Source organism: Aquarana catesbeiana, linkage group LG06 (genome assembly GCF_042186555.1).
Source record: "Aquarana catesbeiana isolate 2022-GZ linkage group LG06, ASM4218655v1, whole genome shotgun sequence".
Classification (NCBI taxonomy): Eukaryota; Metazoa; Chordata; class Amphibia; order Anura; family Ranidae; genus Aquarana; species Aquarana catesbeiana.
Window position 1 is genome coordinate 116,231,821 of NC_133329.1, and position 72,089 is coordinate 116,303,909.

Below are 72,089 nucleotides of genomic sequence, written 5' to 3' on the forward strand. Positions count from 1 at the left end.
CATACGCATACAGACACTTGTACACAGACACATGCACACTGTCCACTGTCCTCTCTACTGTATTGTACATATACCTTGCTATTGCATGTTATATACTGTACGTTTCATGAGCTTTCTGCAGGACTGCATGTTACATACTCCTGACCCCTGCAGTCAATATATTTACTCCTGATCTTTGCACACTGTACATCAGGGGTAGGCAACCTGGGGCCCTCCAGCTTTTGCAGAACTACAAGTCCCATCATGCCTCTGGGAGTAATTGTAACTGCCAGCCTTGCAATGCCTCATGGGAAATGTAGTTCCACAACAGCTGGAGAGCTAATTGTTGCCTACCCCTGCTGTACATTATATACACCTGACTCCTGCACTATATACCATATGTTGTACATTATATACCCTTGACCCTGACACTGAAAATAATACGGTACTCCTAACGGAATTGTATCAACAGTTGCTGATTGCTGTGTAGCCCCTGACTATTGATATACTTACAGAGAGCTTGTCAAGACAACCTAAAGACAGTTAATACGTCACTGCTGAACACCATGGCAGTCTCAGAATTGGCCCCCGAAGTGCGCTGGGAAAACAATACTCCTGGAAGTGTCAGTCTGCAAAGTTCTCATCGCTCTCGAGGACTCCCTCTGACCTCATATCATTATTATTAGCAGTCCTAGGGGGCCAGTCTTTAGTGGCCCAAGCACTGGAGAAGGTGAGTGTATGTATATCCTTATTTTGTAGTGAGATTTTTTTATTGCAGCAGGGTCGACTTAAGACATCCATTTCCAAATAATACATTTAACTGCCTATTTAGTGAAGTGCTGTGAGCAAATCATCTCACGGATAGACAGCCGTGTGCAATGGACAGAACTGTTCATGTTGTACAAATATTTGAGGTATGTAGAACAGTCACAAGTTTCCCAATTAATTCAAAAACTTTCTAGATAGGCGAGTACATCTCTTGGTGTATTTGCTGCTGTTATTACCTGTTTACTAATTCCAGAGTGATTATGATTACATTTAACAAAGCCATTTGATTTAGTTTATTATATTTTATAGTTTTGATTCTCTACCATTGCCACTCTAATGCAGCCGTCTTTATTCGGAACTGAACAGCAGAACTTGTTCATGTTAGTTCCTCCATGTTCAGGCGTTTTGTAGTAAACTTATCCTTTTATTCCTCGGATAAATACCTTATTGCTGTGTAAAGAGTTTTTATTATATATATTAGTGATGTCATATGGTGACATCAGTGGCATTAATAAATTATTCACAGCAAAGTCAGGCCAAGATTTATTATGGAGCAAATCATTTTATTCAGATTTGGGTCATTAACGAGGATGATCACTCATTTCTACACACACTTCTTGCCAGCGATGTAACATTACAGTATGAATTCATCTGATGAATTCAAGTTCTGGTATATTTGTACCCGTTCTGTTCTGCAGACATTGAAGTGGGTCGTTCCAGTGAACTTTTGAAAACCATTCATAATGAATGCAAGGTGGGAAACATTTTTCCTTTTAATCACTTGAGTACTAGCTGGTAGATACTCCTTCATTACTAAGCCAATTTTCAATTTTTAGTGCTGTGATAGTTTACTGACAATTACTTAGGTGTGCAAAGCTGTACCCAATGAATTTTATATCATTTTTTTAGATCAATCTAGTTTTTGTTTTGGAGGTAATTAGCCCTCATTCACACGGGTGTACCTATGTACAAACCCATGTGAAGTGCCGTCTTTACCCACATGGGGACATCCATGTGGGTGCATGTCCTTGAATGCAGACAGTGTGGGGTTGATTTACTAGTGGCAAATAGACTGTACAAGTGCATTTGTTCTAGAGCTTAGTAAATGAACTAAAACTTCACTTTACAAAGAGTCACATACAAGAAAAAAAAAACAAAAAAAAAACCACATATACGAAGCTCTGGAGCATATGCACTTGCAAAGTGCACCGTTTATTTTCCATTAGTTATTCAATCCCTGTGAGTTTGTGGATCAGCTGCTGTTTCTGTGCAATCGCTGCATCTCAATAGGCCTCTACAGTGCATGGCCGTGTTTGCTAACCCACATGGGGATGCACAGGTGTCCCTTGACAGTTCAGAGACCTGCATTGCATAGATACCATGCGAGAGCCATGTTTACCTGCACAGAGATGCACAGATGTTCTGGACATCCCCATGCAGGCAGTCCCATTGATGTCTGTTGGGATGGAGTGGCTGCATGGACATAGCTGCTTCTCCTAATCTAACATCAGTTCAGGTGCATGGCCTCAAAGGCACACCGTTTTGGAAAGCTGGACCTCGTACGGGTGTAAGCTGTAGTACATCCATGTGAATGAGGCCAAAGACATGAATGGGACTGCCTTCGTGTAGATACAAAGAACATCTGAGCATCCCATATGGACAAATACAGCCCTTCACACGGGTGAAGGGATGTGTGAATGAGGCCTTAAAAGCTACTGGGTTTTTACTAGATAAAGAAAAAGGAACAGATGTTTACCTTACCTTCTGTTATAAAATATATAATTAAATGACCCCTCTTTGAAAAGTAAACACCAGAAAGTGATCTAATTTTTAAAAATTGTTCTGAATATGAAGAAAAGTGCTGGTATTACATTAGTAAGAACATGGAGCTTGATAATGGTGCATAAGATGTATTAAATGTACAGGTCCTACATAGAGGGAAGATGAGTTGAAGGGGTTAATGTAGGTCATTAGGTCACACACAATGGGAAAATGGAGATGAGGGGCTTAATGGGCAGGATAGGGGAGGTGAAGGTTTTCATATACAGGTCACTACAGAGACGGGATGGAGACAATGTAGCTGCGTTTAGATAAAACAACATATTTGTGCATCCCGGGACCATTTAGCCTGGCTTTCTGCAGTTGAATGCGTGTAGACACAAGTATATCTAGATGCAGGAGAAATGGATCTAGAACAGTGGTTCTCAACCTGGGGGTCGAATGATGATTTGCCAGGGGTCACCAGATCCTGGGCTGTTCCTGAAGCTCTCCCAGCCTTTTCGCGGCCGCCCAGCAGGACCCTATCTCCTGATTTCCGCATAGATGTCACTGCTACGAGACACCACAAAGTCGGTAACACTACCTGTGAATAGTGTTGCCATTAAAAGTCCCCACTACAGTTCTCAGATCAGCAGATGACCTGCATCAAGAGCACCTAAGTTGGCTGATCAGAACTCCCCCAGCACTGCCACTGATCCCATCCCCCACCAGCACTGGCACTGCCACTCATCCCAACTCCCCGCCAGCACTGCCACTCATCCCATTACCCCCCCCCCCCCCCATTAAAGGGAGAGGAAAAGAGGGGGAAGAACAAAGAAAAAGGGAGAGGGAAGAATAAGAGAAAGAACAAGAAAGATGGCTAGAGAGAGGGATGGGGAAAAAAAAAACAAGAAATTAGGATAGAGAGAGATAAAAGGAGAACAAAGAGAAAGACTGGTACATCCTAAAATGTACCATAAGGGGTTTTAATACTGTACGAGTGGAAGGGACTCAGGAAGCGCTAAATGTCCATGGGTCAGGGGCGCAAATTACTTGTCTTGCCTTGGGTGCTGACAACCCACACAACGAAAATAATTTTACTGTTAAGGGTCCCCACAACTTGGGAAATTTTATCAAGGGGTCACGGCACTAGGAAGGTTGAGAACCACTGATCTAGAAAATATACAGTTTTTTTATACTTCCCAGACCAGTTCCTTTTGCTTAAATGCAGGAGGACGTGTGCTTCCTAAACTCCAAGAAATACTCACCTCTTCATTCTCGCCAATGTCATCTTCTCCCTGGCCTATTTCTGGGCGCTGGGTTTTGGCCTCTCTATTGGCCGATGGCAGAATTACATCATCCTGGGCGTGTGCCCCTTCCAGAAATGAGAAGTTTGGGCTATACACACATTTATTTCAATCTGAGCTCCTACAACTACATGTCCCAACAGGGAAACCAGATGACACTATGGCAGCCCAAAGGATTTAATTGTCCATGGAGTAGTGTGTGTCCCTTCAGCTGACTGTGGCCCATCAATATCCCCCATTCCGAACTCGTGCATATGGAGCATGTGATGTGACTGAGGATCTTGCTGGCAGTGATATCCAATGCAAAATCTTCTCTGTACACTGTGCTGTATATCATATAGTACACCCCTCACATTTTTATAAATATTTTCTTCCATCTTTTCATGTGACAACACCCCTAAGTGAAAATGTCCAAATTGGGCTCAGTTAGCCATTTTCCCTCCCCGGTGTCATGTGACTCGTTAGTGTAACAAAGGTCTCAGGTGTGAATGGGGAGCAGGTGTGTTAAATTTCGTGTTATCGCTTTCACTCTCTCATACTGGTAACTGGTAGTTCAACATGGCACCTCATGGCAAAGAACTCTCTGAGGAGCTTAAAAAAGAATTGTTGCTCTACATAAAGATGGCCTAGGCTATAAGAAGATTGCCAAGACCCTGAAACTGAGCTGTAGCACGGTGGCCAAGACCACACAGCGGTTTAACAGGACACGTTCCAATCAGAACAACCATGGTCGACCAAAGAAGTTGAGTGCACGTGCTCAGCATCATATCCAGAGGTTGTCTTTGGGAAATAGACATATGAGTGCTGCCAGCATTGCTGCAGAGGTTGAAGGGGTGGTGGGTTCAGCCTGTCAGTGCTCACACCATACACTGCATCAAAATGGTCTGCATGGCTTTCGTCCCAGAAGGAAGCCTCTTCTAAAGATGATGCACAAGAAAGCCCGCAAACAATTTGCTGAAGACAAGCAGCCTAAGGACATGGATTACTGGAACTATGCCCTGTGGTCTGATGAGACCAAGATAAACTTATTTGGTTCAGATGGTGTCGAGCGTGTGTGGCGGCAACCAGGTGAGGAGTACAAAGACAACTGTATCTTGCCTACAGTCAAGCATGGTTGTGGGAGTGTCATGGTCTGGGGCTGCATGAGTGCTGCCGGCACTGGGGAGCTATAGTTCATTGAGGCAACCATGAATGCCAACATGTACTGTGACATACTGAAGCAGAGCATGATCCCCCCCTTCGGAGACTGGGCCACAGGGCAGTATTCTAACATGATAACGACCCCAAACACACCTCCAGACGACCACTGCCTTGCTAAAGAAGCCTGAGGGTAAAGGTGATGGACTGGCCAAGCATGTCTCCAGACCTAAACCCTATTGAGCATCTGTGGGGCATCCTCAAACGGAAAGTGGAGGAGTGCAAGGTCTCTAACATCCACCAGCTCTGTGATGTCATCATGGAGAAGTGGAAGAGGATTCCAGTAGCAACCTGCGAAGCTCTGGTGAATTCCATGCCCAAGAGGGTTAAGGCAGTGCTGGAAAATAATGGTGGCAAAGAGCGTGTGCGTGTTATACGCCAATACATCAATTTTAGCTGCCGCGGAGGGGGGAGGGATGAGCGCCGTCAGATTACATACAGTGAGAATCTCCTGTTTACTTGGTGGCCTTTGTAATAGGAAGTTCCGTCTCCTGGGCTGCCATTGGACCACTGTTCTCTCTATAATAAAGGATTCTGTCGGCGCTCGTCCTGCCCCCCCCCCTCCCTGTCCCCTCTAGGCTGCAGATGTGCATCGATGAGGCTGCACTAATGGCAATGGCGAGGCTGCTGCATTGATTTGGACTGATGAGGCTGCATTGATGGCAGTGGCGTAGCGTGGGGGGTGCCGTGGCCCCGGGTGCGACATTTAGGGGGGCGCCAGTATGTGTCACTGGCTGCCTCCTCCTAATTTCAAGTTCCTGTGTCCCCTGCGCTCTGGCCGCCATGTTAAGTGTCTGGCGCCCTGTGATTGGGCGTATGGGGGTCATGTGAGGCGTAGGGCTGGCCTGTCCTCGATCGCTCCTGAAGTCCCGCCTCCGCACATGACCCTCCATACGTCCAATCACAGTGCGCTGGACACTGAACATGGCAGCAGGCAGAGCGCGGGGGAGAGAAGCAACAATGTGAGCCGCCGCTGTCTTCTCCTCCTCCTCCGGACCGATGGAGGCCAGGACAAGAAGGTGAGTGAGACTCCTTCGTGCGAGTCGTGTTACTGGCCCGGGGGGGGGGGGGGGGGGCGCGAGAGAGAGACTGACTGTAGGCAGGACAATATCGTGTAGGCTGTGTAGTATAGTGGTCAGTATAGTGCAGTATAGTGGTTAGCATAGTGTAGTTTAGTATGGAGGTCAGTGTAGTGTAGTATAGTGGTCAGTATGGTGGACAGTGTAGTGTAGTGGACAGTGTGGTGGTCAGTGTAGTGTAGTGGTCAGTGTAGTATAGTGGACAGTATAGTGTAGTGGTCAGTGTAGTGGACAGTGTAATGGTCAGTAAAGGAATCGGGTTGGTCATTGTTGAAATCAAGTAGGTTAGTGTAGTGGTCAGTATAGGAATCAGGTAGGTCAGTACTATTGTATTTGAAGGGACTCGGGGAGTGCTAAAAGTCCGCAGGTTAGGGGGCGCAAATTACTTGCCTTGCCCCGGGTGCTGACAACCCACGCTACGCCACTGATTGATGGCACATGTGAGGCTGCAGATGGGCATTAATCAGGCTGCATTGATGGCAATGGTGAGGCTGCAGGTGGGCACTGACCCTTATTTTGCTTCAATGTTCCTTATTTAAAATTAAAGTTTTTTTCCTGAAACTTCCCAAATCACGCAAAGAAAATGCAGACTTTAAAAGTAACAAAGAGGCAACAATTGTGTTAAATTCAATATCCATTTATTAATAAGATAAAAAAATTATAATATAATAACGAAAATCCGTTCCAAAAGGGAGGAGCACCTGATCCAAACAATACCCTAATGAGTTTCCATAGCTTTTTATATCACTCAAATATAAATGGGGGTCATAACCACTGGCGGAGGGTCCTGCTTCTTCAGGATGGAGTGATAAAACACAGTTTTTTGACACTTTAAACCTCTTTCACACAGGGGCAGTTTTCAGGCGTTTTAGCGGTAGAAATAGCTCCTGTAAAGCTCCTCCCATTAATTTCAGTGTGACTTTTCACACTGGGGCGGTGCACTTGCGGGACGTTAGGAAAAGTCCTGCAAGCAGCATCTTTGGGGCGGTTTGGGAGTGTTGTATTTAGTTCTCCCAAAATGCCATGCCCATTGAAAGGAATAAGAAGGGCTTCGGAAGCGCTGCAACACGGGCGTTTTTGACCCCCTCTTTTGGGGTTAAAAGCGTGCCGCATAAACAGCGCCGCTAACGTGGCCGCAGTGTGAAAGGGTAGTGTTTTATCACTCCATCCTTAGGAAGCGGGTGTGGGATGCTCACATCTATAATAGAAGTTCAGATATAGAAACCAGTCAGCCAAGTATGACAGGTAAGTCGCAGACAAGAATCTGAATCATTTTATAGCACACAGAATAAAATGAAGGGCCCTTTGTTATGATGGCCCATTCACACTTGTGTGTTGTGGCAATGCATGTTACCACATTGCACCTACCCATTGTGCGGGGCCATTCAATTTGAATGGCCCCCAATGAATTCTTAAGTACAGCACAACAGAGGGGATTCAATAACACCCTATCTGCAGGTGATATGGCCTCTGCCAGATTAAAAAAAAAAAATCCCTGCCACCTATTTCAGTAGCTTTGCCGACACCTGCAGCACATTCTGGTAGTTGTTAATTGTGTCACTTTCACAACTGTGGCACAAATACAGAGCCAAATTCAAAACGTATTACCTCCAGTTCCTAGATAACATAACTAAAGCTAATTGGGACCAAATGTAAGTTGAGGCTCAGAGATAGACTGTGCAGCAAGTGATGTGTGCCAGCGCTACCTCCTCCCCACCTTTCACTGGTTGTTAGGGATGTAGAGCTGACAGCCTCCTAGTAACCAGTGACACTGACAGTGGGCAAAGCCTGATGGAGGAAGCTGAGGGACTAGTTCCCCATAAGGTCCACTCTCTGACAACAGGAAGATTCCATTGCTAATAACAGGCTGTGTATTGACTATGCATCCTCCCACTGCCTGCTGTCAATCACAAGGAGAGCGGACCTGATGGGGAACTAGCTTCTCTGAATCCCCATCAGGCTCCACCCACCCAGCCACAAAATTGCCCTGCCGTTGTGCTATCTGTGCGGTAGATGCAGCTGCAGGAGTGACATCAGCTGCGCTGCGCATGGAGTGTTTGTATGGGCACTCCAGCTCTTAGTGTGCACCCCAAATTCATGTACCTATATATATATTTATCTCTTTTTCTCGTTCTTAGTAGCAGTCGGCATCTTGCTCCTCTCCACCACACAAAGTGGCTCTGATGTCCTGCAAGAGGGACAGGGGGGATTCCTGGAGATAGTCACTACTCTTTGACAAGGAACACTTCATACCATCCAAATCAATTCTTTCCAAGACGTTGGTCACCCAGTTAGTGTCCAGCTCTTTGCTCCCATTACCTGCATGGGCTGCACTGTGGAGGTGTTTCAGCGTACATTCTAGCCAATCTGTCCTATAAAGCTCAGAGGGAACACCTCTCCCCTCACACAGGGATGGCTTTACAGACAGCAGAATTTCACAGGCTTTTAGTGCCACGGGTCTGTCACAGTCACACAGACAGCTCAGTACAAACTGGAAGAGGGCTACGTGTTCACATCTTAACAAAGCATCTTCTATGGGGAGCATCCTTTTGTTATAAGGTAAGCTTGCTGTGTATGGGCAGCTCTGACAGTTGCTCATTTTAAGTGCCTGAGTTATGTAGTCATTGGCCAGATCCAGCGCATTCACCTTCACTTCCCAATCCAAGTCACCGAGCGTCACTTCCAATACACGAGACACCAGTGACTCTGTGTCATGGATCTCTGCCATGTGACCTTTTTTAAGCCAATCGGTGAAGACCTTTACCACAGCCCTCCTGGGGAATCCTTCAGTGTCCTGACATAAAATGTCCATTAAGGTTGGCACCAGGTTCTGTAAAGGGAATAAAAAAAGGAAATTATTCAAGACTGTTCAGATAAGCACTAGTAAATGCGTGCAGTTCATGTACATAATATTGGGAGTGTAGTTGTTTTGTCAGTGAGAGGGCTTTGCATAGGAGAATAGCAGAGAAGGACAATGGAGACCAATACGCAGGTGCAGAGACTGAAGAGTGGTCAGCAGTGAGAGGATGGAGGAGAATAGACACTGACAAAAGAACTGTTTCTGCTGGGTTTACTGACAGTTTATTAATAGTATAAAAAATATTTCTCCTATTCCCAGCAAGTCATTTATAAAAAAAAATTTAAAAAGCTCTTTACCATCCGAGGTTTCTACTACCTTTGGAAAAATGTCTCAATATGGCAAGCCATTCCAGACTCTTAATTGATAACGCCAGTCTGGCTAGTGATAGAAAGCTTAATTGCTGAACTAGGAAGAATAATTTGAAATTGTCACTTTGCCCACCATCAAAATAACAACAAGAGGAATTTGCTAAGACTGGAGCAGACGTGCATGGCAACCAATCAGTTTTCATTTTCTGTTTCAATAGTTTCAATAGTGTTTTTGGAAAACGAGTAAAAAAGATAATTTAATGGAGCAGCAAATCCTCGTCTGCTCCAAGAATGTAACGGGGAAACATACAAAGGCTTGGTAGAAATGGATGACGACCACAGGTAAGGTCTGCCGTAGGGACCACTAAAATACCTAAACTTGTATCTAAGGAAGACATCAGCTTATTATAAACTACTAGTAAAGCTCATGAAGATCATGAACACGGATATATATCATTACTATAGCTTAATCACAATGAAATAGTACTGATGGTAATAATGTCTTACTCATATTGTGCGATAGTTAAGGCACTTGCAACCATCAAACATTTCAACTGTCCCATATGAGGGACCACATTCCCCAAAATATGCCCAGGATGATCTGGGTTACAAAAACACAATGCCAAGGTTGACAAAGGATAGTGAGAGGAAAAGAGAAGAAGGAAGCAGAATTAGGGGATGGAAAATCCATCTGGGAACCTCCCATCGTTCGACTAGAAAAATAGCTTTATGTATTAGGGGACCTGCAAGAAGGCAAGCCAGGGGGACCATATTTTATCAAAAAGGGATCACTTGTCCCATGGAACACTCACTATCTTTTTGTTCAACATGATCTACGTAAGTTTGCGTTTCATCATTGCTATGTCTATAACAGGGCTTTTCCATGATGTGGCAATGGCAATTTTTGCCCCTAGGAACATAAAATGCATCAGTGCCTGGGTATGTCGAGGTGCGATTTCCACAGTTTTTTTCAGTAGAGCGACCCTAGCGTCCATGACGATGTTAACCCGTGTGACCGAAAATATGAATGAACCATCATCCAGAAGTGGCGAATCTTGTGGCATGTCCACCATATGTGCAGTGGTTTACTAGCCTGGCCACAACCCCTGAAACAGGAGGGTGAAGCTCCTGGATACATTTTGGACAGGCGCTCTGGCAAGTACCATCTAGCAAATACTTTGTATCCTGCCTCAATCAGGGCAACATTAGGGATACCTTTGTGGATTTGTGAACTCCATTTGCGCCAGTCCAGATCCCTCTCCCACGCCACCTGATAACATAATATCAGCTTTCCTTTTTAAAGCTTAACTGAACACGCTATTGTTAGAAACAGATTGGATACTATGCACAGATTGCATAGTAATTAGATTTTAGTAAATTCCAATCCCTCTTGTTAGGACACTAGAGCAAGTGTCTCAAAGATTTCCAAACAAAGGGCCAGTTTACTGGTTGTCAGACTTTATGGTGACCAGATTGTGGTCCTTGGGAGCAGTAATTGTCCTGGAGTCAGAAGTAAACAATGCATCTTTGGTATTAGAGGGAGGAGTAGCACCCCATCATTGGTACCAGTGGAAGGAACAATGCCCCATCATTGGTGTCAGTGGGAGGATTAGTGCGCCATCATTGGTGCCAGTGGAAGGAACAATGCCCCATCATTGGTGTCAGTGGGAGGATTAGTGCCCCATCATTGGTGCCAGTGGAAGGATTAGTGCCCCATCATTGATATCAGTGGGCAGAATAGATCCCCATCATTGGTGTTAGTTTGAGGAATAGTGCCCCATCGTTGGTGTCAATGGGAGAAATAGTGACCCATTGTTGATGTCACCACCAGGAATTATGCCCCATTGTTGGTTGGTATCAGTGGAAGGAATAGAGTCTTGTATCAGTGGTAGGAAAAGTAGCCCAGGGTCAGATAAAGGCGAGCAAAGGGCTGGATCTGGCCACCGGGCTGCAGTTTGGAGACCACTGCCTTACAGAAAGCAGTACATCATATGACAGTGCCCTGATGTAGTGATTGCTCACTGGGCCCAAGTCACATGGAAGGAACCTATTGGGAAGCCTTATTAAGGAATCAGCAGGTCCAGGCCCACCGACACTGTAAATTAGCCCTGAAAATAAATGTAATTTACAAAATTAACACTTTTACCAGTGACCCCCTATGTATACAGTATTTCTTCTTTTAGAATGTCATTACTAATGAAGGCATTTGAAAACTTTGGACTGCTATATAATTGTAATAAATTAAAAATCTAAAAAAAATTGATTGCACATGAGCAATGCTTATGCTGACTCCAATTGCTATATGAATTATTTTTTTTTGTTATATCTTACCTCCTACATTTGCATACAGACCAAGTAGTAAGGCAAAAGTGACAATAATGGGGGTTGAGTTGTAATAAAAAAAATTTTTTTAATTCAATCTGTCTATTCAGGTTATTTTTGGGTAGTTAAAAATAGTTTCAAATATGATTACGGAAATAAATATTATGCAACAATACAAAGAGGTTTTAAATCATGAGAATGAGAGGTGACTGCTGGGAGCACCACAGACATTTATACAGTTTGTTCCACCACCTCTCTCTTTTGCCAACAGGTTTGGTCTTGATATTGAGGACCTTTGTTTTTCAGTCACTTTACAATTCTGTATGAATACAATTCTGACATATAAAAATACTTAATCAAAAAAATATATATATATTTTATATAATTTTCATTAAAAGCTGCCCATGTGCTCCATTCAAGTGAACTTGCCAAGATTCTCGCAAAGTCGGCATTTGTCCATCGGCTTCGGGTGCAGGCATTACAAGGGAAACCGGCATGGATTCCCTCAGGCTTCACAGCCGGTTTCCTACTGCATATGTGCGAGTCGCTCTGCATTTTCTGAATGGTTCCGCCGTCTTCTTTGACGCACACTGGTCCCAGAAGGCAGCAGGGGAAAGGCAGAGGGTCTGGATGTGATGCAGATCATCGCGCGGCGATCTTACCAGGAAGTGGAAGTGAGTACCTGTCAAAACCAGTTACCCGCTGCTCCCCCCCCCAACAAGTGCCAAATGTGGCAGTGGAGGGTGCGAACAAGTGGAGCTTCCTCTTTTGGGTGGAGCTCCGCTTTAAGAGTTGCAGTCTAAGAGAATGATGTCAACAGTCTCCTACAGGCAGAAGAAAGCATTTTCTCATTATCCTCTTGACTCAGTGATCAGACTGCAACATTGTAACAAATCACAAAGTGAAAGGCCCTTTGGTCAGCAAGAGATCTGTAAAAAGATTCTCAGCTGAATCAGAGTAGGATGGGAAGGGTGCTTTTGTGACATCTGTGCCCATTCTCTTTTTACAAACCAGAGCTTTCCAGACCCATGTTGGATCTAGGTGGCTGGATGAAAATGGACATGTACATCAGAACATTTCCCATTACACTTACCAACTAGCCTGCAAAAAAACAAACTGACCCTAACACATTATGTGAAAAAAAAAAAGGGTTTAAGTTACACACATTTGCAAATATATGTGGAAGCTGCACTGCCTCGCAAAGGCTCCTCTGTAAAGTTTGGTCCTAACTCATTAATTTAAGAGTCTCCAAGATGGAGCATATATAGCAGTGGATAAATCAAGGGCAGGTATGCCTGGAGGGAGCCCATTACACCTTAAAGGCACAGGGACACATTAGAAGTCCAGCAAGGGCACAATGGCAGCTGAACACGTCCAAAGTGTCCCCGCACCAAACTATGCAAGAATAGACACCACCCCAATTTCTAACTAGCTTTTAAAGTAAGGTGCGCATGGAATACAATACAAACAAAAGCTTTCCCAGCAAACTTATCAGCTAGCCTGCAAAAAAAAAAAAAAAATGTAAAAAAATTAATCAAATTGGCACTAACAATTTACTTTAAAAACAGAAGTTTTAGAAAAAAAACAGCCCTATATGCAGACAACATGGTCCCTTTTCTCCGTGATTCTGACTTTTCCCTAACTGTGGCTCTATCCATATTAAATACTTTTGCCATGTTTTCTGAACTGCAAGTTAACTGGTGTAAATTTGCCACTTAAAACACCCTCTCCCAATCTAAGAGTCCCTGAAAATTGCCCATTACAGTGGGTGGATAAGGTCAAATACTTCCGTTGCATGTTACTCCCTTACTTCAGACGCTAACACATAGATTACAGGCCTGGCAGAATATTCCCCTATCACTGATCGGGAAAGTCAAGGTACTAAAAATGAAATTTCTTCCCCCTTTCATATATATTTATTTATTCAGGAACTCACCTGTTTGGATCCCAAAGGCTATCTTCAAAAGTATAGAAAGTTTGGTCTTTGCCTTTTTGTGGAGGGGGCGGAATCCTAGGCTCAAACTCCAGGTGCTTCAGCAACCATGGAAACAGGGTGGGCTAGTGGTCCCCTTTGTCCGCTATTTCCTGGCAGGCCAGATAGTCTTTGCCCACAGAAGGTTGACCCTCCCAGAGGAGGATGGCCCCAAGCTAAAAAAGTTAAGAGCCAGTTTTTCAAATCAGCTGCCAGGCAAAGAAAGAGCGAGCGAGAGAAAGATAAAAAAAAAAAAAAAGACATAAAAAAAGAAAAGAAAAAGAAAATGGACAAAAAAAACAAAAAAAAAAGTCTCAGTCAGGCATGTATATGTACAATGAGGTCCCCTCAGCTCCATGGTGTGTAGACTTAGTATAACAGTGGTTCTCAACTCCTATCCTCAGGAATCACTGACAGGCCATGTTTGCAAGATAACTGAAATACATCACAGGTGATATTATTTGCTGCTCAGTGATTGCAGTATTCTAGTCTGCATCTGCCCAAGGTAATAATTAAAATCTGGCCTGTTAGTGGGTCCTGAGGACAAGAGTTGAGAACCATTGTACTATAGGATAACTTTAAAGCGGGATTAAATTAGGATGGGGGAGTAGATTTTTTGTAAAAATTTTCAACAGCGGCATTTTTACAGTGACGAAAACTAACCCACATTTTCGTCCACTGATGACAAAAATTTATTCTGTTAACAAGCGAAAACAAATTAAAAATGTGAGGGAGGGATGTTTACCCTCGTGAACTTCCAGTTTCCACGGAGCTCTGCCTGGGTAGAGCCTGTGAGTGCTTCTGCTCCCAGCAAGTAAGGGAGTCCACAGCGTTTAACAGTTAGCACTGTGTAGAATTACAGGCCTCCTCAGACAACTGTCCAGAGTAGCACTTTGCATTACAGGCATCCCAACAAGAGTCCCGGCCCAGGACCGTCCACAGCAGAGCACTGTGAGTTTGTACATTACAGGCCTCCCCTCAGACCACTGTGTGAATTTCAGGCCTCCTTAGACCAGCGTCCAGAGCACTTTGCATTACAGGCCTCCTCAGACCATCCAGAGTGGCTAAATCTGTATATGTGGTGTTCAGACCTTAATACCATAAATAATAACATATCAGATTATTTTACTCCAGGAGTATATAATTAGTTTAAATTCTTGAGAAATGCTTAAATAATACATTACAATGTAACTAAACCATTAGATGATTTTAGTTGACTAAAATCTACTGGAGATTTTTTGTCGACTAAATATGACTAATACTAAACAAGTGCAGATGACTAAAATGGCATTTTAGTCAAAAGTCTAACTAAAACGAAGTCGAAATTTGATGCCATAATTAACACTGGGGCTGAGGGGGCGATACTTCTACTGGAACATTTTTTCCCCAATGCACAGAATGCAATAAAAAGGTAAAAAAAAACGTTCCGCCTTTAGAAGCACTTTAACACCTTCCCGCCCGGTCTATAGCAGATTGACGGCCTGGCCGGGGTTCCATTGTTCTGACTGGACGTCATATGACATCCTTCAGAACAAGCTGATCGTGCGTGAACCCGGGGGCATGCAGCGCGGCCATCGGTGGTGCGGTGTGTCGCCGGACACACCGCATCTCCATTCATGGTACAGAGCCTATCATGTAGGCTCTTTACCATGTGATCAGCTGTCTAAATAGGAAGTGCCAGTTATCGGCATTCCTCAATTAACGCTGACAGGGCGTGAGTAGAGGAGAGCCGATAACCAGCTCTCCTGGCGGGGTGGGGGGTGGGGTTCTGCACTGATAATCAGTCAGTGGATTTATTATCAGTGCAGCCCCATCAGTGATGCATTTCAGTGCCTCCTCATCTGTGCCGCATATCTCCTCCGTTGGGCGGTAAACTCTGACCTCCCTCTCCCGAGATCGGAACCTGTGTACCATACATAGACACCTATAACCAGATACCCCGGACAACAACATTCCCCACATCACCATGGAGACTATCAGATGGAAACCGTCTTTCACAGGAGACTGGGGGGGGGGTATTTTTTTTTGTTGCCCCTTGTCTCACTTATGCCATTGAAGCAAGACTAAGCCCGGGCTAGAGACCGACACCATGAACCTACACTCTGCAGCTACTCCACTCACGCAGGACACTATGTGCTGCACTAAGGCTCAGATGTAACTAGTTCAATGTGACTCTTCCATCTAGTAGTGCAGAGTTACATGCCATAAAACCCTCTAAAATGTGTGCGAACGATTTTGAGCAGAGAGCTAACTAACATGCAGAATACAGCACATAGGTATGCATTCAGGGAAAGAGGCATAGGCTCCTATGTGAGAACATCTTAACCTGCCCAAAGCTACAGTTGAGAAGATTTCTCTGGGGGCTTCCTGGGATTGAGGATCTGAGGGGGAGACGCAGTTTAGGCAGTGTATTAGAGCTGCTAGCTGACAAAACGTGTTATACACCTGAGATCCCCCCCCCCCCCCCCAAGCAATAGACAACCCTCATGGAGACACCCTGAGCTGAGCAGAGAGCGGAGGGGAATACAACATGACACAGATGTGCCTGAAGCTGCCACTTTTAGGGGAAAAGACCGGAAAGTCGCACTCGGTAGCTGGAGACCTCTGCCATTAGAGAGAGGGGGCAGGGGCTAGACACAGGAAAACTGTTGGGTGACCCCATATAAATGCCCACACTAATGGGGAGTTTAATTATAAGTTTAGTTTGGTTTAGTTCCTTACAATACCACCTGTTTTGATCACAATTGTTGAATATATGCCACAGCTTGCCCAACCGGGGGAGGTAGGGCGAGCTGGGGGTTCTCCTCTTGGCTCTGTCTGACCACTCCTCTAAATAGGAAAAAGCTCAATCCCCAGTTGTTCACTGGCGAGCGTCTTAGCATAGTTTTGCTAATTATTTTTGTTTAGACTGAGGTTACTACCCTATACTGTAACCTTTTCAATCTCTTTCTCTCTCAGACTTTCGTTATCACTACCACTTTCTATTCCTAACACCTCTCCCCCCCTTTATCTCCCCCACCCGTTGTCGCCTCCACTCTAGGAGCATGGACGCACTCAGTAGTATCACTTAATGCGAAGGGACTTAATGTCCCTGAAAAAAGACGAATATTCCTACAAGACATGCATCGTCTCCATGCAGACATTGTCTTTGTGCAGGAAACACAATTCAGAGAAGACAAAATACCATTACTAAAGAACAAATTCTGCCCAGTAACACACCATTCTACATTCCCGACAGAGAAAGCTAGAGGTGTCTCTATCCTACTATCTGCATGAGTACCATGGACATACCCAGACAGATGCAGAGGGACGCTCCCTATTTCTGAAGGGCATGGTTGGCGGAGTCAGGTTAACACTGGCGAATCTTTATGTCCCTAATAGTCAACAGGGCGTCTTCATTAGCTGGCAACTTAAATCACTCCTCGAGTTCACAGAGGGTCACTTAATACTTGGAGGGGATTTCAACACTCCATTAATCCCTACAGAAGATACCTCATCGGGGTCCTCGTCAATTCTGCCTGGCACCCGAAAACGCATTACAAAATCCCTTCATAACACACAATTGGTAGATGTTTGGCGCCTATTTTACCCCGGTGAACGAGATTATACTTTTTTCTCCACACCACATCAAGTCTACTCCCGCATCTATTATTTTCTGATCCCATACACCCAACTACACGCGGTACGAGATACCTCCATAGGTTCCATAACATGGTCTGATCACGCCCCAGTAATTCTCTCCTATGCCCTATATGATAACCCCACAGCTAGAAGTAAGACATGGAGACTGAATGAAAGTCTCCTACAGGAACAAGACGTACTAACAGATCTCACTAAAGAACTAAGACACTACTTCCAAACCAACGACAGCGCCATAGAGACTGTACGGGAAGCACACAAGGCAGTAATCAGAGGCGTACTTATTAGACATGACGCTAGGATTAAACGTCAGCGTAACATACAATTGACCACCCTTTTACAGAACCTGCAGACCGTAAAAGCTAGGCACAAACATGCCCTGTCCCAATCGTCAACAGGGGAACTTAACGCTATACGTAAACAAATCACTGACCTATACTATAGAGCCAAGGCGGCAATTCAGGTCTGTCGTAAACAAGTATATGAGTCGGGCAATAAGTGTGGTAGAATGCTGGCCCAATGGCTTCGCGCACAGAAACTAGCTTCCTACATACCCCACATTACGACCCCAGCTGGTCATAAAACCACTCTACCTCAACACATTACGTGGGAGTTTCAACTATTCTACGAATCTCTATATAACCCATGCACGAAGAACCCCTCTCACGAGCAAATAATGGAGTATATATCCGCATCCCAGATGCCCTCATTGCCGGAAGGCATAGGTGAACTACTAGAAGAACCCATTACAATCTCATAACTTCAATTAGTTATAGGGAACACTAAACCAAGGAAAGCGCCGGGACCCAACAGCTTTACGCTCCAATACTACAAGACCCTACTCCCCTCCCTGGGTGGACACATGGTCAAACTTTTTAACAACCTGAACACAGGGACAACACTTCATGAGACCACCCTCCAAGCCCACATAGCAGTAATCCCAAAAGAAGGCAAAGACCCCTCCCTATGTGGGAGCTATAGACCCATCTCCCTTTTGAATACTGACCTTAAACTGTTTACTAAGATCATCGCAACTAGAATACAGCAACACCTCCCCACCCTGATTCATTTAGACCAGGTTGGCTTCGTCCCACATAGAGAGTCCAGGGACAACACAACTAAAGTTCTTAACCTACTTCATGTAGTAAACACTACTAAGACACATTTTCCTAGGAATGGATGCAGAAAAAGCCTTCGACCGTGTTCACTGGCCTCTCATGTTCTCGGTATTGCGGCATATAGGTCTGGGAAGTAAGATGGTCAATTGGATTCAGTCCATTTACTCCGACCTGTCGACCAGAGTCAGGGCTAATGGGGTCCATTCAAAACCCTTTAAGATCAGCAACGGGACTAGACAGGGATGCCCCCTATCACCTCTTATTTGCCCTGTCCTTAGAACCCTTTCTGTGTCACGTACGGCTAAACCCAGACGTTACAGGTGTTAGTGTGGGAAACTTGCCAACAAAAAGTATCAGCATATGCAGGCGATATGATGTTTACACTTACAAAACCACATATATCACTCCCATATCTGTTACGTGAATTTGAAATATACGGAGCACTGTCCAACCTAAAAATCAATTTTACCAAATCGGAAGAGATGGGGGTTGGTATACCACTACCACAACTTCGCCACCTCCAAACAGCCTTTAAACTGAAATGGACAGATACTGCTTTGAAATACTTAGGCACTGCTATCCCATCAAAGTTCTCCAAAATATTTGAACTAAATCCCCCCCCTCCCTTCTTAAATCGGTCCAGACTCTCCTCAATAACTGGCATACAGGCCTCCATTCGTGGTTTGGCCACTGTAACGTAGAGAAAATGAGCATCCTCCCTATATTTCTATATCTTCTTTAGGCATTGCCTATCCAAATTCCAGCAAGCTACTTTAAATGAACACACTCACTATTTATAGAGTTCATCTGGGCCCGCAAAAGACCAAGACTATAAGCAGGACACTGCTTTCACTACCCAAACAACATGGGGGCTTAGCAGTGCCAGAAATACGTACCTACTATTATGCAACACATCTTAGCAGGCTTATAGACTGATGCAGACACCACGATGCTAAGCTATGGCCTCATCTGGAACAGTCACAAAGCCCGGTTCCACTTCACAGGGCGCCGTGGTGTTATGCATCACTACCTGTCTTAAAAGACACCTCTTATCGGTCCTACCGCACACATTTGCGCTAACCTACTCTCCCGGGCTGCTATCTCATCTACGAACTCGCCCCTAACCCTGATTCTAGGCAACCCACAATTTACGCCCGGAATTTACGACAGGATCTTTCTGAACCTAATCAGATCAGGTCACTACCAAGCCTCACACTTCCAGACTATGGGTATATGGGTATCCATAACAGAACTCAGGGACCCCACAGGCCCCTTTCGCCTAGATTTTCTGAGAGCTCTCCAGCTAGGCCATTTCTTGAAATCCTTACCATACACTATAGACACTAGCCAACTGCTCACGACCTTTGAGGATTGCTGTTCAGAGAATGGACCCCTACCACATACACTCTCACTCGTATACAACCTGCTGATCACACCCTCAGACGATTTCCAAACCCCAGGTGGGAAAGGGAGTTAGATCGCCACTTTAACCCAAACCAGCACCTACACATATCTTCCATTTGTACAAAGGTACAGGAGACCAATTTTAAAATCTTGACGCGATGGTATAGAACCCCGGCACAACTACATAAATAATTCCCCTTGACTTCCGATCTTTGCTGGCGATGCCAGACCGAGCAAGGAACTCTTCTACACATTTTCTGGTCATGCCCTAAACTGGAAGACTTTTGGAGGAAAATACGTCAAATTATGCAAAAGTTCACAGAACGTACTATTCCGGACGATCCGGCATTCTTCCTCCTACATTGTATAAAGACCCCAGCGAAATATAAAATAATAATATAAAAAATCCGTGATCCGCCACCTTCTCGATGCTGCCAAGACATGCATTCCCTTTCTCTGGAAATCGCCCAACCCACCGACTATTGAACTATGGCTTAGAAAAGTCATGGACATAAACAAAATGGAAGACCTTATTGTAGTATGGGTGTAACTTTAGTTATTGAATTACAAGAAACTTAGTAATAGTTTTAAGGTGATTACTTATATATATATATATATATATATATATATATATATATTTCTATATATGTAAAATGTATGTTTCTGAGCTAACAGATGGTCATTCACAGAGGGTCACATTGTCTCGGGTTAGGCTTTGTTAGTACCAGACAAAACCAGCTTTTTCGCGCCGTCCAACTAGCCTTTATAAGGTAAGACAATAGAGCAGGGCAGTGAACTGCGCTGAGGACGTAAGAGGTCCCAGATCTTGAACAGACTGTCGGCTTCCAGAACTATCTGAAAACTCAGAAGTTGAGAGGTTCCCTGGATTGAATGCTAAATTTATCCTGTATTGTAACATCTGTAATACATCTTTAATCGAAGCTAAGTAAATCTCTTTTATTACATTCTTTGTTTTGTGTGTTTTAATCATTGCATTTATTGACCACATATCTAAAAGGGTAAATATATAAATGAATCTATGAATAAATGTAACACAGAATTTAACCCCTTGTTACATAATGGCGCTGTGAGCAGGATATTTAACCCTTTCAGTGCTGGTTTGAAGTGCAGTGATTAATCCTAGTAATACTGTTGTGAATTGTAATGTTTTTTTTTTGACAAGTGGGAAACTGTATTATTAGTGTGCACTGTGATGGGAGGTTTGTTGCTAGCTTTGCTTTGGTGGCAGTTAGTGGCAGATATGTTTAACTGGATAAAAGAAGTGAAGGGGGGAGACAGTCGAAAGAGCCCCATCTCAGAGTTGTCAGATTCTAGACGCTGGTCTACTCTGGCTCGTGAATTGATCAAGTATCAGGATGCATTTAAAGTGGAAGACCCCCGCCACTGTCTCCTGATTCTTGATTTGTTTCGATATTCAAAATCGGAACAGAAAGCTGCATCTATATTAGGATGGATATTTTTGCAGGCATTGAAACAAAAAGGGGGTAGATGGTCGAATGTTTCCACTCATTGTGTGCTTAGCGAGCCCCCGGCAAGCTTTAGATTTTTTGAGATATAGAACAGATGAGCTGATGACCGCGTTAGGTGGACGAGTGGCCCTTTCGCTGGTGCTCACATAATTGTTCTTTGAGGTTTGAAAACGATGAGCAGAAAACAGGTAGGAAAAGGAAAAATATGACCTGTATTGATGTTTAGATTGTGATTACTGCAGTAATATATGTGTTGAGTTTAAATGTTGAGCTCGTTTGTTGGTTGTTTAGCTAGCTATTGGTGAGGAAAAGTTGCTTGTATGGATGATATGTAAAATGCATTTGGCTACTGATGTTTAAGTGAGTTTTTGTATGTTTAACTGAAAAGATCAGTTAAACATACAGGAATGGCTGCAGCTTTCAGCTCCCCCCCCCCTCCCCGGACAATGGACAATAGTCCAGCATGTGGTGAAAGGAACTGCAGCTGTAGACTGCTTGTATTTGTGAGAGCTTAAGAGAGGGGGACAGAGTTTGTTGCAGCTATTCCCCCTCAAACCCCCCCCAGACAATGGACAATAGTCCAGCATTTTGTGAAAAGAAGAGCTGCAGCTTTAGACTGTATTTGTGAGAGTCTGCTTGAATGAGACGATCCCTAAGAGAGGGGGACAGAGTTTGTTACAGATATTCCCCCTCAACACCCCCCCCCCCCCCCCCCCCCGTAAAAAAGCTAATGCCTGTGATAAAACAGGACAGTGCTGAACATCTGAGAAATGTCTAATCATGTTGAAAAAATAACATCCCAGTTGAAATTGTTAGTTTTGTTAAAATCTAGGATTATTTGAAACAAAGAAAGTAAATGGCTGATTGATGTTAACACCCTTTAAAAATCCTGAATAGCAGTCATGATTATTATAATTTTATTGGTGAATGTAATAAAGTGTCATGTTCTAGGATACAACACTAATGTTTTTTATTTAAGTTTTTCGTTAATACAGAAGGAACCAGATCTATTCCTAGAAGTTTCGTAGATCTGTATGGTATTGAACAAGAGGTTGCAATAGAAACATCAATATGAGTTTGGTGATGTATAATGTTTGTGCACAAATGTAATGAACACCATATAATGTTCTTGTGAATTATTTCAACCATGGTTAATGACAACTTTGAATGGACGTCCTTTAATGAAAATCCACGTGGTGATAATTAATTACGTAATATGAGCTCAATTAATAAGGGTAATAAAAGTGCACTCATAAATAACAGAAATAATGGCCATATGTTTTGTTGTTTGTGGAAAGTGTTGGTTAAATGTGTTTGTTGCTAACTATTTGTTACTTTCTAGGAAGGAACGGTAAAAATATCACACTAAATACCTTTTTATTTTGTTTAGTTCCTAGACAATATTAAACAGCATCAACCCACCTGTCTGATATGGTTTGATGTCCAAGAACTAAAGATGAAGATTACAGTCAAACTAAATAATTTATGTTGTTTTTGTTGTTATTTTTATGCAATATGCAAATGTACTGAAAGTTTTCATTGGAACTGATTGTAAACCAGAGCAGCTAATACTCTCGATGCTGCATAATAGATTTATAAGGGTTTCCTCTGATTGAGTTGAATTTAAAATGATATAGAACAAATAATGTTTGAATAATGACAGCAAGATTGTTTTGATATCTGGAATGATATAATACTTGAAATGGTTTGAAGGGTGTAAGAATACCCAAACATTTACATATTGTTCTTTTCTGTGTATATGTAAGCTAAATTATGGCGGCATCTACTTCTGTATATTCTGCCATAATTATTTTGGTACCACTGTGGGAGTGTGCCTGGGGTTTTACATATAAAGTACATTTTTCTGCATGATTGACCGTTTAAATTTAAAAATATCATTTTGTTTTTCAAGGAAAAAAAAAGTACTTATGTCTACTTATAACTGTACATTTAGGTTAATATTATTGCACTGAACACAATTTTTAAGTCTATTAACATGAGGTGTTCTAGTGTTCTATATATGGTCAGTTATATCTGACACTCAGTGATTCTTTGACCACCCTGTTCTATACACCTGGTTGAGTTTTCATAAAATTTTCTTGGTAAAGGAAAAAGAGTTATAAAATAGGTTCTTAGGTTTTGTTTTCCTCAATTCTCCTTGATTGCTTGGGGGTGGGACTGGCATGTAGAATACAGTGACACATATGCATGGGCATATTATATGCACATATTGGGATCAGTGTAGACAAAAGAGCCAGTTAGCCTGCCAGAATGTCTTTAGAGTGTGGAAGGAGATCAAAGTGCATAGAGGAAACACACATGAACTAGTTTAAAGTTGGGCCTATAATTTGAGACAGAGTAGTGTATAGTTCAGGTGGGGGATGAGTAATATACCTGTAATAATATTTCACCTTTAATGTAGAAAGCTGAGTTTTTCAGTGTTAAGACAGATCACTAATGATTATCGATTTGCCTGTTCAGAAATCTATAATGGACTATATGGGCATTGTTGATAATTAAGGAATGTTGGACTGACATATTTGGTAACACACCTGTCATGATGTCAACTAGAAGCATATTGGAGAAAAGAGACAAACACTTTTGACAGCAGCAACGGTCTATAAAGTCTTTACCAATGATCAGCAGCTGAACTGTTGGTGCAAGTTCCACCTGTTCTGAGGGTCGAGTACCTGAACTGTTCCATCCGCTATCATGGTTAAGTACCTGAATCTGATGGTGAAGTACTTGAACTGTTTTATCTGCTCTGATGGTCATGTGCCTGAACTGTCTGTAGAAGTTCCAGCTACTATGTGGTTATGTGCCTGCACGTTTGTGACTTGTGAGCTGCAATAGTCCGAAGGATATGGACTTTGTATTCTACAGTTCTTTCAGTTCTACAGTGTTTCAAGTGTTATGCTGCAGCTGCAATCTGGTAACCGGATGTCTAAGACTCTGCTGTCCATCACCAGATATGGAGGACTTTGACAAGTATCTATGCGTTTAAACTCTTGGAAAGGGAACTTTGATGCTCATGCCTGTACTTTCAAAAGGAAGTTTGGTGTTATTCTGTTAGTCCAACATATAGTTGTTTTTATAAGCCTGGACATTTTTTATATTTTTCAGCCCTAACATAGCAGAATGAGATTTCCTGGACAGGTAAATCAGACAGAGAAAGTGGGTCAAGAGATAGAACTTTAGATAAATAAGACGAGGTGTGGAAGGATGTAAAACTGTTATACATTGATTTACATGTGGAAAATACCCAAGGGGTGGGATATATGGGACCATATTTAATAATGAGGAGTGTTTCGCAAACATACTTATAATACTGGAAATGTGAAGGATGACATTAATGAAGTCAGAAATGTTTATATTGGAGTACAAGCGAAAGGACTACCTTAAGTAGAACATCTTGATATATCTATAAGTAATCCTGAGTATTATAAACTAAACTAGGAATCTTGTAAGTCAAGGGGTGGAATGTAGTATGGGTGTAACTTTAGTTATTGAATTACAAGAAACTTAGTAATAGTTTTAAGGTGATTACTTATATATATTTCTATATATGTAAAATGTATGTTTCTGAGCTAACAGATGGTCATTCACAGAGGGTCACATTGTCTCGGGTTAGGCTTTGTTAGTACCAGACAAAACCAGCTTTTTTGCGCCGTCCAACTAGCCTTTATAAGGTAAGACAATAGAGCAGGGCAGTGAACTGCGCTGAGGACGTAAGAGGTCCCAGATCTTGAACAGACTGTCGGCTTCCAGAACTATCTGAAAACTCAGAAGTTGAGAGGTTCCCTGGATTGAATGCTAAATTTATCCTGTATTGTAACATCTGTAATACATCTTTAATCGAAGCTAAGTAAATCTCTTTTATTACATTCTTTGTTTTGTGTGTTTTAATCATTGCATTTATTGACCACATATCTAAAAGGGTAAATATATAAATGAATCTATGAATAAATGTAACACAGAATTTAACCCCTTGTTACACTTATCCTCACAGCCAGACATCAGAGAGAAAAATATTCCAAAACCTGGACCCTGTGGAATCTGTTTGTGTTTTTGGACGAGGGCCAGTCCCTCATGGGAAATGACACATGAACCTGACTTCTAGGGCTCCTCTTCTTGTGAATATCTTCTTTATCTAAATTTTATGTCGTCTGATGTCCACACCGAACCGGACGAAAGTTGGGATGCTCTGCGGACTTAAGTCCATGTCCCCCCTCCCCCCCCCCTCTCTATCCTTGACCCCTAACCTCTCTAATCCTCCTACTCTATACTTCGCTCTTCTCTTCTTCTTCTTGCTCTCTATATTTTGATATTATAAATAAGACCCATGGGACAACTCACCAGTTTATATTACATGCTTTCAGAATAGACCTGAAGGGGTAGTGGAATATATGCTATACTGAGACTGGTGATTTTAGAAGCCAGAACAGTACGAGGAGATATGCTCCCAGGTTATACACCTGCCTGGAGATAAACCCTACCCCTCACATGGAGATATGTATACTGCTGTGACATGTTATACCGTTTATATTCATACATTACGTTGATGTATCACTCTTTCTTACTTGGACCCCAAGGGTCTTGTCTTTTATTCTATTCTAAATAAAAAATTAGAAAAAAATAATATTCAGAGACACTTACTTCTTTCTTCAAAGCTTCGATGGACAAGATACTGCTGAAGGCAGATGTGGGGTTAACATAAGCAATATTGGCTATTTGTCCCATGCAGGTCACGGCACTTGCTCGCACATAACTTTCTGGATCCTTGAGAAGGTCTAGAGCCAGCTGCAAAAGTCCAGAAGAACTCAAAGTCTGAAGAACATCTCCATACTCTAACAAAAAAAAAACAAAAAAAAAAAACATGATTTCAAAGAATCTTAAATTACCACTTGAAATGTTGTACAGGACAGACTGCATTTCTTAACTTTACGGTGCCTCTGCTGTTCCCTAAATTTTGTATGTTTTATTTATTTTTGTTATACATGACAAAGGATTACCAAAACACAAAAGGGAAGCGTCACTGCTGTCATGACTTATTCATATTCTCTAAACACAAAATGAATTACTGTCAAAACAGCTGAAAATGTTGAAAGCAGACTGGGGCTCCACTTGCTGGCGGGACAAAAGACTGCACAATGTTTCTATGATTTTGAAGAATAAATATATTTTTACAAAAATGTTCTGACCATGATAAAGAAAATAATGAAAAAAAAATATATACACACACATTTCCCATAGTGTGGGTATAAGGTAGAAACAGAAGTCTCCCAGTAAACTCCGATAAGTATTCATTAACCAGAGTTGCACTGCCGCAAAATGGCCCTGTGGCCACTGGGGGCACGTGCTCGCCCTCCGAGCGCCTGGCGGTCACGATCACCGCCGGGGTTCAGCGATCGCCACTGACACACGGAGAACCGGGATCTCTGTGTGTAAACACACAGTTTCTGGTTCTCTGAGGGGAGAACAGACAGATTGTCTGTTCATACAGAGTATGAACAGCGATCTGTCATCTCCCCTGCACAGTCCCCTCCCCCCTTCAGTTAGAACACACACTAGGGAACACATTAACCCCTTGATCGCCCCCTAGTGTTAACCCCTTCACTGCCAGTGACATTTTTACAGTAATCAATGCATTTTTATAGCACTGATCGCTGTATTAATGCCAGTGGTTCCAAAAATGTGTCAAAATTGTCCGATGTGTCCTACATAATATCGCAGTCCTGATAAAAATCGCAGATCGCCACCAGTACTAGTAAAAAAAAATAAAAAAATAATAAAAATGCCATAAAACTATCTCCTATTTTGTAGACGCTATAACCTTTGCGCAAACCAATCAATATACGCTTATTGCGATTTTTTTTACCAAAAATATGTAGAATACTACATATCGGCCTAAACTGAGGAAAAATTTTTTTTTTTTTATATATTTTTGGGGGATATTATAGCAAAAATATATGTTTATAAACGCAAAAAATAAAAACCGCAGAGGTGATCAAATACCACCAAAAGAAAGCTCTATTTGTGGGAAAAAAACGGACGTCAATTTTGTTTGGGTGCAACGTTGCACGACCACGCAACTGTCAGTTAAAGCGACGCAGTGCCGAATCGCAAAAAATGCTCTGGTCAGGAAAGGGGTAAAATCTTCTGGGGCTGAAGCGGTTAAAAAATATTTAAGATCCATTTCACACTGAGGCAGTTTTCAGGTGTTTTAAATCTAGGAATAGCACCTGAAACCTGCCTCCCATTCATTGCAATGTGTGCTTTCACACTCGGACGGTGCGCTTGCAGGACGTTAGAAAAAGTCATCTTTGGGGCGGGTTGGGAGCACTCCCAAAACGCCCTGCCCATTAAAAGCGATTTGAAAGTGCCGCAAAACGGGTCTTTTTTCTGTGTTTTTAAGGTCCTGTTATCACAGAACCTTAAAAAAAAAAAAACGGCCCGAAAAGCGCCACTAAAGCACCAAAACGGCAGGAGCTTTAGCGGCACTGCAGTGTGCAAGTGACCTAAAGTATAAGTTCACCTTTATGTTACACCCATATTTAGGGTGCAACATCTTGACCATCCACCACCTCACCCGCCGATCAGCCTCCTCCCCGTAACAGTGGGCGGGGGGTATTCTCCCTGCACCCGTCATCACAATTTAAAATAAAAGTGCAACTGTGCGAGGCTCTGCCCACACAGCCACGTCAATCATTCAAAGAGTTCTGTGAATTAATGAACTACAACTATCGTCAGCCATTGCAGCTGATGGCTTGTAGTTCTCAAAGAACTGTAAGGGTGCTGGTGAGTGATCTCATAGTCCATTGAGCTTCCTGAACGTCAGAACCTGCCTGTCCCTTTTGGAGGTGTGTGCAGACAGTGTACCGAGAGTCTACAAGAGCCTGACATTGCACCCACAATCTGCTGATAGCAGAGGAGATATAAATGGGCGTGCATATGTTTACTACAATCACTCCACTGTAGTCCCAGGCTCTCCAGAAGAGTGAGAGAGCCCAGGAACCGCTATGGGCGGCGGGAGGGGAGCAGCTCTTCTCAGTACCATAAAAGTGATCTGCCCAAATTACTTTTACTTAACAGATGATCGCTGGCTGTAAAAAAAGGACACCAAGCTCATGGCTGTTGCTGAGAGGCCTAATATAGGAGTACAATGGTCAGAAAGTGGTTAAACTAACCCTAACAATTCATGTATATGATCTGCTATACCTTTATCAAAGCTCAGAAGATGAGTGATGAATTCTAGAGTACTATCTCGGACTTCCCAACAGGGACTGCACAACCGTTTCATTAGTACTGGACAAAGACCTAAAAAAAAAAAAAAAAAAAATTAATGAGAACATAAATGAAATTCAGCATAGTGTTACACAATAAGCTGGTTAGTTTATTATGTTAGTGCCCAATCAAGGTATAGTGGGAGAGTTTTGTACATAACAAAAGCACCTAGAGGGCCAAAAACTTGGCGTTTTTGTATTGACTTCAGTACTTTCAAACATCTCTAACCTAGAACTGTTACTTTTAAAGTGTAGGTTCAGCAAAACCTTTTTAGTTTTGAATAGGTCGAGAAAGGGTTAGAACACCTCTGATGCGTTTTAGGCCCATTTCACACTACCGCAACTTCAAAGTCACACGATTTTACTGCTATGCCCCTTTCACATTTGTGTGACCTGAAAGTCACGCAATTTTTTTGCGACTTGAAGCAATGCCTAGGTAATGTTGAGGTCTATGGACCTCAAGTCACATCAAAGTCGGAGCAAAGTAGTGCAGGGACTACTTTGAAGTTGCACAGATATGAATGGTACTCACTGAAAATCATTGGGTACGACTTGACATGCGACTTTGCAGTCCCAAGTCGCAGGACAAGTCGCACAATTGTGAAAGGGGTCTTAGAGTTATTTCCTCTCCTTTCCTGTTCTGCTTATAAAGGTTTTGCCAAACAGGAAGTGAGGGAAAATCAGCAACAGGGATAGTCTGACAGGGGTTCTGGTCTACACCTATACATACATACATTTCTGTCTGTCCAGATAGCAGTAACATCTCACAATTTCTTTACCTCTCTATACTGCTATACTATGACAGAAAGGTGATAACTATCCTACGTATTAAACCAGGGGTCTCCAAACCTTTCAAACAAAGAGCCAGTTTACTGCCTTCGGACTGTAGGGGGGCCAGGAGGAGGAATCTTCTGTTTCAAACCGTAAGCTTGAATAATCAATTGTTGAATCCATTTAGAAATGGTAGCTTTTGACGCTGCCTGTCCTCTACTGGGACCCTCTGACAGCACGAACAAAACATCCGTTTTGCGAATCTGCGCAGCTGCTTCCAGATAGGCCTTGACTGCTCTCACTACATCCAAAGAATGTAGCGATCTTTCTTCCGGAGAACAGGGATCTGGAAAAAAGGAAGGCAGAACAATGTCTTGGTTTAGATGAAAATCTGAAACCACCTTCGGTAAAAAACTAGGATGAGGGCACAATACCACTCTATCCTTGTGTACAATCAAATAAGGCTCTTTACAGGAAAGAGCTGCTAATTCTGATACTCTTCTAGCAGAAGAAATGGCTACCAGAAAAATTAACTTCCTTGTCAACAAGACCAAAGGAATCTGATGTATTGGTTCAAAAGGCTGTTTCTGTAACACAGACAGAACCAAGTTCAAGTCCCTGGGTTTTAGGGGCGCCTTAACCGGAGGATTAAGACGCGTCACCCCCTGCATAAAGTTTCGGACCAAAGAATGCGAAGCAAGTGGCCGTTAAAATAATACTGATAAGGCCGAGACCTGGCCCTTGATGGTACTCAAGGCCAGCTTCATCTCTAATCCCATTTGTAGAAAATCAAGAATTCTACCTATCACATATTTTCTGGGATGCCAACCTCTGGATTCACACCAGGATACATAAGCTTTCCAGACTCTATGATAAATCATCCTGGAAGCTGGCTTCCTTGCATTGATCAAGGTAGATATCACAGGACCTGAAAGCCCACGACTCTTCAGAACGTGGGTCTCAATAGTAAACCGTCAAATTTAGCGTAAGGCAGGATGGAACACTGGACCCTGAGATAACAGGTCTGGGCGTACCGGTAGTGTCCACAGGGAACCCACCGTCATCTTTACTATTTCCGCATACCACGTCCTTCTGGGCCAAGCGGGGGCCACCAGAAGTACTGACTTCCCTTCCTGCCTGATCCTGCGAAGGGTCGTGGCAGTAGCAGAATAGGCGGGAATGCATAAATCAGTGAGAACAGATGCCACGGAATCACCAACGCATCCGTCCCGCATGCAAGAGGATCTTTTGTCCTTGCCACAAATCTGTCTAACTTTTTGTTGAATCGGGATGCAAAGAGATCTACATCTGGAACCCCCCATCTTTGGCATATGGCCCAAAAGATGTCGGGATGCAGAGACCATTCTCCTGGAAGTAACTGCTGGCGACTTAAATAGTCCGCCTGCCAGTTCTCTATCCCTGGAATGAAAACTGCCGATATGCATGGCACATGCTTCTCTGCCCAGACTAAGATCTGGTATACCTCTTTTTGAGCAGCTCAGCTCCCGGAGCCTCCCTGATGATTGACATAAGCCACTGCTGTGGCATTGTTGGACTGGATCCTGACCAGGCAACCCTGTAGCCTGATAGTCCAGGCCTTTAGGGCTAGATATACCGCACGGATCTCCAGAATGTTGATGGGTAAGGTCCTCTCGGTTCTGGACCATACCCCTTGAACCGCAGACTGTTACAGAACTGCTCCCCAACCCGACAGACTGGCATCTGTTGTTACCACCGTCCAGGTAACCGGTAGAAAGGATTTCCCCTTCTGCAATTGAGGCTCTGATGCACCACATGAGGCAGGTACATCGGAAAATCTAATGCTTGAACCTTCTTGTTCCAGGCCGACAGAATACTGTGTTGCAGCAGTCTTGAATGAAACTGAGCATAGGGAACTGCTTCGAATGAAGACACCATCTTTCCTAGCAGCCTCATACAAAGGCGGACAGAAGGATCCTTCTTGGTCCTGACTGCCAGAATCAGCTCCCTGAAAGCAGTGATCTTTGCCTGAGGTAGAAATACTTTCTCCTGGCTTGCATCTATGATCAGACCCAAATACTCCAGTCTTCTTACTGCTTTTAGGGAATATTTTTCTAGGTTGAGGATCCAACCTAGGTGTTCCAGATACTTGACTGTGGTCCTCAAGTTCCCGTTCAAGGAGGCTACCGACTGGTCTATCAAGAGCAGGTCATCCAGATATGCTATGACAGCTATACCCTGAGCCCTTAATCTGGCCAGAGGAGGAGCCAAGACCTTTGTGAACACTTGAGGTGCAGTGGCTATACCAAAAGGCAGAGCCACAAACTGGAAATGGCGCCCTCCTATCTCGAAGTGCAGAAACTTCTGATGAGCAGGAAATATGGGCACATGCAGATAGGTATCCCTGATGTCTATTGATGCCAGAAATTCTCCTCCCTGCAGGGTGGAGACTACTGTCCGAATTGATTCCATGCGAAAGGACTGAATCCTTAGGAATCGGTTCAGATCCCTTAAACGCAGAATGGGTCTGACATCCCCATTTGGTTTTTGGACCATGAAAAGGTTGGAATAAAAGCCCAATCCCTGATCCTTCGCGGGAACCACCATAATGACCTCCTGCGACAAAAGTCGCTTTAACGCTAGAAGGAGCGACTTTTTCTCTGGATCTCTGGGGACACTTGATCTCTTGAAACTCCAGCTTGTACCCTAAGGTTACCGTGGAGATTACCCAACTGTCCTGGAAGTCCTCCTGCCAGAGCCTTGAGAACTGTCGCAGTCTTCCCCCCACTCGAGCGAGCGGGGGCGCCCCTTCATAAAGAGGTCTTAGTGCTTTGCTTAGTAGGCTTCTTCCCCCAGAACTTCTTTTGTCCCTGGGGTTGACTCTTGTTTCTTGTCCCAGACGGAGGAGGCCGTCGAGACTACCTGGAGGCTGATGCCCCTGGCGCTGGGGAAAGAGTCCGTTTGAAAGAGGGACGTTTACTCTTCTTCTTAACAGGTAAGAGAGTGCTTTTCCCACAAGAGATTCTCTTGATATAGTTATCCAAGTCTTCTCCAAACAACCTTGCACCATGAAATGGAAACCCAGCCAGCAGTTTCTTACATGGTGCTTCGGCTGACCAATTTTTCAACCATAGGATTCTACGTATATGCACCAACCGCAGTGAAAGACGAGAGGTTTGCATGATAGAATCTCTGATGGCGTCAACAACATAAGGCCGCTGGAAGGTTAGCCAACCCCTGGGCCTGCTGTTCAGGTAAAACTCTGATGACCTGCTTAACATGGTCTCTTAAGTATTGACAGACTTCAGTCGCTGCTACTGCAGGTTGAGCCACTGAACCTGCCAAAGAGAAAACATCCTTCAATAGGGATTCCATCTTTTTATCCACCGGATCCCTGAGCATCTGAGCATTGTCTACAGGACAAGTCAGATTATTATTTACGGAGGAAATGGCGGCATCAATGGCCGGTATTCCCCACATTTTAATAAACTTTTCTTCCATCGGATAAAGTGTTGAAAACTTTTTCGGTGGAAAAAAACGTTTATCTGGGTGATCCCACTCAGAATAAAGGAGCTTTTCAAGTAAATTATGAACAGGAAAAGCATGTGCTGTTTGAGGAGGTTTCAGTGACCCTAAAGAAGAAGAGGGTTCTTTAACTGATTCAGATATGGGCAACTTAAATGTGGAGCGGACCAATCCAGTAAGGATCTGCACTAAGACCTTCTCATCCTGAGAAGCCAAAGAGGGCCCCTCTCCACCTGATTCTTCCGAAGAGGAATCATCCATCCCATCCCAATCCTCTGAAAGGGATTCCTCTCCTTTATCCCAGAGCTCCTCTGCCTGAGGGTCTTGGGGAACAGAGGAAGGCCTAGTGCGTTTTCTTCCACTGAGTGAAGATGCAATCACGGCCATTAATCTTTCCTCCAAACCATTAATGGTTGAGGAAAAAACCTCCTGTGTAATGTATACAGGGGCTGAAGTGCCAAAAGCAGGTGTAGCCCCTGACCCCAACGGCTCTCCCTGGCTAGCCGTCCCTGGCCCTTTAGGTGGGGGAGGATGCTGCAGAAAGGGGGTCCTCAGAACCTGAACGAGATCCCCTAGAGTCTCTGGTTCTTGGGGTATTTGAACCTCTTCTACCCATAGTGCAAAGCAACAAGGTGGAGGTATCACAAAATGAACACTGACTGCTGAGCGATGTAGTCTGGCAAAAGCCTTGCTACCAAATGCCCAGTCTGGTGTTACCTTAGTACATGCTGCCTAGGAGAATGCCTGTGTCCCACCTTACATGCGACCGTCAGCTCTGGGTCCCTCCAAAAGACTTAGTGCACCAGTAATCTGTGCCTTTAATAGCCTACAGCCGGCACCTGTGGGCGTCTGAGCACGCTGGACGCTGTGCTGACGCCCTGCCCCCCCCTCTACTGCCCCCCTCCCCTTCGTTTTTCGAAAAACGCGCGCTTCCAGCGCGAGCTGACCCTCCGGGATCAGCATGGAGGAAGGCTGGAGGAGGGGGAGGAAGGAGAGAGGCCGGTAGTTATGGGGCCTGCCCGTGGCAAATGGCGGCGGCGGTGAAAGTGCGGTGTCTAACTGCCTCACAGACCACCTGCGGCCTCCCCCTAGTATGGGGGGAGATATCCCTAAGGAGAGCCCCCCATCCCATCCTACCTGAGCCGGCCGGAGAAGCTGTGCAGCGTGGAAACATTGAGACAGACGTCAGCATGAGAAGGTATGTGTTCTTGGTGGCGACAATAGGCATAGCATGCATTTACCTTAAAGGAGAAAACCTACTAGAATTAAAAAATTCTGTGGAATCTCCCTTACCTTATCCAGCCGCAGGGTTCTGTTATACAGACCCAATCTTCGCCTCTCACGGTGGGCTCCGTTTGAAAAAAACCTTCACAGACAGGGGCCCCCCTACAAATAGGGGGATCCACGAATAGGGGGATCCACAGTTCTGGGCCTGTAAAGCACCCAGCCAGAAATAAGGATAGAAAACCATTTTCTTTTTCATGCGGGGTCCAGCTCTCTAAAAAGAGGAAGCGTTACAGGTAAAACCTCGTTTCTTCGGACACGAGGCCTGGGTACCATCCAATTCGCCCTAGAAAAGACACTTTGAAATGGATCCGGTTCTCCTGGCTTTCCCCAGTATAGGATAATCCCTTTGGAGCTCAGCACAGGACCTCTTTACACGTCCAACACCTAAGACACTGGCGTAAAAACTGAGGTATCCCTGCAAGGGGAGGGATTATTTAGGGGGTTGAAGTTCCTGGTTAGGGTGTGCCAGTGTCCAATCACCTAGTGATACCTATATAACCCATCAGTAATAACTGAGGATCTGTGTCCCGTGATGTTCGAGAAATAAAGTTACCCATTGTTGGTGTCGGTGGGAGGAATAGTGTCCCATCATTAGTGTCAGTGGCATGTATTATGCCTCATTCTTGGTGTCTGTGTGTCTCATATCACTGGGAGGAATAGTGCCCCAAGGGCTGGATAAAAGCTAGCAAAGGGCCACACTTTGGAGACCACTGCACTAAACCCTTATATATCTGATTAACCTAGCAACAGAGTTATATCAATACATAAGAGCATTATGTAATTCCTGTCCAGCAAAACAAAAATCTGACCACGAATGAAGGTTTGGTGTAAGAAGATATGTGATATTCTGAAAATATATCTACATTATTGTGTCATATCTGCTGTGGATTCATCCAACATGCATTTCTTTCTTTCACACTAATGTTTGGGTTTATGAGACTTCTCTCCTGGTATCACAATATTGTATATGTAGGCAGTATATATGTTTTTAGGCAGGGCTTTTAGATTTTTTTTAACTTTCACAAGACTGAGAGGTTCATCTTTATGTAGAAAATACAATTTAAAACAGATACCCTCCAGTTATCCAGAAATCACAAGTCCAAAGCACCTCAAAAAGATATTTTATACAGAAGAAACATAAATGATAAACTGGGACATTGTATGTTAGGTTTTCAAACCTTCTAGAAAATTGTGGTTTTCTTCTTGGTGCTCAGCAGAGGTGTAGGAGGCCTGAAGCCACTTCAGCGAGGCCTGGAAAACTTTTTTCAGAACCTAAAGTAGGAACAGAGAGTGATTCAACCTGTACAAAAAAAAGTCATCACGTGTTTACTTTTGTGCAATCATTAGAACAATAGGATTGATTTACTAAAACTGGAGTGCGCAAAATTGTGGTGCAGCTCTGCATGACAGCCAATCAGCTTCTAACTTCAGCTTGTTCAATTAAGCTTTGACAATAAAATCTGGAAGATTATTGGTTTTTATGCAGAGCTGCTCCAGATTTTGCACTCTTCAGTTTCAGTAAATCAACCCCTATGTGTGGCTTTTACCGTTGGGTCTGTTTCTGGGTTCTCCAAATATGCAGAAAGCACCTTGTATGTCTTCTCCAAACCTTCCTGCTTCACTACAATGCAGAGACAAATATCAGACATCATAATCTCAGGGTGATTAAAGTGTATGTAAACTGAAAATCTTTTTTTTTACAGTATGCTGTTTGGCATCATGTTTTACTATATACAGTCTTCTTAACCTCTTCCCGCCTGCCCACTGTCAAATGACGGAGGAGTGGTGCCGCTGTGGCGCGTAGCACGACAATCGTCGCTGTGCCATGTTCCTAGGACACGTGCGACCCTGATCTCTTTAAAGAGCCGATGACACGGGTCTTTACCCATGTGATCGTCTGTGTCCAATCACAGCCAGTTACATGTATATGCAGAATGCCATGAAACAGCTCGCCTCACACTGACAGTGTGTGTGGCGAGGAGTGCCGATAAGCGGTATCTCCTCGCAGGGGAAACCAGGGTAGGTAATCAGAGCACTGAGCATCAGTGCCCTGATTACAGGAAAGCCCCAGCAGTGCCCATTAGTGCCACCAATCAGTGCCCATAAGTGATGCCAGTCAGTGCAGCCTTTCAGTGCTGCCCACCAGTGCCACCAGTTAGTACCTCTTCATCAGTGAAAGCTCAGCACATAGCACTGAAGGAGAAAAATTACTTACCGTATATACTCGAGTATAAGCCGAGTTTTTCAGCACTTTTTTTGTGCTGAAAGTGCCCCCCTCAGCTTATACTCGAGTCACTGTCGTCTACCTGATCAGCGTGTCATGCGGTCAGACGGCGCCCATTCCAGTGTACAAAAGCCACGCCTCCTCCTCGTCCTCGTCTGTGATAGGGGAACACTCAGTTTCTCAGCAGTGAGTCAGTGCATGACATGCTGATCAGGTATGCAGATCGGCAGAGGAAGGCTGCAAAGGATGGACACAGAGAGGTTGCAGATCTGCACAGGGAGGCTGCAATGGACACAGGGAAGCATGCAGCTGCAGATGGGCATTGTTCACCCTTTTTTACACTTACAGTGGCTGCTGCATTTTTACCCTCGGCTTATACTCGAGTCAATAAGTTTTCCCAGTTTTCTGTGGTAAATTAGGTGCCTCGGCTTATACTCGGGATGGCTTATACTCGAGTATTTACAAAATTTACTGACAGAACCTAACAAAAACTTTTTTTTTTTTAATAAAAAAAATTGTGGTCTTTTTTTTTTAAAGTAAAAAATAAAAACTTAGCAGTGACTAAATACCACCAAAAGAAAGCTCTATTTGTGTGAAGATTCAAAATTTATTTGGGTACAGTGTTGCATGACCGCGCAATTGGCATTCAAAGTGTGACTGCACTGAAGGCAGAAAAATGGCCTGGGCAGAAAAGTGGTGAAAGTGCCCGGCGTTGAAGTGGTTAAGCAAATATTTTTTTTTAAGTCTATTGTAATGTTTCTTACATGGAGTTTCTTATAGTATTAGCACTTTTGTAGGCTCCCATACAAGAACTAAAATCTATGTAACCAACACTATTTCTTATTTAGATGGTGTAAACCCATCAATATTCTGTTTTGCTGTTTTGTAGAGTCAGGGAGTTTCTCCTTCACTTCCTGTTCTTGAGCCCTATCAGGAAATGAGAAGAACTCTCCCCAATATGGACAGAATTCCTTCCTTTGAGAATTGTCAAATAAACTGGTGTCCCCGCAGGAAGATTCTCCCTCAGCTATTGCACTTTTTTGTATTTTCCCTCATTTTCTGTCAAGGTAACAATGGTCACCAAGACAAACAGGTGTGAATCACTCCAATGAATACACAGACAGCAATAAAAGCTTAAACAAAGGACCTAATAATTTCCTACGCTATCCAAAATTTAAGAAATTCATTTACATATACAGTATCTCACAAAAGTGAGTACACCCCTCACATTTTTGTAAATATTTTATTCTATCTTTTCATGTGACAACACTGAAGAAATGACACTTTGCTACAATGTAAAGTACTGAGTGTACAGCTTGTATAACAGTGTAAATTTGCTGTCCCCTCAAAATAACTCAACACACAGCCATTAATGTCTAAACCGCTGGCAACAAAAGTGAGTACACCCCTAAGTGAAAATGTCCAAATTGGGTCCAATTAGCCATTTTCCCTCCCCGGTGTCATGTGACTCGTTAGTGTTACAAGGTCTCAGTTGTGAATGGGGAGCAGGCGTGTTAAATTTGGTGTTATCGCTCTCACTCTGTCATACTGGTCACTGGAATTTCAACATGGCACCTCATGGCAAAGAACTCTCTGAGGATCTAAAAAAAAGAATTGTTGCTCTATATAAAGATGGCCTAGGCCAGTGATGGCGAACCTTGGCACCCCAGATGTTTTGGAACTACATTTCCCATGATGCTCAACTAGACTGGAAAGTGCATGAGTATCATGGGAAATGTAGTTCCAAAACCTCTGGGGTGCCAAGGTTCGCCATCACTGGCCTAGGCTATAAGAAGATTGCTAAGACCATGAAAATGAGCTGCAGCACGGTGGCCAAGACCATACAGCGGTTTAACAGGACAGGTTCCACTCAGAACAGGCCTCGCCATGGTCGACCAAAGAAGTCGCGTGCACATGCTCAGCGTCATATCCAGAGGTTGTCTTTGGGAAATAGATGTATGAGTGCTGCCAGCATTTCTGCAGAGGTTGAAGGGGTGGGGGGTCAGCCTGTCAGTGCTCAGACCATACGTGGAAAACTTTATCAAATTGGTCTGCATGGCTGTCATCCCAGAAGGAAGCCTCTTCTTAAGATGATGCACCAAAAAGCCTGCAGTTTGCTGAAGACAAGCAGACTAAGGACATGGATTACTGAAACCATGTCCTGTGGTCTGATTAAACCAAGATAAACTTATTTGGTTCAGATGGTGTCAAGCGTGTGTGGGGGCAACCAGATAAGGAGTACAAAGACAAGTGTGTCTTGCTTACAGTCAAACATGGTGGTGAGAGTGTCATGGTCTGGGGCTGCATGAGTGCTGCTGGCACTGGGGAGCTACAATTTACTGAGGAAACCATGAATGCCAACATGTACTGTAATATACTGAAGATGAGCATGATCCCCTCCCTTCGGAGACTGGGACACAGGGCAGTATTTCAACATGATAACGACCCCAAACACACCTCCAAGATGACCACTGCCCTGCTAAAGAAGCTGAGGGTAAAGGTGATAGACTGACCAAGCATGTCTCCAGACTTAAACCCTATTGAGCATCTGTGGGGCATCCTCAAACGGAAGGTGGAGGAGCGCAAGGTCTCCAACATCCACCAGCTCTGTGATGTCATCATGGATGAGTGGAAAAGGACTCCAGTGGGAACCTGTGAAGCTCTGGTGAACTCCATGCCCAAGAGGGTTAAGGCAGTGCTGGAAAATAATGGTGGCCACACAAAATATTGACACTTTGGGCCAAATTTGGACATTTTTACTTAGGGGTGTACTCACCTTTGTTGCCAGAGGTTTAGACATTAATGGCTGTGTGTTGAGTTATTTTGAGGGGTCAGCAAATTTACACTGTTATACAAGCTGTACACTCACTACTTTACATTGTAGCAAAGTGTTATTTCTTCAGTGTTGTCACATGAAAAGGTATAATAAAATATTTACAAAATGTTAGGGGTGTACTCACTTTTGTCAGATATTGTACTTTAACCCCACCCACCATCATGTAAACTTGCCAGATTTTAGGCATTTAGTAAACCAGTATTTAATCTGTGCTTTGACAGAATTAACAACAATGCAATATTTAGCTCACTTGGCCAAACTGAAAGAGCTCCAATGGCATCCAGCGCCGACCTTTGAACTCGGAGACAAGCTATTAGGAACCTGCTCAAGTGGGACCCTGTAGGGAATGTACACACTGATTGACCGATGCACAACTGCAGCACTGACACAATGGAATGCAGAACAGAGACGTGCGGAATCTGTGTTGGAAGACAGTCCTAATAAAAGACAAGAATATTATATGAAGGTAATTAGAGGGCATACTACATGTACATGTAATTCAGGGTGTGATTTAATGAAAGACATACCTGGTCACACAGATCTGTTAGATGGCTCAGACACTGACACAACAGTCCAATACATGAAGACTTTATAGACAGGAGGCTCTCAACAATGACTGGATCACACACAGGTTCATCTAGAAGACCTACAAAGCCAATGCACATATAAACAGTTCATTTTCTAGATGCTTTAAGTAAGAAAAATACATATAACTGGCATTATAGGTAAAGCCATAAAAATGGCATGACCTTGCTCCTGTCTGTTGACTGAGGACAGGCCGATGGAGAGGTACCCTTAAGCAGGCCATAAGCAGCTCTTCCAAAATCTGACTCACTGAGATGTTCCAAACTGTAGGAAACCCTCCATGTGACCTTGTCAACCCTTATTTCCTTTTACCAGAAAGACAGAAGGAAGCTGTTAGCTGCATGCACTGCTTTAAGCCAGCCATAAAAGGTTTGAATCTCGGCCGGCTCAGCAGGGACCAGCCGAGATTTCGAACCAGGTATGGGTCGGCCAATCGATCGATCTACAAACAATGAAGACCTCATCACACACCTAATTTTTAGGGACAATCTCTGTGTTCATCAAACTGTGTTCCACTCTTGTGCTAAAGTGGCCGCTCACCTGCAGTATAGGACTAGAATTTCATACAGGTCTACTTCCGCTTGATGGAAAAAAAATCCTCCTAAAGGTTTCCGCTCTTGTGTGTATACACCATGTATCTCCTCTCCACAGTGCATCCAGTAACAGCAGTCATGTAAATAAAAGAATTCCTCCCATAGTGTAAACAACTGCTTTATGTAAAATAGATATTACACTCCTGTTTGGATAAAAACACCTCGTAATGGGTGTATGTGCTTTGGGAAACCATTAATGTCCTCTCTCTAAAGGTGAGCGGCCACTTTAGCACAAGAGTGGAACACGGTGTGCTGAATACAGAGGAGGTTGAAGCACATGGGAAACACATGAATATCGGACTCTTTTGTTAGAAAATCTAAATGTTGTGGACACTTGTAATTAACACATGCGGAGGTGTGGTATCAACCTCCATATGGGACATAACAATAATCACAGCCATTGGTCATGTTTTTTATTATTTGCACTCAATTCACAGCACTGGAACTGTGGTATCAACCCCTAGAAGGGTTGATAACAGGATGAGTTATTGCACACTTTATTTAAAGCACTTGTACCTTATACAAATGTATCATATATATATATATATATATATATATATATATATATACCGTATTTATTGAGCATTAGTAAGGCATTCAATTTTAATGTATTTATTTATTGATATATTTATGTGAGATGGTTATTGAAGCATGCACCACATTTAATATGTATCTTTATGTATATATGTGGGGACGCATAGAAACAATGTGAGCAGCTGCTTGATTTTTCTATTGTTATCTTACATATCTAATTTATAATCTAACCACTTTCCGCCCGCCTGCCCACCTGTCAAATGACAGCCTCCCAGAACGACCGCTCTAGCACGCCCCCTACTGACAGAGTGTGAGGAGCGCTGATCAGCGGCATCTCCTCACAGGGGACAGCTAAGTATGTAATCAGGGCACTGATTATCAGTGCCCTGATTACAATTAAGTGCCCACCAGTGCCAGCAATGATTGCCCACCACTGCCAGCAGTCAGTGCCAACCAGTGCCCACAAGTGCCAGCAATCAGTGGCCATTAGTGATGCCAGTCAGTGCTGGCTATCATTGCTGCCCATCACTGCTGCCTGTGCCCACCAGTGCCACCTATCTGTGCCCATAAGTGCAGCATATTCGTGCCTCCTCATCAGTGCCACCTAATCAGTGCCCATAAGTCCCACCTCATCAATGCCCATCAGTGCTGCCTCATCAGCGCACATCAGTGAAGGAGAAAAATTACTTATTTACAAAAATTTACTGACAGAAAGTAAGAAAAACTTTTTTTTTCTAAATTTTTTCAAAAAATAAAAAACCCAGGAGTAATTAAATACCACCAAAAGAAAGCTCTATTTGTGTGAAGTAAAGAACAATTTCACATGGTTACAGTGTAGCATGACCACGCAATTGTCATTCAAAATGTGACAGTGCTGAAAAATAGCCTGGGCAGGAAGGTGGGTGTAAGTGCCCTGTATTGAGGTGGTTAAAGTGGTAATGCATAGGATCCTACCTATATAAAATACATGTATCCAGATGCGTATAAAGTTTGTTTATACTCCCCAGATTAATTTTTTCCTGCATAAACACAGGAAGCCTGTGAAGTGGAGGGATCACAACCAGTTAGGTTTACAGTAAGTCATTCACATTAGATCCTACAACATAATCTTGCAGCTTTATCAGAATGGTTTTTAGACTCTGACAGGAAACCCATGTAGAAGGTATTGGAACAAGTTTTAGTTTCCTAATGCCACGTACACACAAGCGGAATGTCCGTCAGAAAAAGTCCGATGGGAGCTTTTCATCGTATTTTCCGACCCATCGGACTTTTTCCATCAAAAATTCTGACGGACTTAGATAGTGAACATGTTCTAAATTTTTCTGACGGAACTAATTACTATGGGGGAAACCCGCTCGTCTGTATGCTGTTCCGACGTACCAAAGACGACGCATGCTCTGAAGCATGTATGAGACATCATAAGTGTTGTACGTCACCGCGTTCTTGACGGTCGGAATTTGGTGTGACCGTGTGTATGCAAGACAGCTTGAGCGGAATTCCGTCCGAATTCCTTCGGAAAAACCTTCGGAGTTTATTCCGACGGCAAAACCGGTCGTGTGTACGCGGCATAACAGTCACTTGTCATTGAACATCTGCTAGGACAACTGACACAAGCTATTTCTGGAGTAATTCTACCTCTGAACTGCGCATGTCCACAATTGTCCTCTGAAGCTCTGAGTATGCAATCCAGTGGTTGGAGTAGTACACATAGAGACTGCAGACGGACATCCTGTGGGCTGAAAAGAGAAAACCCAGAGTAAGCATAAGACATACTGGAAGTCATACAGCATTACAAGTCAACTTTAGCAAAGGCAGCGCCATTTGAATCTGTGTGCAGAATTTCAGTCTGTTCTAAACCTCCTTTTGTTGTGGAGTAAGCCATGCCTGGACTAAAAGGCACTTTTGGTGATAAACAGTTATCCACTAAATAGGTCATTGATGCCACAGGATCAAACAGACCTACACTCTCATTCAGGGCTGGTTCACACCAGAATTGCATGAATACGCGTTATGCATTCCTGTGCAATTCAGTGCGTTATGATTTTTAGCTCATTCATTTGAATGGCACAAAATCATCCTGGACAGCCCCAAAAGTAATACATCCGCTACTTTTCAAAGATGTACTGCACAGGATTGCATAGTACTGTGGTACCATGCGATCTGATGTAGGCAAACACACTGCACTTTAAGATCTGTGTTTGGGGAGTCGTTAGGAATTACACTGACCACTTCAGCAGATCGCACACCCAATGCATTTTGAAAGAGGTGCAGGAAATGCGCACGGAAAGTGGGTTTCCTGCACTGCGCTCTGGTGCGAACAAGCCCTTAAACTGATTTTTTTCATTGGAAGATGTGAAATGTACCCTTTCAAGGTATACTGTGGCTTTTGAGAAACCCATAGCAATCAACTAGGCTTTTGTAAAAACCCTGAGCAATCTACCACAAGAAATAGGGCGAATTAAGATAAAACTGTGTAAATTAGGCAACTATCCTTAAAATGGTTGTAAACCTCAGTCATGAATTCTGAGCAAAGCACCTAAACCTGTAGTATTTACTTATCGCACTCCAAAGCTCTAAGTGGTGTTTCTCTCTCGTGCTTCGTTCCTTTGTTATCAGCATGAGTCACTTCTGAGAAGTTTTCCCAATACATGAAATAAATTTGTGCTGGGGATGAGAGCTCAGCACATAGTTTGTGCATTCAGAACACCGCTCTGAAGCCTTTCTTTGCTCCAGTTTGCTGTGTGGAGGGAGGGTGTGCGAATTTCCTACAATCAGCTCTCACACAGTGTAACTGTAGCTCTCTGCCCTCTCCTCTGTGATACTAACAGATGGAAAAGGTTTTTAACACAATTCTGCCCTTTTGAAGGGGTGTAGGGAAGAGAAGACTGCAGATAAACAAGTAAAACCTATGTAGAAGGATTTGTTTAATCGCTGTTTATCACCTGAGGCCAGTCACTTCACTGGGTATATGAGAGGGTTTACAACCACTTTAAATAAAATCCCGGACAGATAAACCTACCATTGTTTTAACTTCAGTAGCCCAAATGTGAGGGAACCAGCTTGAAGAGGGCTTAATTCTTTTAGTACATGTTTGACCACCATCCACAGATCACTGTCAGCACTGCAGAACATGGGGAACCTATAACAGAAATGAGGAAATGTTTAATCAGCACATTCCTGGATACAGGAGATGTCAAACCAAAGCAGAGGAAAGTTTATTTATGATCATATGTCAAATAGATAATGCTTTCTGGAATATGGAAGTATTGGACTAGTTGTTCTTCATACTAGACCGCTATGGGGATGGTGCCATCCCCAAATTGTGAAGATATGTTAAAATGAACTTATACTTTGCATGCCTGGGATTGAGGAACAGAGCATACATTGATAAAGAAATAGACAAGTGAAAAGAGACTTCTGTAAGATTCTTATTCTGCACAGAAGGTTACTAGCAGTCATGGTTACAATAGAAAGATTGGGAACCAAGCTGCTGATTCCCAACATTTGGATTGGGTCAAGAGATCAATAAAACATCAGCATTAAGTGACTTATGGGTGTCATTACCTGGTCAAAGTAAGCAGCAGACCCTCAAGATGGGGTGACCCAAGGACAGGTTTATGATTCAGCAAAGATTTTACCAGCTCAGATATTCTTGGCCAAAGAATGTCTGCCAGTGTATCTGGGGAGTCCTGGAAGATGGCAGTCAGAGCTTTTAAGGACTGTGTCACTAAATGGGAGGTATCAGAGGTGAGGAGTTTCTCTAGATATCTGAAGATGGTTTGTGCCACATCGGGTAAACCAGATATACATCTGCTGCCTGCTTGTCCTTCCAGAGTCACACTCATAAGGAAAACATGAGCTACAAGGCCATTCACAGCGGATGCAACAAACAGGCTGGAGTCAGTCAGTAGACTTAACATCACTTCTGTCAGCCCTACAGGGAGAAAGAAAAGATATATTGAGTGGCATAGAATGGCAAACATTATATTTAGAAAAACACAATTATTTTCATTTCTTCTGTTTACAGCATGCTGATTAAACAATAAAGTAACATGCATATGAGCAGATTTGCAAATATAGGCATGTTTTCAGCCGTTTTTCAAATAATAAAGCTGTTTGGGCAGAAAATTGCACGACAAAACACTTAAAAAAAACACTCATGTCTCGTTTTTCAAAGCCTTTGCTTTCAAGTCTATGGGGACAAAAATGCTCAAATCCGCCTAAAAAGTAGCTCATATACATGCTTGAGTGACAGGCGACAAAACACTCAAATGTGAACAGGAGTCATTGCAATAGATGTGATTTTGCTTGTTGAGCATTTGAGTGTTGAGCTGAAAAACACTCAAGTGTGAATGGGGTCTAAAGTGCTGTACATTTGATTGTGACACGGCGTGGTCTTCCTCTCCCAGTCTGAGTCCTGCTATTCAACTGATTACATGAAGTGAATATAAAGAGATAGGTATTCATACTATCTAAATTAAATGTACAACTAATGATTGTAAACATCTGGATGAAATCTAAACTCCAGGCAGATGTAAAACATCAACTCTATTGAAAACATGCTTCTCCATTTCAGCAGGACTGGGGCAAAATTTGATAGGTTGCTCCTCCAGTGGAATGAAGACACACTAACTGGATCAATAAATCATGTCCCCCCTTTCCCTTTGGTTTGTTTTAACAACCATTCTTCTTTAATTAAAGTGTTACTTAACCCAGGACCCTGCATTCACTATATCTGGTCTCTCACAGTACAGTATAGGAGGAGTCTTCATTCTCCTCTGACTGTCCTTATGAACCTGCATGACCCCTGACCCTCTGTCTGAACAGTGCCGATTGGCCCTGTGCTGATCACACGCACCCTCCCAAAAACACAAAAAAAACTCTCTAGCAATACACACCAAACTGAGCATGTGCATAGTGCCCCCAAGGCTCTGTACTATGAAGAAATGGATTGGGGACAGCAAAATAAATGGAGTATCAAATAGCCTTTTGACACAATGCGCAGGATGCCTTATGTTCCACAGTGAGTATAACAATCATGCTTTACTGCATATACAGACTGATTTCACTGTTGTGGGTTTAGTAACACTAAGTTCCTGCAGTGTCTCCTGATATGTTTTATCCTCAGATCTTTCACCATTTAGTTGCCTCACCATTTTAGTTATCTCTGGACTCATTCTATTTTATCAATATCTTTTTGTAAGTGAGGTCTCCAGAAATGGACACACTATTCTAAACTAGTTATACATAAAGATATTGAATTCCTTCATTCAGCCTGCAGAATCTCAAAGATTCCTCTTTCTTCACTAAAAAGCATTGGATGAAAAAACCTCCCCTGACGGCTTTTGTATTTTGACAGCTGGCACCCATGGCTGTCAGAATACCAGAACACAATTCCAGTACAATGACAGCTTCTTATTGGATGCAGTCACTGTTCATCTGACAATCTCTGTCAACGAAACAGCTTTTGTCAAGCCAGGTGGTGCTGACAAGGCCACCAAGGGCTTGAATTTAAAACTGTCGGAGCCAAATTATGGCATCATCACATCACTGGAAGTGATGTCAGGAAGGTAAAGCTGATATTTTATGCTCCTTAAAGAAGGCCAATGTCTTTTTTGTATCTGCATTTATCTATGTGCACTAGTTTCAGTGCACATTTGAATGTAAGTGCATTTGATTTCATTTTTTAATAAATGTAAACTTATTTTAAACATCTGCACAATGATGGCTCCAATGTTGTTCTTTTGAGTGCTTTACATCCCTTATTGGAAGGAGTGGATCCATTAAGAGTGTCAGCCATTGTGGTTACCATTTAAAGGTGTATGCCATAAGGAAAGACAACAATTACCACTGTTGGTCCCAAGTTAGTGATGACCTCTGCATCCACTAAACAACCCAAGGGTTAGGCTATTACATTTACAAGTTTTTTTATGAGATAATTATGTGGAACCATATCAAAGGCTTTAAAGCTTTAATTCCAACAGACAGGACTTGTCCAGGATGCAGAGCAAGTCCTGTCTGTTGGAATTAAAGCTTCCCTCTGCCATTTATTGTGATGAGTGACCTCACTGACAAATAGAGAGGCTCAAGATACAAGAGGACCGGGACAGACTCCCCTTGCATGTAAGAGAAATTAAACCTGGAGAAAAGTAACTGTTTGTGGAGAAGGTGAATATCTGTCAGCACTAAAGCCCTATACACACTATCAGATTTTTTGCTGATTTTTGTCTTCAGATTTACCAAAACCATGTAGTGCAAGGGCCTGCCTGATTGCATACAAATTGAAACTCCTAAGGTTTGACCTCATATTATAGTTTTGGTAAATCTGAAGGAAAAAAAATCAGCAGAAAATCTGATAGTGTGTATGGGGCTTTATTCCCTGCAGAGACTATCACGGAGCACGGATTGATTTTATTCAAGTCTCTTCAGCAATAAAGAGTTTTATTTATATTTATATTATTGTGCATGTGGACTTTTTGTATATATCTCTTAAGATCACGATTTATCACTTATTCACTGGAGTTTATTATGTAGTATATATTTGAAATTTAGCGCACTATTATTTGTTTTTATTCATTTGTGCATGTGGTGCCAGAACACATTTTAAATAGCTGCAGCTGTTTTACATTTATATAATTAGCCATATCATATATAGGTTTGTAGCTTTTAGTTTTATCATTGCTTTAGCAATCATATTATTAATGATTAATGATTATTAACTTTTAGTATACTCACCACACTGATGTAGAAGGTTAAGTGCCTGCTTGTGCTGCACCATGCAGAGCAGTCCTTGTATCCAAGCTCTTCTAACTGACGCATCTTTCCAGGTTCCATTGTTGTAGCTCCATTCCCCAAACATATTCTGTACAATATCATTAGCCTGGAAGGGGTGACAGTGTCAGAAGAGGAGGTTATACTCAACATGAGGAGAGAAAACAGTTACTATTATTATTTATATACCTCCAACATGACCCCCAACATTTTACTAATTACATGCTTGTTTCAAATCCACAACTCAGAAACTATTGTGCCTATAGCCAGCCAATATGTGGATAGTCACTGAAGGCCTCTCCATCTGAAAAATTAGTTGCTTAACTACTATTCTAATCGAATTGTCTTTGTGCTTCCTAAAGCTCTATTCACACTTGTGCGATTTGTCATGTGACTTTAGACATCAAAGTCGCATGACAAGTCACGGCCCATTCTTTTCAATAGCACCCGTTCACAGTGGTGCGACTTAGAAAAGTTGCCTGCACTACTTTGGTGTGACCTTAATCCAAAGAATGTAAAGTCGGGTCAAAGTTGCGCCAAACATCACTCTAAAGTCGCTTTGGAGACGCACTAATGTGAATGGAACCTAAATGTTATAGGCTTAAAATATGAGGAAGTGAACCCAGCTAGATCTGCATGCCACTGGCCACGTATACATAACAGCGGAGTCACACAGTCTGCCTGGGTACCAATATCACTCGAGTATTGAAGTTATGGTATTGTTTACATGACCTACACCAAATGGACAAATGTTATAGGGCTCAACAACATTTTTTTTTTCTTTCACTACTTTTCTTACTTCCCCTATCTGATTACCACCCACCTTCTTTCTTGTTGCATACATAAACATACTTGATGATAAACCTCCTGTATGACTTCAATCCAACTGTTGTGGAGATCTGTGATGTGACGAAATAACAATACAAATATCCATCTCAAAACTCCATCAGACCCAAAAGGGTAAATTTACTAAAACTGGTGAACACAGAATCTGGTTCAGCTGTGCATAGTAAGTAAGGATGAGCTCCGGCATGTTCGCAAGCTGCACGTGCCGAGCCCGCCAGGAAGTCGGCAATGCGCTGTGCTAATCACAGGCATTGAGACATTTCCCGATCTCTGCAGCCGCACATCGGGAAATGTCTCACTGCTTGTGATTAGCGCTGTGCAGTGCCGAGTTCCTGGCGGGCTTGGCACGTGCAGCTTGCAAACACACCGGAGCTCATCCTTAATAGTAACCAATCAGCTTCTAACTTCAGCTTGTTCAATTAAGCTTTGACAACGAGGGTACGTTCACACTGAATGCGAGATTAAAATTGTGTGCGTTCAGCTGAATTTGCACGATTTCAAACCCACATTTCAGTGCGAGTTCAGGGCCGATTTGAAAGACATCTGTGAGGGTTCATGCACAGATGTCTATTGAAATTGCCCCCGAAGAACTACTTTTGGAAATCGGTGTGGCGTCGCAAAGTTGACATCATAACCGATTGGGACAGTGCCGTTGCTGGCAATAGGCTGAGATTTGAAAAGTGATGTGAACGGGGGCTAAAACCTGGAAGCTGGTTGGTTACTGTGCACAGCTGCACCTGATTTTGTGTTCTTTCATTTTAGTAAATCTCCCCCAAAATGTCAGTCTGCAATTGTATAGCATGGTTACTGTTATCTCTGGCTCTATCTCAATAAAGATTTATATATGCTAACACATGTGCTGTGAATTATTGATGTTTGTCATTGTATGATTATATTGATGTCAGAGTACCACCACAGGAGTATGCTTTGTATGTTTGTAAATGGACTGCTTGTATTTCTTTTATTGTCTTTAAGTTCTGTTATATTTTTAAAAAAACTCAATAGATTCATTTGTTCCAGACAAACATATGTACCCACCTGCAGATACTCAAATCCTCCTTCCTGTGCTGCAAACATGCCCACCAGTCTCATAGAGAAAGCCAGGAGGCTGGGATCTGGATCTCCCATATTCAGAACCTGCTGAAAAAGTCCTACAAGACATGGATTCTCTTCCAGGAGCAATTCTGGAGGATCTACAAAATACAAGTCAATCACAATAGAAAATTAGTTTAACCACTTCAGCCCCGGAAGGATTTACCCCCTTCCTGACCAGAGCACTTTTTGAGATTCGGCACTGCGTCGCTTTAACTGACAATTGCGCGGTCGTGCGACGTGGCTCCGAAACAAAATTGGTGTCCTTTTTTTCCCACAAATAGAGCTTTCTTTTGGTGGTATTTGATCACCTCTGCGATTTTTATTTTTTGCGCTATAAACAAAATAAGAGTGACAATTTTGAAAAAAAATGCATTATTTTTTACTTTTTGCTATAATAAATATCCCCAAAAAATATATTAAAAACATTTTTTCCTCAGTTTAGGCCGATCGTATTCTTCTACATATTTTTGGTAAAAAAAAAAAAAAAAAAAATCGCAATAAGCATTTATTGATCGGTTTGCGCAAAAGTTATAGCGTTTACAAAATAGGGGATAGTTTTATGGCATTTTTATTAATATTTTTTTTTTTACTAGTTTTGGCGGCGATCAGCGATTTTTATTGTGACTGCGACATTATGGCGGACACATCGGACATTTTTGACACATTTTTGGGACCATTGTCATTTATACAGAAATCAGTGCTATAAAAATGCACGGATTCCTGTGTAAATGACACTGGCAGTGAAGGGGTTAACCACTAGGGGGCGGGGAGGGGTTAAGTATGTCCTAGGGGAGTGATTCTAACTGTCAGGGGGATGGGCTGTGTGAGTGACGTCACTGATCTCTGCTCCGATGACAGGGAGCAGAGATCGAGTGACACTGTCACTAGGCAGAACGGGGAGATGCTGTTTACAACGGCATCTCCCCGTACGTCCTCTCTGTGAGGTGATCGCGGGTATGCCCGCGGAGATCAAGTCCGCGGGACCCGCGACCCGACTCACGGAGATTGCGGCAGGCACGCGCGCGTGCACACGGCGGCAAATTCAAAGTAACGTACGGGTACGTTACTTTGCGCAGCTGTGCCATTCTGCCGACGTATATCTACAGGAGCCGGTCGGGAACCGGTTAAGTGAACGTATGAAACAGGTTCCCCCTATTATTGTCCCCTTGCTCCTTAGCCACACCTTCCCTTAGCATTATCACCACACTGGAGCTTAGACAAGAAGCCATTGGGGTTGATTTACCAAATCTGGAGATTGCAAAATCTGGTGCAGCTGTGTATAATAACAAATCAGCTTCCAGGTTTTTTTTTTTGTCAAAGCTTCATTGAACAAGCTGAAGTTAGACTCTGATTGGCTACCATGCAGAGCTGCACCAAAGTTTGCACTTTCCAGGTTTAGTAAATCAACCCCAATGTAAGCTCCAATCTTGATCCAATCAAAGTTTATGCAGGGCCAAGAACTTTGTCCCTCTGTGACAGTGCCTGGGCCTCCATTGCTGCATTGTAGGATGAAGAGGAGAGACACATATTCCCACACACCTAATGTTACATCACTCCGATGGAGAAATGGAGTGGCCAGGAATAAATCTCATGTAAAGACTGTTACCGGCTTGAACAAGAATCTGATCAAATAGACCTTGATTTGATCAGGTGCTTTGGAGGGAAGGGTAGAGATCTGGGGGTCACTTTCACATATGTAAATAGTGTTCACACCAAACATGTGAGGTATCGCCGCAAACGTTATATCGACAGCAATAATTCTAGTACCAGACCTCCTGTGTAACTCTAAACTGGTTACCTGTTAAGTGCTTATAAAACGCACTGTACCGAAGTTTGGCACCATTCCACGAGCATGCACAGTTTTAAAGCTTAAAGTGGATGTAAACCCTCACATGTACCCAGTGAAGTGAACGGCCTCAGAGGATACACAGAGATGAAACAAATCTCCCTACATAAGTTTTACCTGTATATCTGCTGTCTTCAGCTTTACATATCCTTAAAAAAGTTCAGATGGTGTTAGGAGATTTTCTCTTCCTGTTCAGCACTGCAGTGAAGTCTGGGCATACAGCCATGACAGCTGATTTGAGGAAAGGCACACACCCCTCTCCCCATAGGTAAAGACTTTCAGATCTATTTGTTGAATAGTTCAGCACTTTGCTAATCTATTTATAGCATCCTCCCCAACACAAAATTCTGGCTGCTTTTATCACATGTGTTGGAGAACTTGTCAGGAGTTTTCAGGCTGATAACAGAAGAATGAAGCAGGAGAAAGCCACGGAATTTGTGCTTTGAAGAGAGATAAGAAAACACTGCAGATATATGTGCCCAGCTCAAATTTCATGAATCGGGTTTACATTACCTTTACAGTAGAACTATAAGCAAAATGTTGGATAGAGCAAAGGGAGCGTTATAACCCCTGTCAGATTTTTTTTCCGCCATCTGTGTCCCATTAGAGAAACGTCCCTTCACTTCCTGTCCCATAGCCAAACGGGAAGTGAGAGGAAATCCCTGCAAATTAAGGGAATTCCTTGGGGACCCCCAGGTCACCAGAACTAGTGTACCTATTGGAAGATTTTCCCTCTATTACTTTTCTGGGAACAACCCAAATATTCTTTTACTTTCCCTTTCAATAACAGTAAACAGGACAAATAGAGAGGGTGAATCTCGCTAATGGGGGCACAGATAGCAACAAAAACCTGACAGGTGTTCTAATCCATATCCCCTCTTTCCAAAATGTAAAAAAAAAAAGTTTTGCCTTTAGTTATACTTTAACATGTTAGGTATCTATTTATTCGCTGTAATATCTTTTATATTTTACCAAACAATTGGGTATTATATTGTGTTTTTGTGCATTCTTCCCGTGAACGCAAATCGGGAAGTATCTGTAAACGCTGACACAGCAGCCCTTTACCATGTGATTAGCTGTGTCAAATCACAGCTGGTCACATGCAAACAGACTTGCCGGTTATCGTCTCTCCTTTCCTCACATAGAGATAGCGTGTGAGGAAAGAAGAGCTGATCTACTGGACTGAGTACAGTATTTACACGGATAATCAGGGCACTGATCAGAAGTGACGCCCATCACTACGGCCTCATCAGTGCACATCAGTGAAGAAGAAAAATTACTTATTTGCAAAATTTTATAACAGAAACAACATTTTTTTTTCACAACTTTTGGTCATTTTTTTGTTCATCTCCAAAAAATGATAAACATTTCATTTTGGTACAGTGTTGCATCGCTGCGCAATTGTCATTCATAGTATGACAGCGCTGAAAATTGGCCTGGGCAAGAAGGGGGTAAAAGTGCCCTGTTCTGACAAGGTTGATGGTACTTACCTGCACTAAGCAATGACTTGAACCAATCTAGAAGTTTCTCATAGATGGAATCATCTTTCATCAGTTGTCTGCTGTCAACCAATACGCCACAGACATGGGGGAGGAGCTGGGAACATTCTGCATCCATAACCAATCCTGAAAGAAAATGGATCTTTACTAGACATGAAACGGTTTATTTGCACAACGCTTAGAACATCTTTTAGTTGACGCTTCCTTAGGTGAAATGTAGGAGAGGTGATGAGGACAGAGCGGCAGAGCTCCCAAAATGTACAATCAGTGAGCTTCACAAACATTTCCTCTGTAATCTGACAAGTCTGACAGTAATAATGTAAACCTGAGGGCAATTTATTTTTTTTATTTTGGATTGAGTATTTTGAGGGTTGTAGCCTCTGCCCGGTTTTTAATCTGTGTCCCAAAACGTTTTCTTTAATTTTGGATAGAGTGGAGAGGGATTAGAACCCCAGTCAGTTTTTCTTGCTGTGCCCCATTAGGGACATTCACCCTCTATATTTGTCCTGTTTACCATTATCAATGAAAGTAAAAGAAAATCCCACATTTAGAGGGGAAATCTTCCAATGGGGACACTAGTTCTCGTGGCCGGGGGGGGTCCCCAAGAAACTTCCATAACCACCTCCCACCCGCTGTATTGCCAAATGATGGGTGGGCATCGGCTCTCTCGTTCTGGGACAGGGGCGTGCAGCGATGAGCTCTGTCCCTGGGACACGGCGCATCACCAATCTCGGTAAAGAGCCGTTGACACGGCTCTTTACCCATGTGATCAGCTGTGTCCAATCACATGTAAACAAGGAAATGCCGGTTATTGGCATTCCTTTCCTCACATTGACAGAGTGTGAGAAGAGCCGATCAGTGGCATTTCTTCATAGGGGAGATCTGCACAGATAATCAGGACAGCCCCAACAGTGCCCATCAGTGATACCAGTCAGTGTTGCCTTTCAATGCTGTGCCACCTATCCGTGCCCATCAGTGATGCTAGTCAGAACCATGTCATCAGTGCCGCCTATCTGTGCCCATCAGTGATGCCAGTCTTTGCCATGTCATCAGGGCCGCCTATCCGTGACCATCAGTGATGCCAGTCAGTGCCATGTCATCAGTGCCGCATATCCGTGCCCATCAGTGATGCTAGTCAGTGCCATGTCATCAGTGCCGCCTATCTGTGCCCATCAGTGATGCCAGTCAGTGCCATGTCATCAGTGCCGCCTATCTGTGCCCATCAGTGATGCCAGTCAATGCCATGTCATCAGGGCCGCCTATCCGTGACCATCAGTGATGCCAGTCAGTGCCATGTCATCAGTGCCGCATATCCGTGCCCATCAGTGATGCTAGTCAGTGCCATGTCATCAGTGCCGCCTATCTGTGCCCATCAGTGATGCCAGTCAGTGCCATGTCATCAGTGCCGCCTATCTGTGCCCATCAGTGATGCCAGTCAGTGCCATGTCATCAGGGCCGCCTATCCGTGCCCATCAGTGATGCCAGTCAGTGCCATGTCATCAGTGCCGCCTATCTGTGCCCATCAGTGATGCCAGTCAGTGCCATGTCATCAGTGCCGCCTATCCGTGACCATCAGTGATGCCAGTCAGTGCCATGTCATCAGTGCCGCCTATCTGTGCCCATCAGTGATGCCAGTCAGTGTCATGTCATCAGTGCCACCTATCTGTGACCATCAGTGATGCCAGTCAGTGCCATGTCATCAGTTCCGCCTATCCGTGCCCATCAGTGATGCCAGTCAGTGCCATGTCGTCAGTTCCGCCTATCCTTGCCCATCAGTGATGCCAGTCAGTGCCAGGTTATCAGTTCCGCCTATCCGTGCCCATCAGTGATGCCAGTCAGTGCCATGTCATCAGTGCCGCCTATCCGTGCCCATCAGTGATGCCAGTCAGTGCCTATCAGTAAGGATGAGCTCAGGCGTGTTGGCAACCCGCACGTGCATAGCCCACCAGGAAGTCGGCACTGCACATGGCTAATCGCAAGCAGTGAGACATTTTCCCGATCCGCAGCTGCAGAGATCGGGAAATGACTCACTGCCTGTGATTAGCCATGTGCAGTGCCGACTTCCTGGTGGGCTCTGCACGTGCGGGTTGCCAACACGCCTGAGCTCATCCTCACCTATCAGTAATGCCAGTCAGTGCCATGTCATCAGTGCAGCCTCATCAGCGCACATCAGTGAAGGAGAAAAATTACTTATTTAAAAAATTTTATAACAGAAAACTAAGAAAAACTTTTTTTTTTTTTCAAAATTTTCGGTCTTTTTTAATTTGTTTTGCAAAAAATAAAAGACCCAGTGGTGGTTAAATACCAGCAAAAGAAAGCTCTGTCTGTCTCAAAAAATGATAAAAATTTGGTTTGAGTACAGCATTGCATGACCGTGCAATTGTCACTGAAAGTGGGACAGTGCTGAAAGCGTCCTGTAGGCAGGGATTTCCTCTCACTTCCTGTTTAGCTAAGGGACAGGAAGTAAAGGGAAATCTCCTTAATAAGACACAGATATCAAAAAGTAAACCATCGGGGGTTATAACCCTCCCTACTCTATCCATAATGAAAAAAAGTTTTGCCTTTAGTTCTACTTTAGGTGTAAATATGACTGATATGATCTTCTCAATGAAGGAAGAATGTGTTCATGCAGTGTGCACATTGCTCCCATAGTGCAGTGTGGGGGAGATGTCCACTATTACTGTCCCCTCAGAGAGGAGCTGTGTGTGCTCACTATTATCCTGTACTAAACACTCCCATCCCCCCCAATACAGTCTATACACCTCACACTGGAGGCTCTCCCATGTGCTCACCTAGAGGAATCCTCTCAGCTCTCTTCTAGTCCCACAGGAAACCAGAAGGAGGCTTGATCAGCACAGCCTCGTTCTAGTTTCTTCCAGGACTAAGCAGTCCACTCTCACCCTAATCTGCCTATAGAGAAAGAAATGTGTGTCACGTGTAGTCCGTCCTTTTTTTCCCAAATCAAGTATGGCGGCGAGTGCCTCAAGATACTGTGCTCTGAGAAATGTCTCCGGGATGTAAAGGATGTGATTCTTCGTTCCTTGGTTTCTGTTGCCAAGGACTCACTGACCAGCCCGGAGCCTGAGATCATCCGGATTGTGTACTGCTGGATGGTGGGGTGCAGGGAAGGAGTCACATCTGTGATCACCCTTAGAGGGAAAGGTAAGTGATTGTACAGGAGGGGGGTACACAGGAGATGGATGGTGGGGTGCAGGGGAGGGGGCACACGTCTGATCATCACCCTCTGAGGAGAAGGTAAGTGATTGTACAGGAGGTATGTACACATGTGATGGATGGTGGGGTGCAGGGGAGGGGACACATGTCTGATCACCCTCTGAGGAGAAGGTAAGTGATTGTACAGGAGGGGGGTACACATGTGATGGATGGTGGGTGCAGGGGAGGGGCACATGTCTGATCACCATCTGAGGAGAAGGTAAGTGATTGTACTGGAGGGGAGTACACATGTGATGAATGATGGGGTGCAGGGGAGGGGGCAAATGTCTGATCACCCTCTGAGGAGAAGGTAAGTAATTGTACAGGAGGGGGATACACATGTGATGGATGGTGGGTGCAGGGGAGGGGCACATGTCTGATCACCCTCTGAGGAGAAGGTAAGTAATTGTACAGGAGGGGGATACACATGTGATGGATGGTGGGTGCAGGGGAGGGGACACACGTCTGATCACCCTCTGAGGAGAAGGTAGGTGATTGTACAGGGGGTATGTGCACATATAATTAATTTTCATGTACTATAACATTAGGGACGTTTTGTGGAATTGTGTTCGGATTCTTGATGACATCTCCCGATAAGTGCTTTTAGGTACATCATCACTTTTCATCACTTATGGGATAAACCCCTTGGTGACAGTCACTTATTCTAAAAATCAGGGCGTACACATCAGACAAATGCCGGTAGGAATGAAACCTATTGGTTCATTATGCCCACTATTATAGAATAATTTCCTGTCATAACAGGTTGCATAATATTATTTCTGTTACTTTCTGAGTCTCAGAAATCTTCCGTACAAAAAACAAATGACAACATGTGACGGTTAGGATTGCCACACCCAGATATACATATGGCAGGACTGTCAGAGGAACCAGATCTCCCAGGGCTTAGTCTCTAGGGAATGCAACACATGTTTCACAGTTCTTCAGTTGGCAGGATTTTCAGCGTTGGGTTTAAAATCCTTCTACTTGATGTTCCTAGATATTTAATACTGTGTGATTATTTACATCACACAGGTATTTGGAATAAGAATTGCTCTAAAGACTTCTTTCTACACTTTAATGTAAGCCTAAAAAAATAGAAACGTAGGAACTGTCATTACTGACTGTTGGTAAAGGTGCAGGCTCCCAGAGAGTTATCTTTATTAAGCAATTACTATAAGTACATACGGACATACAGGAACACTTCTGTTGTAGTAGGAGGATTGTGGGTACCTGCTGGGACCACTTCTGTTGTAGTAGGAGGAGTGAGGACACCCAGGAACACTTCTATTTATTAGGAGGAGTGAGGACACCCAGGGACACGTCTATTTATTAGGAGGAGTGAGGACACACAGGGACACTTCTATTTATTAGGAGTGGGGACACCCAGGAACACCTCTATGTAATAGGAGGGGTGAGGACACCCAGGAGCATTTCTATTTTAGTAGGAAGAGTGATGACACCCAGGGACACTTCTGTTTTAGTAGGAGTAGTGAGGACACCCAGGGACATCTCTGTTTTAGTAGGAGGAGTGAGGACGCTCAGGGACACTTATGTTGTAGTAGGAGGAGTGAGGACACCCAGGAACACTTCTATTTATTAGGAGTGAGGACACCTAGGAACACTTCTATTAGGAGGAGTGAGGACACTCGGGAATACTTTTTCTATTTATTAGGAGGAGTGAGGACACTTCGGAACACTTCTATTTATTAGGACGAGTGAGGACACCCAGAAACGCTTCTATTAGGAGGAGTGAGAACACCCAGGAACACTTCTATTTATTAGGAGTGGGGACACCCAGGAACACTTCTATTTATTAGGAGTGGGGACACCCAGGAACACCTCTATGTAATAGGAGGGGTGAGGACACCCAGGAGCATTTCTATTTTAGTAGGAAGAGTGATGACACCCAGGGACACTTCTGTTTTAGTAGGAGTAGTGAGGACACCCAGGGACATCTCTGTTTTAGTAGGAGGAGTGAGGACGCTCAGGGACACTTATGTTGTAGTAGGAGGAGTGAGGACACCCAGGAACACTTCTATTTATTAGGAGTGAGGACACCTAGGAACACTTCTATTAGGAGGAGTGAGGACACTCGGGAATACTTTTTCTATTTATTAGGAGGAGTGAGGACACTTCGGAACACTTCTATTTATTAGGAGTGGGGACACCCAGGAACACTTCTATTTATTAGGAGTGGGGACACCCAGGAACACCTCTATGTAATAGGAGGGGTGAGGACACCCAGGAGCATTTCTATTTTAGTAGGAAGAGTGATGACACCCAGGGACACTTCTGTTTTAGTAGGAGTAGTGAGGACACCCAGGGACATCTCTGTTTTAGTAGGAGGTGTGAGGACACCCAGGAACACTTCTATTTATTAGGAGGAGTGAGGACACCCAGGAACACTTCTATTTATTAGGAGTGAGGACACTCAGGAACACTTCTATTTATTAGGAGGAGTGAGGACACCCAGGAACACTTCTATTTATTAGGAGGAGTGAGGACACCCAGGAACACTTCTATTTATTAGGAGTGAGGACACTCAGGAACACTTCTATTTATTAGGAGTGAGGACACTCAGGAACACTTCTATTTATTAGGAGTGAGGACACTCAGGAACACTTCTATTTATTAGGAGTGAGGACACTCAGGAACACTTCTATTTATTAGGAGGAGTGAGGGCACCCAGGGACACTTCTATTTATTAGGAGTGAGGACACCCAGGGACACTTCTATTTATTAGGAGTGAGGACACCCAGGGACACTTCTATTTATTAGGAGTGAGGACACCCAGGGACACTTCTATTTATTAGGAGTGAGGACACCCAGGAACGCCTCTATTTATTAGGAGTGAGGACACCCAGGAATGCTTCTATTTATTAGGAGGAGTGAGAACACCCAGGGACACTTCTATTTATTAGGAGTGAGGACCCCCAGGAACGCTTCTATTTATTAGGAGGAGGGAGAACACCCAGGGACACTTATAATTATTAGCAGTGAGGACACCCAGGAACACTTCTGTTTATTAGGAGGAGTGAGGACACCTAGGAACACTTCTATTAGGAGGAGTGAGGACACCCAGGGAAACTTTTTTATTTATTCTGATGAGTGAGGACACCCAGGAACACTTCTATTTATTAGGAGGAGTGAGGACACTCAGGGATACTTCTGTTTTAGCAGGAGGAGTGAGGACACCTAGGAATTCTTCTGTTTTAGTAGGATGATTTGGGCTCCACCAGTGATGTCTGAAAGATATACAAGAAGCCCTGGATAATATGTCTTTCCGATGTCACTTACAACTAAATGTTCATACTGTGGCCACATGTTTATCTAAAGCAATGCACTCTGTTCTGTTTCATAGTTTATCGTTGATGTGTAACGTGTAGGTTAGAATCCCAAAGAAAGTCACACCATACATTTTTGGGTTCTCTAGCTAAAAAATGAATTAATTGTTTAGGCTCTAATGAGAAATACATTAAGGGCTCCAAAACATTTGATATTTTGCAGCATATTGTGGTTCAGAAACCAAGTTTATATCTCTGATTTTCCAGATCTGTATATTATTCCTATTAAAATTGCTTAAAAAGGTCAGCCAAATAGCCAATAAATTTAGCATTTTCATAATTTTATGCATGTGCTTGTAGACTTATAAATACTTTAACACTTTTATGATGCCAGTATCATGTAATCCTTATAGGCCTCCAGCATTTGGATGAGGTACGGGAAGTGTTGTTCCAGTAACCAGTGTTAAGGAATGTCTTGGCTCTCCAGTGAAAATGGAACAGAGGCTGAAGAGCTGGAGGATGCAGTAAGTAATATAGAACCTCTCTGGGTTAACAATCACTGGAGATTCTTTGCAGATGGACATAAGCTGACTTGCTAAATGCATTGTGTTGCTTCCATGTGATTGGCTGATCAGCAATTTGTGTTACCAAGCAATTGAACAAGTGTACCTAATAAAATGGCCGGTGCATGTATATACACATGTTTATATATACAGTGGCCTTCAGGATGCATCTATTTATTTATATATATTTTTTTCACTATATGTATTAGATTTGTTCTTTTATATCCGTCAATCTGTAGGTTTATTTTCACCCTTAATATTCATGTATAATTTTGTAGGTTGGATGAAAAAATGTTTATGTGTAAATGATGGTTTTATAGATGCCTCCCTATTTCAGACACCTTTGGCTCCTGTATATAGAGAGTTATTGGGTTTACTGTGAATTTTCACTCTTAGTTTTATTTTCCCTTCTGCATAAGTATACCTTTACCTGGACTGCTCACATCTCTATGACTAATGGCCCATACACATGATCCGAAAATCGGACGAAAAATACCGCTTTTGACACAATCGTACGATAATCGGACCGTTAGTACAGAGCTTTCGAGAGCCGATCACAACAGTTCATCCGATATTATTTGATCGAACGTGCACGAAAATTTTTCTCTTATGATACCAGATCTGAAAATACAATACAAATACACTACAACACATGACATCACTTCAGATTTTTTTTTTTTATTCTGTCGTACGAGAATTTTCGTAACTTTAGTAAACTCTTCAGGTTCAATATACGACTAGTATGCAAAAAAAAAAAATCATCCATGCTAATCCATACCTCATCCATGCCCATTCATGCCTCACCCATGCCTCATCCATCCCCATCCATGTCACATCAGTGCTCATCCTGACGGTGCTCCCTGCCTGTTGTGGCCAGGCTGTGTAAAAGTCTCACACATGTGGTATTGCCAAACTCAGAAGGAGTAGCAGAATGTGTTTTGGGGTGTAATTTTTTGTAAGTGCATGCTATGTGTTAGAAATATCTTATAAATTGACCACTTTGTGTAAAAAAAAAAAAAAAAAATAATAATTTTCATTTTCTTTTGATGTTTTCCAGGAACTTGTGGGAAAAAAATGACATGTTCAAAAGACTCATTATGCCTCCTAGATTATGTGTTGGGGTGTTTGGTTTCAAAAATGGGGTCATTTTGTGAGCGTTTTTCATTGTCTGGCCTTCAAAAGTGCAATAAGTAGTCAAAATATTATATGTGTAATTTATGTCCCTAGAATACCTGATGGTGCTCCCTGCATGTTGGGCCTCTGTATATGGCCAGGCTGTGAAAAAGTGTCACACATGTGGTATTGAAATACTCCGGAGGAGTAGCAGAATGTGTTTTGGGGTTGTAGTTGCCAGTATGCATATGCTCTGTGTGAGTAATAACTTGTTAATATGACAATTTTGTGGAGAAAAAAAAAACTGAATGCCCCATGGAAAAAAGTTCATAACTGTGATTTTATTTTTTTTTCTAGTTTCATGATGATGGAGTTTCAGCTATTACCTATGAATCAGACACAGAAAAGGTATGAATTAAAAAGAAACTGTAATGGCTTGGGGTCAATTTTAATACGTGACAAAGAATATTCAGAGCATCAAGGGTAAATAAACTGTCTCTCATGGAAACCCTTTAGGCAGATGCATTGGAAGAGAGGGATGGAGGGGACAGTGTTCTGGCTTAGTGTACATATGTGTGTACGTAGATTGTAATTTGAGCTATTGAGATCTGTAAGGGTTATATTCAAGTCGAACTACAGAAAAACAGCAATACAGAAAAAGAAACCTCAAACTCCACCTGCTGGTTCAAAAGAATACAGAATTTTATGAACCATCTCTTATTTGAGAGAAAACGTAATCAATAAAAAATGTTTATATATTAGTTTTGACAATAATAATGCATGTATTTAGAAAACCACTATACACTCACAAACTTTTACTGTCATTGCCGTAACTACTATGGCAAGGCAGTAATGTGGTGTAAAGCAGCAATAGCAGCAAGCTGGATTTTACAGTAAACAGTCAGCTCTGCTCCTTATTCTGGAGTATGGTGCAAACCCACCAGATTACTTTTACATAGTGCTGCCCTCATAGACACCGTTCACCTAAAGCCTCAAGGGTAACTTGATTTTCTTGGGACCACAGAATGCAGAGTGCAGGGAAGACCAATGAAACCTTGTCGGCAACTTTTTTATAACAGCAAAAAGAAAATGTAAATTAGTTTAAAGAAAAAAAATTAATACATTTTTTTTTTCTAATATCAAGCTCCCCTATGTACCAATATACCAATAATGTACCTCGGTTGCAGAAAAATAAAAGCTTTCTTTGATTTTGAGAACAAGGCCTTACCTTTTAGCCCTTGCTATATTTCTTAGAAAGCTTCAAAGACTCTATGGTATAGATTTGAGACAGATAAACCAGTAAGTCACAGGAAGGAGTTTACCAACTGACCTCATTAAGCACACACCCTTCACCCATCAACTAAGTTTTTACAGCATCCCCAGCATTTCTTCACATGTGCATTTGCCTGACTTCCCCAGCGTCCCTTCAGATGAGCTCAGGCCACATGCTAAACTCCCTGGGGCAGCATGCAGCCCATGGGAAACCCCTGGCTTGGATAGATGGTGTGTTCTCCTATTATATAGTTTTGTTAAATCTAAGTGAAAATGTACAGAGCTTGTACAATCAGATTATTTAGTGTATGGCCACATTTATACAGCTAAAATTACCTAGTTGCACTTTCATTGTCATTAATTATTAACAGCACACCAAACTCAGAAGCAAATATGAAAAATCATGTGACAAATGCAGTAAAAAAAATGCAAAATCCAAAATGTCCCATGAGCTACTTTGCCATGTGTAGCACAGCCCATTTAAATCAACAGGCTTCCCTATGTGTGTCACTGGGGAAAACGAGCCAAAAAACATGTGCTCCCACTACTCTAGGTGTGAATGGGGCCTGAAAGGAAAAGCCATGTGTTTGCACAAGAACAATGAGAAAATGCGCACTTTGCCATGTGTTTCAGAAACATTGCAAATGTGCATTGTGCTTGTGTTGTTACATTTAAAGGCTCCCCAAGTACGGCAAATGCACTAAAAACTGCGGTAACTGTGCGGTGTGGAGAACATTGCCGCTAACCCCGGTGGGGAGGGTGAATTTGATCAAGATGTCCTTCCTCCCAAAATTTTTATATGCCTTTCGTCACACCCCGGTCCCCATTCCAAATTCATTCTTCCCTAAATTAGATCAAACTATCACCTCCTTCGTATGGATAGGGACAACACCCAGGGTAGCCAAACAAACGTTGCAATTATCGCTTACAGAAAGAGGCCTCTCCCTGCCAAATTTTAAGAAATATTATTGGGCGGCACTACTGGTCGCAGTGAGATGGTGGTTTGCTCAGGATAATACAAACCCGGCGGTTAATTTGGAGGCAGCGATTTTGGGCTCATACTCTGAACTTAGTAATCTGGTCTACAGAGGCCCGAAATACAGCCCACAGGTCACTGCACCCATGAAAACGACGGTGAGGGTGTGGCAGCAGGTCTCCTCATATCTTACCAGTGGCAATACTATCTCCCCACATACCCCACTGTGGGGTAACCCAACAATGCCGCACTTCCAATCTGTTCCGGACCCTCAGGTCTGGGCCAGGCACGAAGTCCGAACATTGCGTCATATATTTAGAGAAGGTCAACTTCTCTCTTTTGCAGAATTGAAAAATAGATATAATTTACCCTCGTGGATGTTTTTCCGCTTCATGCAGCTAAGACATGCAGTTCGAGCGCAGTTCCCACATGGGATAGAGTTGTCTACCCACTCAGTTGAATCCCTGTTGATGACCGACCATCTAGACCGAACCTTATCCTCTATATATCTTAGACTTACGTGCAAAGACACTACCAAAATGCTTCCCCTTTTTCATAAATGGCAGTTGTATATCCCGGCCCTGACTGAGGAAGACTGGTCAGAAGATCTGCAGCAATGCATCCCTTTCATGATTTTAGCAAGGGACAGGTTTGTGCAGCTGAAATTTCTTCATAGGGTATACTATACCCCACAAAGATTATCTAAAATTTACCCAGGGCTTGATGATGGTTCCCCAAATGCAGTCAGTGGGGACTTTCTTTCATGTAGTATGGTCGTGCCCGGTCCTCCAGACTTATTGGCGCAAAATAGTGATGGATATAAATGGTGTGCAGGGCTGCAGTTAAAAGTTGACCCGATGGTGTTCCTCTTGGGTATCACAGATAATTTGACCGCAGCCAAATATACCAAACTTTTTGTGTTTTACGCAGCTTATTATGCCAGGAAAGAGATTTTGCTGCGCTGGAAGCTATCGGAAGCTATGCGTGGAGGGCGCAGATAAATGCGGTACTGCCAATATATAAGCTCCCCTACATGGCCAGGAACTGTCCCAAGAAATTTGACAAAATTTGGGCGGCTTGGGCTGCAGCTCGGCATTTGGTGGTGTGACTTCACCGGTGGGTTGGATCCTGGGAGGCTGGCTGGCTGGAAGTGGGCTGTGACCATTCTATAGCGAAGATAATCTTTAAAATACACCAGTGTGCCTTACTGGGGGCCTTTCTTGTTCCCCCTTTCTCCCTGTTCTTTCTTCCCTTACTTTCCCTTCTGTCCCTGTAGATGATCTCTTCTACCCTTTCTTCTACTCTTCAACTTCTCCTCCTTACCTGTCTGGCTACCCCCCTTTGGTCCCCCCCCCCCTTCTAACGAAATATCTTTAGGACATGCGGAATCTCACGGTAGATAGACCTAACATCAGCAACGTTACAATATATAAAAGGATTGATGTCATATTCAGAGTAGTTGAGAACGGGAGTTACTTTCTTTATCGCTACCAAAGTCTACTAACAATTAAGTCAAGTGGATGACTCTAGGGCCTGATCTTATTCTACATTGAAAGTTGTATCATTCTAAACTGTGATAATTGTTTTCATATGCTCCTGTAAGTATTGTATACGCATCAAACTCAAGTGTAATGTTCAATTTATTCAATAAACATTTCCTGTGTTAAAAAAAAAAAAAAAAACTGCGGTAACGCACCATGCTCCACTCTAAAAAAAAAAAAGCTATGGAGATTTTCTGGGGTGATTGTTGAGTGTAAGGCAGCCTTATAGGTAACAAGTGAAAATGATGCAAAACACCCAAAACAATCGGATGCGAGAATGTGAGTTTTCACTACATGGAGATGTGAACGGGGCCTGACAACTGAGTGTCTCCATTCACTCCCTCCAATGTACTAAAAGATGGTTATACACTATGCAATCTGATTTTTTTTTTTAAATTTCCTAGATTTAGCAGAACTATGGAATAGGAAGACACACCTGAACAATCCATTCAATCTGTATCAAATCAGACAGGCCCTTGTACTACATAGCTGATGGGCGATCTAAAGGAGATTGTACAATCAGAGTGTATAGGAAGTGGGTGGAAGGTGGTATTGTAATAAGGGGGGTGTGATCCAGAGTGGTGAACATGCCCTATCACACCCTCCTCTGTGATGCAACAAGGAAGTGAAGGCTTCTGGGAGATGGTCTGCAGGAAGTGACTGCTGAGATAATCTACAGGAAGTGATCTGAAAATCCATTTAAAAATTCAAAATAAACTGACAAATTTTTTAACCTCATGTGGATAAGGTAAGTGAGAGAAAAGCACATTAGGATGGCTGGTCCAGAAATGGCATTGAAAAATGCTTCTATTTATTATGAAATGTGAAATTCTGTTCAAAGAGGTGAACTTATCCTTTAAAACGGAACTAAACGCTCTCAATCAACATTGACTATTTTTAATCCTTATGCTGCTAGCATTAGCAAATGGATAGGAAGGTATATTAGTCTCAGTTGCTTCCTGGTTTCTGGCTTAGACCAAAATGATGTCATACATCCCACAAGTGTTCATGGACCTTTTTTGTCTTTCATCTGAACAGAAGAGGAGGGGCTTCCTTAACTAAACACACCCTCCCATCTGCATGCCTGAACTAAAGGCAGGTGGATTCCAGGAAGTATATGCTACATATGCCCTTACTCAAGATGGCCGCAGTTAGAAATGCTAGGGGGGTGTTTTTCAAAGTGTTTCATAGAAACATGGATGGATGTGTGAGCTTGCTTTGAATAATAAAAATTAATTAAATAGCGCTTTCAGTTTGTGGTGCTCAGATATACAGTGGGGACGGAAAGTATTCAGACCCCCTTAAATTTTTCACTGTTTGTTATATTGCAGCCATTTGCTAAAATTATTTAAGTTCATTTTTTTTTCCTCATTAATGTACACACAGCACCCCATATTGAGAGAAAAACACAAAATTGTTGACATTTTTGCAGATTTACTAGAAAAAAGAAAAACTGAAATATCACATGGTCCTAAGTATTCAGACCCTTTGCTGTGACACTCATATATTTAACTCAGGTGCTGTCTATTTCTTCTGATCATCCTTGAGATGGTTCTACACCTTCATTTGAGTCCAGCTGTGTTTGATTATACTGATTGGACTTGATTAGGAAAGCCACACACCTGTCTATATAAGACCTTACAGCTCACAGTGCATGTCAGAGCAAATGAGAATCATGAGGTCAAAGGAACTGCCTGAAGAGTTCAGAGACAGAATTGTGGCAAGGCACAGATCTGGCCAAGGTTACAAAAAAATTTCTGCTGCACTTAAGGTTCCTAAGAGCACAGTGGCCTCCATAATCCTTAAATGGAAGACTTTTGGGATGACCAGAACCCTTCCTAGAGCTGGCCGTCCGGCCAAACTGAGCTATCGGAGGAGAAGAGCCTTGGTGAGAGGTAAAGAAGAACCCAAAGATCACTGTGGCTAAGCTCCAGAGATGTAGTCGGGAGATGGGAGAAAGTTGTAGAAAGTCAACCATCACTGCAGCCCTCCACCAGTCGGGGCTTTATGGCAGAGTGGCCCAACGGAAGCCTCTCCTCAGTGCAAGACACATGAAAGCCCGCATGGAGTTTGCTTAAAAACACCTGAAGGACTCCAAGATGGTGAGAAATAAAATTCTCTGGTCTGATGAGACCAAGACAGAACTTTTTGGCCTCAATTCTAAGCGGTATGTGTGGAGAAAACCAGGCACTGCTCATCACCTGTCCAATACAGTCCCAACAGTGAAGCATGGTGGTGGCAGCATCATGCTGTGGGGGTATTTTTCAGCTGCAGGGACAGGACGACTGCTTGCAATTGAGGGAAAGATGAATACAGCCAAGTACAGGATATCCTGGACGAAAAACTTCTCCAGAGTGCTCAGGACCTCAGACTGAAGGTTTACCTTTCAACAAGACAATGACCCTAAGCACACAGCTAAAATAACAAAGGAGTGGCTTCACAACAACTCCGTGACTGTTCTTGAATGGCCCAGCCAGAGCCCTGACTTAAACCCAATTGAGCATCTCTGGAGAGACCTAAAAATGGCTGTCCACCAACGTTTACCATCCAACCTGACAGAACTGGAGAGGATCTACAAGAAGGAATGGCAGAGGATCCCCAAATCCAGGTGTGAAAAACTTGTTGCATCTTTCCCAAAAAGACTCATGGCTGTATTAGATCAAAAGGGTGCTTCTACTAAATACTGAGCAAAGGGTCTGAATACTTAGGACCATGTGATATTTCAGTTTTTCTTTTTTAATAAATCTGCAAAAATGTCAACAATTCTGTGTTTTTCTGTCAATATGAGGTGCTGTGTGTACATTGATGAGGAAAAAATGAACTTAAATGATTTTAGCAAATGGCTGCAATATAACAAAGAGTGAAAAATTTAAGGGGGTCTGACTACTTTCCGTCCCCACTGTATTTTAATTCTGCTTTAATATACAATAATGATTTAATCAATATATGAAAATGAAATCTTTTCTAAAATTGGAGTAAATTAAGAAATAAAGTGATACAGAATTTTAGTAAAATAACTGTTAAAATATTACAAGGTATTTATTTGTTTCTGTGCAGAAAGTAAAGAAGAAAAAAGCCAGCAAACCTCCTAGGTCACAAAGTGAGTGTCTTTTCCAACCAGTGACTTTTCCATATTAAAAATGTTTATTATAAAAGGGCTGTAGTAAAAGAGATCATACTCATTATTAAAGTATTATAATAGTATCATATAACCTTTTTCCTTGTGAAGTTTGTAGTAAAGTACAGCATTGCTTTGAAAAATTGAATGTATTTGCATGTAAATGCATCCATTATACAATCTGAGAAACAAAGGATTTATTCCTTTTTTAAAGGGATTGTAAAGGCAGAAGGTTTTTTTTAAATCTTAATGCATTATTTTTTTTTTTTTTTTTTTTTTTAAAACACAATTTAATAATATAAAAATAAAAAATTTTAAAGTGTCCCCGTGAGATCGCTCAGCAAAGAAAACACAAATGTAAGTCGCGCCCGCATATGTAAATGGTATTAAAATCACAAATGTGAGGTATTGAGGCGATCGTCAGAGCGAGAGCAATAATTCTAGCACTAGACCTCCTCTGTAACTCTAACCTGGTAACCGTAAAAAAAAATTAAAGCGTCGCCTATGGAGATTTTTAGGTACCGTAGTTTGTCGCCATTCCACGAGTGTGTGCAATAATAAAGTGTGACATGTTTGGTGTCTATTTACTCGGCGTAACATCATCTTTCACATTATACAAAAAAAATTGGGCTAACTTTACTGTTTATTTTTTTTTTTTTAATTCATGAAAGTGTCCCTTTTCCCAAAAAGTTGAGTTTAAAACACCGCTGCACAAATACCGCATGACATAAAATATTGCAACAATCGCCATTTTATTCTCTAGATTCTCTGCTAAAAAATATATATATATATATATATATATATATATATATATATATATATATATATATATATATATATATATAATGTTTGGGGGCTCTAAGTAATTTTCTAGCAAAAAATACGGCTTTTAACTTGTAAACACCAAATGTCAGAAATAGGCTTAGGCATGAAAGGGATATACAATAAGCCATGCATGCGCAGCTTAGTGTACATTTATGGCACTTGATCTGTGCCATGATGATGTGTCTTGCAAGTGGGTGACGTCATTGTGGCTCAGCCATTCAAGCAGCCAAACAGACGGAACCCAGAAGGAAGACTAAGTGAAGGTGGAAGCGTCTGTGACCAACAGAAGCAGTGACATCGCAGGCATCTAACTCTATTCCCAAGGTTTTGACCTCAAGGGTTTTGCATAGAGCAGCCCCAAGCCTCCTCTTCTGGTGTCCCCCAACTGGCGCCCTTGGCTCCTTTGCTCTGCCAAGTGCCCCTATAGCAAGCTATTTGCTACGGGGGCACCAGTATTGCCAACCATTAGTATTTTTACTGGCAGCCAGTAAAAATGGGCACTGTTTTCCTGACAGTAAATGCCAGTGACAGGAAAAGCCGGCCAGTAAAAAATATGGCTGTAAAGCTTGGTTTGGAACTGCACATGCGCAGTTCTGGTCCGGAAGCAGGCAAGACCATCCGAGTGCCTGCTACAAGGTGTTCAGGCGGTGCCAGTGGGAGGCGGGTCTGGCGGAGGCGGTGTCTGAGCGTATCATGTGATGCCATGGTGCAAGGGAGCCGAGTGGAGCGGCCGGAGCCGAGTGTGCGGATCTGCGGGACGGGAACAAGGCAAGCCAGGAGTGGGACTGTCAGTGCTGTTTGGACTGGAGGGGACTGAAGGGACCACCTGGTGTGGAGAGAGACTGTCACTGTGACTCGTGTCGGTGAGGTGTCATCATCATCTGTGCTGCTACACACTGCTGTCAGTGTCACAGTGAGAGTCAATTTCATGTGTGTGTGCCGCCCATTCTAATTTCTTGCCCTCCTGAGTCCTGTCCCTGAACTACTTACTGTATCGAAAATAAAATAAAATATTTTTTGCTTTAATATCTACCTTAAACTAAATTGCTAATTGCATATTCTACTTGTTTGTAGCCTTAATACTGAAATTTTCGTTTAAAACTATAATTTTGTAACTTTTGATAATATCAGTAAAAACTTGGCTGTGCCAATAAATATTGGGTGTCGCGTCAGTAAATTTCAATCTGGTAGGTTGGCAACAGGGGGGGGGGCACTCGTGCGGGCTTTCTCCTGCGGCGGCTCTGTGTGTCCGCTGACACAGAACACTAGCTGTGATTGACACTAGCAGGAGCCAATGGCTTCCGCTGCTGTTTCTGAGCCAATGAGAAGAGAGAGAGCCGCTGGTCTTGTTCACATCGCTTGATCGAGTTCAGACACAGGTAAGTATAACAGGGTGGGGGGGGGGGGGACTGAGAATCAAAGGTTTTTTACTTTAAAGTGATACTAAAGTCTTGTGTTTTTTTTTTCTTTAAAAATAATAAACATGTTCTACTTACCTGTTCTGTGCAGTGATTTTGCACTGGGCAGCCTGGATCCTCCTCTTCTCTGGTCCCTTTTCTGTGCTCCTGGCCCCTACCTCCTGCCGAATGCCCCCGCAGCAAGCAGCTTGCTATGGGGGTACACAAGCCAACCCGCAGCTCTGTGTGTCCATTCAGACACAGAGCCACAGTTTGGCCCCACCCCCTCTCTCTTCTGATTGGCTCCCGCTGCTTTCAAAGTCAGTTAGCCAATGGCGCCACTGCCGTGTCTCAGCCAATCGGGAGGGAGAGTCCCAGACAGCCATGGCACTCGTGCAACATTGCTGGATAGAGATGGGGCTCAGGTAAGTATTAGGGGGGCTGAGGGGGAGCTGCTACACACACATAGAATGCAGGAAGATAAAAAATCTTCAGCCTTTACAACCACTTTAAATATGGTAGCTGCATTAGTTTTCATTTTTTCAAGCTAACCCCCTTTTAGCCAGTGCCCCCACCCTCATATAACGGAGATGTAGAGAGAAAGACGTGTTTATCCACATGTCTACTAAGGTACGTTTATAAACAAGACCATGGGTTGAAACAAGCTCACGGCCAACAACCATAAGCTTGTTTCTGTTTTGTTCAGCCATATTCCAGCTATCAAGGTAAGTGATCCAGGCAGCAATTTTGTTTTTGGTTGAAATTATCTTTAATAGTAATAATTAAAGTATACCTGGCTTCTAGTGGAAACCTATTTTAATAAAATGCAGATTGATGCCTTGCTGTAAACATTTCTGGAGGATCCCATATTCTTGTGACCATTCCACAGTTGATCACAAATGATGTTGCAATGCTTCCACTGCTCACAAGCAGGTCATTTACACAAAATCTAATTAAAGTAAAAATCAGTGGGCTTATTTTTTAAATAACCAGTCATAAGAAAAGTTTGGTCATGCCGCTTACAAGACTGGAAATTGGCCAGAAAAAGCCTCTGCAGTTTTTATCGTAGCCCCTTTGGTGTAAACGATATAAAAGTGGCAGGCCAAGTCTGATAATATACGCAAATATCAATTTGGAATGCTTTGGGGATGGATGTCTATTGTCTATTACAGATTTTTGTTTGTTTTTTTTAGGCTCCCCCTATCTCTCCAGTGCCAAGCTGCACCCGAAAAAGGCACAAGTATGGAGGTCCTTAACAGGGACAGGTCAGATGCACACCGAGAACCCAATGGCCAAGGTGCCAAGAAAGTTGTGGTTGGCATCACTTAAGCAAGGCAGTAGTAAGTATCCAATATTATTTTTACCTTGGCTTTAATATTCATTTTGGTTTAAAACTTCCAACCCAAAACCAATAATTTATTATTATTATTGTTATTATTCTAATACAGGATTTATAGAGCGCCAGCATTTTGCGCAAAGCTTTACAACATGAAGGCAGACAGTACAGTTGCAATACATTTCAATACAGGAGGAATCAGAGGACCCTGTTCATTAGAGCTTACAATCTAGAAGGGAGGGTCAGATGATAACTGTGAGGGATGAGCAGATGGAGAAAATAAAAGTACAGTTATTTGGGGGAGGCATGATTTCCTGCTTTCAGGGATCACCTACAAGTGGACAGAGTAGGAGAGACTGTCAGATTGGGGTAAGGAGTTCCTGAGGATGGGAGAGGCCGAGATGTCCTGGAGGTGATTATGGGAGATGCTGACGAGGGAGCTAGAGAGCGGGAGGTCTTGGGAGGAATGAAGAGAACAATTTGGTTATTTTGAGACTAGGTTAGTGATGTAGCTGGGGGCCAAGTTGTTGATGGCTTTGTAAGTTGTAAATAGTATTTTTAATGTAATTTGTTGGG

At 42.9% G+C, this 72,089-nt stretch overlaps 2 protein-coding genes across 2 annotated transcripts in view; one reads left to right on the top strand and one right to left on the bottom strand.

Annotated features, from left to right (window-relative positions):
• Positions 1-6,704: 6,704 nt before the first annotated feature.
• On the bottom strand, positions 6,705-55,724 carry BRAT1 (BRCA1 associated ATM activator 1). Its single transcript, XM_073636706.1, has 14 exons — positions 55,668-55,724; positions 52,867-53,001; positions 49,474-49,628; positions 47,554-47,698; positions 44,383-44,752; positions 43,838-43,957; positions 42,454-42,554; positions 39,634-39,752; positions 39,357-39,543; positions 35,594-35,667; positions 35,225-35,318; positions 28,420-28,518; positions 25,858-26,048; positions 6,705-8,918 (listed from the first exon to the last, which is right to left on the bottom strand). The coding sequence occupies exons 2-14, from the start codon at positions 52,991-52,993 to the stop codon at positions 8,223-8,225; spliced, it is 2,478 nt and encodes an 825-aa protein (XP_073492807.1). The 5' UTR covers positions 52,994-53,001; positions 55,668-55,724; the 3' UTR covers positions 6,705-8,222.
• A 4,057-nt stretch (positions 55,725-59,781) lies between these two features.
• The window catches only part of IQCE (IQ motif containing E), a 109,586-nt gene continuing 97,278 nt past the window's right edge, over positions 59,782-72,089 (top strand). The window contains exons 1-4 of the mRNA XM_073636707.1: positions 59,782-59,896; positions 61,406-61,456; positions 67,895-67,937; positions 71,371-71,517. Of these exons, the coding sequence (XP_073492808.1) occupies positions 59,843-59,896; positions 61,406-61,456; positions 67,895-67,937; positions 71,371-71,517 (295 nt within the window). The 5' untranslated portion in view covers positions 59,782-59,842. The remainder of the gene's footprint in view (positions 59,897-61,405; positions 61,457-67,894; positions 67,938-71,370; positions 71,518-72,089) is intronic.

What these genes read in the sequence shown, in the direction of transcription:
- BRAT1 (XM_073636706.1), bottom strand. Translation starts at nt 52,993, where the DNA reads ATGGATGCAGAATGTTCCCAGCTCCTCCCCCATGTCTGTGGCGTATTG. An exon ending in AGCTCTTTCAGTTTGGCCAA is followed by an intron (nt 35,668 to 39,356) that starts GTGAGCTAAATA and finishes TCTGCATTGTAG; the next exon opens with TGAAGCAGGAAGGTTTGGAG. An exon ending in TCTTCTGAGCTTTGATAAAG is followed by an intron (nt 26,049 to 28,419) that starts GTATAGCAGATC and finishes TTTTTTTGTTAG; the next exon opens with AGTATGGAGATGTTCTTCAG.